The following is a 72089-nucleotide window of genomic DNA, read 5'->3' on the forward strand; positions in this document are numbered from 1 at the left end:
ATAATTTATAATTTTTTCTTTTTGGTTGGGGGCTGTCAAAAAGACAAAAAATATTAAAGATGGGAGAGAGAAGGGGAGACCAATTGTATCTACAAGGTTTAGTTGTGTAATTTGAAACTAAATAATTATGGGCAAAGTACAATAAACCGCCCTTAACTATGTCATTTTTTTAATAAAATCCTCTTGTCTAATTTTTATTAAACAACCCCCTCCAACTATTTGAGGGGAGTAAAAGAGTGGATGTCTGTTTTATTTGAATTCTAATTCATCCGAACTTCAAAAATCATATCTCACAAATTGTATATCCAAAAATTACAAATAATATATGCATGAAAAGCTTATAAAACAAGAATTCCAGAAATATAAGATTTGTGCAACATGTCACCATAATCAGAGAGAAATAAGCAATCTAAGAATCTACTCCAATAATCTTATTTTATTTTTAGAAAATAAAATAATCGAGACATTTGCAAGAAAATTTTCAATAAAAATAAAATACTCGAGATATTTGCAAGAAAATTTTCATAATTATTTATTTACAGATGGAGCATAACATATAAAAAATTTAGCCCCAATGGAGACCAATTATTCATTTTGATTTTTTTTTTTTAAATGGTTACTCTATAAGAAAATGAAAATACCTTGATGCACAATATGATATCCCATGAAATCGGTCTCTGTTGTGGCTAAATTTTTTATATGTTATGCTCCATATGCAAATGAATAATCTAAAAATTTTCTTGCAAATATACCGAGTATTTTATTTTTTAAAAATAAAATAAGAATGTTGGAACAGATTCTTAGATTGCCTATTTCTCTCTGGTTATGATGTCTGGTTGCACAAATGTTATATTTTTGAAATCCTTATTTAATAAGCTTTCTGTGCAAATATTATTGGTAATTTTTGAATGTACGGTTTCAAGATATGAAATTTCGAAGTTTAGCTGAATTAGGATTTAAATAAAATAGCAATAAGGACATTTTAGTCCAAACATCCACTCTTTTACCTCTCAGATAGTTTGAGGGGGTTGTTTGGTAAAAGATTAGATAAAGAGAATTTACTAGAAAAGGCCCATAATTGAAGGGGATTTATTGTTCTTTGCCCAATAATTATTAACATATTAAGTTATGATTAAAAGAATCATTTCATTTTAGATTAGAGTGCAAAAACCTAAAAAAGTGAAGTAAGAATATTGTCTCCCTTTTAATTGAATCGGATTGTGCTTAATTCATATCCGATTTGTTAAGATATTGAATTTGATATTGTTATCGAATTATTAAATTTTTTATTCAATCAATATCCATATAATTGAATCGGATTAATTAGGTTAATAATATGACCTAATGAAAAGTTTATATATAGGAGTAGTATTTTCCATTAAAATCACAAAATCCCTTCTATTTTTAATAGTTAGAAAACCTCTATATAAAAAAATAAAATAAAAAATTATAGATCCAAAAATAGGGTCCTCTCTCCACTTCAAATTTCAATTCTACTGTTTTAGGTCCCACATCCGCAGTGCCAAACGGATCCAACCAAATTGAAGCCATTCAACTCACTTGGATATCAGGAAAAAAAAAAAAAAAAAAAAAACACGAACTTACTTGGATATCCAAACAAACCCTTTAGTTTTTTCCAAAAAAGGTGAGAGACACAGATTGCTCTAACACGTCACGTGAATGTGGTAGCTGTGGAATCTGCTGGTCAGTAGACATCGTTGGACCCAGACACCTTCGTCATGCGCCAATGTGAAAGAAATATAAAATAATAATTTGATGACTTGAATTAAAAATGTCCACCTCAAAAGCATCCCCGTGACCTAGTGGGAAATGCCCACTAAATAAGGAGATCTCCACCCTTTTATATTCTATTTAACCCAACTGCTTTTGCTTTTGCTTTTGTTTTTGTTTTTGTTTTTGTTTTATTTATTTATTTTTATTTTTATTTTGTAGTCCATGTTTCTACCCTACACTTTATTTGTCTTTTTTTTTTTCCTAAATAAAATAATAAAAAAATCCATAAACTCATTAATATCATCTCTTATTTTAAAATATCATAAGTATTATTATTATTATTTTTTTTGATAAGTAAAATATCATAAGTATTATTTATACTATAAATTTTAGCTTTTTTTTTTTTAACCTTATTTATTAATTTATTCTAACAGATAAAATTTAATCCTATCAAAATATATAATTTATTCAAGAGAGAACAATTTTTTTTTTTTTTTTTACTGTCACATCAAATAATTTATTTATAATTTATGATTTTTTCTTTTTGGTTGTGGGGCTGGCAAAAAGACAAGCAAATATTTTAAAGATGGGAGAGAGAAGGAGAGACCAATATCTACAAGGTAGTCTTGCAATTTGAAACTAAATAATTATGGACAAAGTACCATATACTCCTCTTAACCCGAACCATTTTGTCCCAAACCATACTCAACCCGTTAAAAACAGGTTGAATATGGGTTAATAATACCAAATAGTTGGCCCTATACAAATCTTACCCAATTCACTCATTTGCCGTCCTAATAAGAAATGAAAAGAGAGTAAATAAATAGTGGATTCTAGGTAGATTCTTTTCTTAAAAAGAAATATATTTATTATATATATATATATATATATGTACAAATGTCAAAACTTTATTTGACAAATACATTGTAAAAGTAGTTTAACAAGACCTCAATTTGTAAATGGATATTTTGATAATTTTGTATCGTCAATGTTATGATGGTGGAAATCTAACTTGCAACATTTTGATAGTTCAATATGTTATTTTTCAACCCGCAGAGGTATTTCCAAGCATTTGATTGTTCAAGGAGAGTTTTTTTACACTTTTACCCTTTTTAAAAAATGTATGTTGAATATTTCGATTCTTAAGATTTTTAGCATTCACAATAGGACCATATACTCAAATTCTAGTAATGGAAATAGAGATGCAACATTGCAAATATAATTTATATGGCACCAGAAACTTAAAAGAACTCCAAAGACATTATTATTATTGCCAAAGAATGAAATTCAATCTTTTATTTCACATCAACACTAGTCCAGATTAAAGTAATACAATCTCACAGCTTAGATCTGACTTTCTCAATAAGCTCTCTTCTGAGGATTTTCCCTGAAGCTGACTTTGGGACTGTGTTTATGAATGTTACTCTCCGCAATCTTTTAAAAGGGGCAACCTGAATGAAACAAATATACAAGTAAATTTCTTAGCATCTTGGCTTTAACAAAAGCACGAACATGTAACTATTTCCTACTATTGTCTCATAAAAATTGGATAATAATAAAAACGACACATCAATAGCCAAAAATGTTCTCCAATCACAATTCATAATCTACATGACTGTAATCAGAAACTGAAGCCATTTTCCTGTGATAAGAGGCTGATTTAGGAGGCCGATCAGAAAAGAGGACATATAACACCATACCTGCTCTGCAATAAAATTCTGAACATCTTCTTCAGTTAACGAACTGTTGGGAGAACGAACAACATATGCAATTGGAATCTCACCAGCTTCAGCATCAGGAAACCTACAAGGGGGAAGTGATTCATATTTCAGTCAGCTGTTTATCAGATAGAAGCTATATTCAATTTCTTACGAGTTGATTGATTCAAACTACACAAATTTCCATCCCTATTTGACTTACGGGATGACAACAGCGTCTAATATTTCAGGATGAGAAACCAGAAGCCCTTCAAGCTCTGCTGGTGCAACCTGACAAGATACAGAAAATTATAGTAGCGCATGATAGAGCCTAAGAATGAGAAAGTCCAATGCAAGAAAATTCTTGTGAATTTTCAAGAACATCCATGATAAAGGTGATCTATGACCTGCATATTGCAAAGGGGGAGGGGGTAGGAAATCCTTCCAACGCCAAGATTCATGCCAACATAACATAAGGATGGAGTCCAATATGAATATGTATAGATCAGTGGGAAGGCTAAAACTTAGTTACAATATGCAACTCAAATCAACTCAGATCCTTAACGAAAGCTAACAGGGAGAACTAGGATTTGTGGGCTGAAACTTGCAATTTCCTGTTTTTCGAATAGTAAAATCCTTCATTGCATCTTCACCGTGGACAGCCCAGATTTTGGGTGAACCTGAACCATGTAATCTTTGTGTTATTTGTGTGTGGAGTGTTTGTTTTCTATCCTGATTCATGATTTTATCCTTGGTTCGCTGCGTTTGTCGTAACAATACCCATACTAAATGGAAGTAATATTAAGTAATTATAAATTTAGTCAAGAATTGATATATAATCTTTATATATATATATATATTCCTTTAAGTTTTAGTTACTTTATAATATTGCATTATGGGTTTAAATAATAATTAATCTAATTTAAATTCAATTCAAAAACTTTTGTGTAGGATAACCGATTTTAGTACAAAATAAAATTAAATGATTCTATTAAAAAAAATCAATAAAATGTATATTTTTTTTCTATATATCCAAATTTTATTTCTAATTTTGTAGGGCATGAAAGTTTGATTTTATATCTAATTTAGCAAGAATATCTAATTTAGCAAGGATATAAAGGAAAGATTTGGTAATTTAGAATTTAAATGGAAAAAAAAAAACCTCAAAACTAGGATTTATTGGTCCTAAAAGAAAAATGTTAGGACTTATTTGTCTTTCATAAGAAAAGTAGGACTTGGTAGTAATTTTCCCTAAATACAATCGTTGGGCCATTAGCCTAACTAATCTCTCCTCCCTCAAAGGGAAGGGACAGGGGTTCGAGCCCCATAGTGGGTATTTGTGGGTGCATGTGATTTACCTAACCAAAAAAAAAAAAAGGGTGAACTACAAGACTAAGGGTAAGAAGTTAAAATTAACACTCATGTATGCACTCACCAATAAGGATTCATGACTTGATCAATTAGGGTTTCAGAAGAAATACGATATAGAAGAAAAATTAGAAAATTGTGTAAAGGCTTGAATGAGATTATCACTCATTCACAACTCTAGTATTTATAGATAAAAATAGCACATACTCGTATTACAGGAAAGGAAATTAAATCAAATCACAGCATATTCTATAGCATAATGTCATTCCATAAATCGTGCCTATTATATTTGCTAACACTCCTCCTCAAGTTGGTGCATGGATATCTGAAACGCCCAACTTGGCTAACGCATTCTCAAACACAATCTTGTTGACGCCATATGTAAGAATATGTGCAAGCTGCTAAGAGCTTGTGACAAATGGAGTGCAAATCTGACTAACGATGATTTTCTCTCATATGAAGTTCCGATCAACAAATCAATAATGTCTCTACTTATCAAAAAATAATAATAATAATGTCTCCTCAAACCGTAAATAACCAATCATGTCTCCTTAGACCGTAAACAACCAACAATGTCTCCTCAGACCATTTCCCTTCATACACATGTTTAAAACATGTAGATTTAAGAATCAACAGTTTCTCCTCAGACAATTCCCCTTCATATATATGTTTAAACAATGGACCTGAAAGAATCAACAATGTCTCCTCAGACTATAAAAAGAAATAATTATATTTCCTCAGACCATTTCTGAATAGGTGGTGCCAAACTCGCAACGCCCTCATTGAGATCGGATCACCCTACCTACCCGACACCTTCTAGATGGGTGATGTCACCTTAGACCATTCCCGAATGGGTGGTGCCGAACTCGCAATGCCCTCATTGCAGTCGAACCACCCTGGCTCTGATACCAAGTAGAAATAAAAAAAGAAGATAAAGGAGAGAATTGTGTAAAGGCTTGAATGAGATTATTACTCATTCACAGCTCTAGTATTTATATATAAAAAGAGCACATGCTCGTATTACAAGAAAAGAAATTAAATCAAATCTAAATCAAATCACAGCATATTCTATGACATATTATATAGCATAATCAAATCTCTGCTAATACGGTAAGTCATTCCATAAATCGCGGCTATCATATCTACTAACAGATTCTTTGATTTCATGTTCAATTTTGAAAAATCTGATTTGATATGCATTGTGTTTTTGAAAATTTCTTTCAAATCAAAATCCTTTTTGGAGAAGAACATGGAACTTCGTTTCATCAAGGGATCAGTTGAAGTGTACTACGCAAGTGTCGTTTGATTATCATACTACTCAATCGTCGAGGTTTGCAAAAACATAATTCCTTTCTGATTAAATCTCTTAAAACGGTAGAGTTACCAGGTTTCTATATTCTCCCTAAATACTTCTAGTGTCCAAAAAATCCTAGAGCATGCATTATATATATATTCCTTGTTAGAAAATATTTATAGGAGTGATTTAAGCCCTTAAATCACTCCTTGACAGAATGTTAATGTTACTATACTTGGGCAACAAGTTGTTGCCATAATTATAATTATATTTGACTTTCTGTGTAATTCCTTTATTACAAGTCTTCCCCAATTCACTTATAAATAGAGGTAGTTATTGTAAACAAACTCAAGATCTCTCAAGATGGGCAATTTTAGGCAATTTTAATTAGGATTAGGGATTTTGATTAAGGACACACATATCGAGGATATAATTATATATACATATATTATGTCATGAAAAAGACGTTTTTGGATGTCGCGAGCCTGCCAAGATTGGTGTTAAGGGAGATGCGAGAACGTCCACCAAAAAGGGTTTGTTCTTCGGGTGGATGAGCAGAGCACGATCCTTCATGAAACGACACTTCAATCTTGCCTCGTTGGGAGATTTGACAGAGATGTGGGCAGTTTGGAAGGAATTGAGGAGTCGGCTTCAAAGATTTGGAAGATTTCGTGGGGTTACGGTTTCTAATCTACCGGATGGGTTATTGTTTTTTTGATTTCCATCGAAGAAGGAAGCTCAGAGGGTGTTAAGATGGGGGAAAAAATCTTGGGATGATGCATAATTGTTCATTGATCTGTGGTGCCACAGAGTGGGGTGCTTTGGGCCGAGGAAGATGACGAGGCAGAAAAGGATTGTGTTGTTTGGCCTTCCACTCCATCTTTGGTGCTAGAAACTTTTCGAATCTATAAGGGATTTATGTGGAGGTTTTAGGGAGGTCGAGGTCTCTGAGAGAGAGACGGAAAGGATAGTCATCACGGTGGACGATGGCGGGGGTTCATTCCGTAGTTTGTGATCATTGAAGACAGGGCTTGGGCTTTCAAGATCTCAGTGATGGAGGAGATCGCTTGTGGTGGCGAAATCCATGTTATCCCTGAATATAGAGAAGAAAGGATGTATGCTTCGCAGATCCGAGGTTGGTTCAGTCCGTTCGGTGAGTTTGGTTAGATCGGAGAAAGATGGATGGACGCAAGGTTAGGGACGAGGTGTCTCAGATAAGATATTTGAGGTCGGTGTTGATCTGTTTTCAGGCAATCTCGGGTTTGAAAATGAATATGGGGAAGAGCGCTTTGATTCCAGTGGGGGAGGTTCCGGATATTGAGGAGTTAGCTTCTATTCTTGGTTGTGGAGTCGGTTCTTTTCCGATTTCTTACTTGGGTTTGCCTCTGGGGGTTTCTTCGAGGATTGTAGGTGCTTAGTATCCGGTGGTGGAGAGGGTGGAGAGGAGGCTTGCGGGGTAGAAGAAGCAATATTTATCTAAAGGTGGGAGGGTTACCTCGTTGAAAAGCACTTTCGTCCTCGGTTGCTGCTTGTATTGAAAGACTTCAGAGGAACTTCTTATGGGGAGGTTTGGGGGATGAGTTGAAGTATCATCTGGGTCGTTAGGAGCAGGTGTGTAAGCCTATTAAGTTCGGAGGAATTGGGATTAGGAGACTGCTGCTTTTTAACAGGACCCTTTTAGGTAAGTGGTTGTGGAGGTTTACTATTGAGCGGCATAGGTTGTGGAGGAGGGTTAACTTATGTCGCTTTAGGGAGGAGAGGAGGGGGGTGGTGCTATGCTGCAGTGTTTATTCCTGGAGGTGTCGGTGTTTGGAAAGCCATTAGGAAGGGATGGAATGAGTTTTCTAAGCATATCAGATTCAGAGTTCATTATGGTATGGAGATTCGGTTTTAGGAGGATTTATGGTGTGGAGACTGCACGTTAACATGCTCTTTCCCTAGACTGTTTAGGATTACGGCTAATAGGCATGCCTTGGTGGCTGACTGTTATCGCCTTGATAGCGGGAGACTGGTTTGGGACGTGTTTTTTCAGTGATCTTTTCAAGACTGGGAGATGGATGTTGTCTTTAGTTTCTTAGACTTGTTGTATAGCCAGGTGATTGGTGGAGGAGGTAGGGATTCTCTTGTTTGGATTCCTTCTTCTAGGGGAATCTTTAGTGCGAGATCTTATTTCGGATGCCTTTTGGACCTAGCTGGGGTGGTATTCCCTTGGAAGGCAGTGGCGAACTAAGGCGCCATTGAAAGTGGCTTTCTTTGTTTGGACAGTTGTGTGGCGTAAAATATTGACGCTAGATAATCTGAGAAGGAGAAAGCATATCACGGTGAATTAGTGTTGCATGTGTAAGTGCAATGGCGAGTCGGCTGACCATCATCTTTTGCATTGTCCAGTGACGATTGAATGTTGGAATCTTTTGTTAGGCCTATTTGGAGTTTACTGGTCATGCCTAGATCTACGAGAGGTCTGATGGACACCTGGAGAGGGGGTTGGGTGGGAGCACATACTCAAGGATGGTGCCCCTATGTCTTTGGTGGTGTCTGTGGAGGGAGCGAAATAGAAGATCCTTTGAAGGAGAGGAATCTTCAGTCATTGTTCTCAAATCTTCTGTCACTAGCTCTCTATTTTTTTGGAGTTCGGGTAGACTATGTTCATCTACTGAGGAAACTATTAGGTTTTTGGCTTCCTTGGGGCCTTAGGGTACCCAGGTTTTTGTGGTCTTGTAGGAACGTGTTCCCCTTTTGAACGCTTTTAATGAATTGCTTATTTATCAAAAAAACAAAAGAGAGAATGTAATGAAAGAGATATAATCCTTTGGACCAACAGGCCTGTGGCCTAGCAGTACAAGGTTCCTACTTCCCAAAGGGAGGTTAGGGGTTCGAACCTCAGTGGAGGCAGTGTGTGTGAGTCCCAACTAGGAAAAAAATAAATAAATAAATAAATAGATAGATAAATAGATAGATATAGTCCTCTGGGCTCTTTGTGTCGTGGATGTAAGCCCTAATGGCTTATTCGGTGTTCATGTTTTAATTTCTTTCTTCAACTATTTATTTTTCTTTCAATATGGTATCAAAGCAAGTTTACCATACCCTACTCTATACTCTACTCGTCCCAGATCTTCGGATCAACTCTTCTCTCGGATCTTCGGATCAACTCTGTCTCGAATTTTCGGATCAACTTGTCTCGAATCTTTGGATCAACTCGTCTCAGACTCGGATCTCCGGATCAACTCGTCTCAGACTCTTGACATGTTCATATTTAATTTTAAGTTGGACACTCGAGTTAAATCTATATGTACCAACTTAGGGGGGGAATAATTATAGGAGTGATTTAAGCCCTTAAATCACTCCTTGACAGAATGTTAATGTTGCTATAGTTGGGCAACTATTTGTTGCCATAATTATATTCGACTTCTTGTGTAATTCATTTATTGCAACTCTTCCCCAATTCACCTATAAATAGAGGTGGTTATTGTAAACAAACTCGAGAGAATGTAATGAAAGAGAATTAGTCCGCTGAGCTCTTTGTGTTGGCTGAAACACGTTATATTATTCTGTGTTCTTCATGTTTTTTTTTTTTTTAAAAAAAGTAAAATTGTATTAGAAAATGTTCAAAAGGGGAACGCATCCCAAGATTAGTACAATAACCAAGAATGAAGCAAAAAGAAGAAAAAAGGAGTCCTATGGCCCTAAAGACCCCAAAAAATCCATGATCTCCTCAACAGAAGGACAATCTCTCCCCGTACCCCAGCTAAAAAGAGAACAAATGATGGAGTACTTTAACACCCCAATGGGTAACTCCTCCCCATCAAAGGATCTTCTATTACGTTCTTTCCACAAGTACCACCAAATACAAAGAGGAGTCGCCCTCCATAAATCACGAACACGAATCCCCACCCTTTGCTCCTTCCAAATATCCATAATACCCCGTGTGGTCTGAGGCATAACCCACTGGATGCCAAAAAGACCCAACATAAGGCTCCAGTAGTTATGGGCCATTGGGCAGTGCAAGAGAAGGTGATCCACAAACTCCCCATCAGCCATACACAAACAACACCGATTAACAATGATATGTCGTCTCTTCCTTAAATTGTCCAGAGTCAAGATCTTACCCCAAACAACAGTCCAAGCAAAGAAAGCGACCCTAAGAGGAGCCTTCGAATGCCAAACCGTTTTTCACTAGTAAGAGTAAGTCTGAAAGCCGGAAATACAGAAGAAAAAAGACCGGGCCTGAAAAATCCCCTGTGAAGAAGGCGCCCAAGTCAAGAGGTCTGTCCCCGTACCATCCACCTTTTGTCGATACAAAAGATCCAACAAGCAAACGACATCATCCAACTCCCAATCCTAAAAAGCTCGTCGGAACTGAACATCACAAGAAAACCTACCGCTATCAAGGTGAAAACAATCGGCAACCGAAGCATGACAATCCACAATAATCCTATACAATCTTAGAAACCTTTTACGCAATGGACGTTCCTCACACCAAGGATTCTCCTAAAACCGGACATTTCGACCTTCCCAAATTTTGAATCTAATATGCTTAGAAAACTCGTCCCAACCCTTCCCAATGAACTGCCACACGCCCATGTCGATATTAGATCTAACCGGTCTAACAGACCATCCCCCTCTCCTCCCCAAACCGACAAGCAATAATCTTCCTCCATAATCTATGTCTTTCACTTCCAAATCTCTAAAGCCATTTGCCAAGAAGAGCCTGCCAATGTGTTCTTCATGTTTTAATTTCTCTTCAACTATTTATTTTTCTTTCAACATTCCTGAATAGAGCATGCATTATATAGTTTCTCTATAACATAAGCAAAATTTTGTGATCGGATTCTGTCAAGTTTTTGCAACAGTTTTTGTTTGTTTTCACTCATCATTCATACTAGATTGGTAAGTGGGATCAAATTGTTGATCAACTACTGCTGTTGCGCTTATTGAGAGTTCAACAAAGATTTGATTGGACGACTGGAGAGAGAGAGAGATCGAAGTGCTTGGGGAGAAGCCGATTGCATGAGGAATGGATCTATTGACAGAGGGAATTAAGGGCCTGGAGACTCAATTAGAGAGTCTAGATATGGTCTCTAACATAAAGTAATTTGGAATTATAGGGTTAGGGATCTATTAACCTAATTGCAGCTTTTTTCTTAAATAGTGGACTTGATCTGACTTATCTATGTCCCATGGTTTTTCATATTGGGTATTCCACGTAAAAGTCTCTGTGTCCTTTGCGTTTGCGCTTTATATTTTACTGCTTTCTTCTAACATGTTCGATTGATTAGTTACGTAAACATTACATGATAGATCGAGTGATTTCATACTTGTTTCATTACTTCAACTCTTAAATTGTTGGTAATCTGGCGAAAGTATAAAAATATTAGTCAATTAATCTAGATATCAAGACCTATTCATCCCCCTCTAGGTTTAAATTACGGGCCATGCGCTAACTCCACATCAAACGTGCTGAAGGATTTATATATTTAAGTTACACCCTCTATTAGAGTAGATTGTTGTTAACATAGTATCAGAGCTAAAGGTCTCGAGTTCTGTAAAACCCCTATATTTTAAAGGAATTATTTAATTAAATTAAATTGTCTTTAAATGAATTTAATGGATTTATTTATTTTAAATTAATTATTTGTTTACTTGTTTATTTGATTTATTGGTATAATTATGTGCTTGATTGTTGATTGATTTGTTGGTGTGTTGATTTTTATTTGTATGGTATGACTTGATTGTTAATTCTTGTTTGATCATGTGCTACATATATTTAGTTATTTTAATATTAAGTATTTTATTTATTTAATTATTTGTTTAAGTTTAATGGATTGGGCTTGGATTATTTGGATCAAAAGATTTGGGTCTTGGGCCGGAGAAGGAAGCCTTAAAGGATTTGGAATGGTTCAAAGGCCCATAAATTTATGCATGAGTATATATATTAATATATATATATATATATATATTATGCATATTAAATGGATTATATATATATATATATTATGCATATTAAATGGATTATATATATATATATAATTATATAGAGAATTATATATTTATAGTAAGTATATATGTATAGGATTATATGCATATATACAGTAAGTATAGTTAAAAAAGATTTATAAATATATATTACATAATATATATATTTATATTTATATATTTTATGTATATTAATATAGTTGGAGTCCTACATGGAGAAGGATTTGAATTGGCAATTTATACTATTTATTTATTTATTTATATTTATGTGTCTTGTATATTAATATAACTAAAGTCTTATATGGAGGAGGATTTGAATTGGCAATATATATTATTTATTTTTATTGTGTGAGGAATATATATATATATATAATAAATAATTATGTATATAATATAATATAGGTGTATATATATTTTATTTAAGAGTATTATTATTATTTTATTTGGGTAGTAATACTAGGATTAGGATTAGGGTATTAATGTGTATAAATATACACATAAGGTTATATTGTTAAAAGGTTTTTCACGTTAGAAAAAAAAACAGAGAAGTAGATAAAAAGAAGGGAAGGCTGACAACGAGGAGGCCGGATCAGAGAAAGATGACGTCGGATTTGGAAGAGACAACCAAGGTTGAAGCGTCGGCTTCGTTTCGAAACCTTCAGACAAGTTCTTTTCTAACTCTCCTCTTAGAACCCATAAGTTTATCACCTTGGGTATCAAAATTTATAAATTAAATTGGCATGTTAATCACCTAGACATAGGATAAATGCATGTGAAGAAATTGATTAGTAGAAAAGGAAGAATCCTTCTTCAACTAGGAAACTTTCTCCAATTCCCGTTTTAGTATTCTGTTTGTATCTCTTTCCTTGAGTGCCAAAGCGGCTCAAATCCCACGCGATTGAACTGAAATTTGAATATTTACAATTTTGTATTTCACGAAAATTTCGTGCAACGGATGTTTACCTTGTCAAAACTGAGTTGGAAGACAATACGAATTTTGTATATATATATATTTTATCCCATAATTGTTTTAGCCAATTATATCGTATGACGTGTTGGTTAAATATATATCTTATCGCATAATTGTTTTAATTAATTTGGATAATTTGTAATGGTTGGTTGTTAGCCAAATAATTCCGAATATTTATATTTTAACGTGTAACGTGTTATTTGGACATTGCTAAATTGTGTAACCTACGTATTATATACGCCTATGTGTTATATACTGCCACACATAAATAAATAAATATAACCTAATCAATTAATAAGTTGTTCATTGATATTTATCATGTTTATATATGTGGTGGCGGCGTTGATGAAATCATAATAGGTTATTTATTTAAATTAATTTTATACTTATAACTTGCATGGAGTGCCTATGTATAATTTATTTCATAGTTAATTGTAAAGTTTGGTACATGGTTAAATTGAATGCATGGATGAGTTACCAAAGGCATAAATAAATTGGCTTATTAATTGTATGAATAAAATACATACATAGGGAGAATGGATGAATTGTTAATTAATAGTATGGATAAAAACATACTTTTGGAGGCATGGATGAATTGCCAAGACAAAAACAGATTGTCATTTAATAAGCGTAGTTGATTTGTCAAAGTATAAATAAATTACTTGTAGAGGCATGATTGAGTTGCTATAGTATAAATAAACATACCTCTAGAGGCATGGTTGATTTGCCAAATCATAATCAATATTTGTGGAGGCATGGATGAATTGCCAAAGTATAAATAAATTGCTAGATAAGTTAGATGATTAAATATACATCTATGGATATTGTGTTTATAAGTTGGAGGTGATAAATATTCTTATATTATAATAAACTAATGTTTAAAGGATAATATATTATTTTATAGTATCGATAAAATAATATTAGTGAAGGCATGGATGAGTTGCCAAAATATAGATCTTTGTTATGTGATATTTATAAATAAAATCATACATTGGTGGATATTAGGATTTGGATTGAAGGAAAATATTTCTTAGATTATTATTTATTATTTAAATGGTTAAATAACTGTTTTAAATATGGAATTTAGGTTTAAAGGAGTTTTCTCTTAAAAGTGGAATGTACTTGATGGTTAGTTTAAATATGGAGGTAGTCTTATCATTATTTATGATCTTGGATTTTAAGAAATATATTAATGAACATATTCTTTATATATTTATATATATAATATATATGTATCATCTTATATTAAAGGTTAAAACTTTAATTAGAATGATTTTGGTTAGAGATATTTTATTTATTGATTTTCAGAGGCTTGGTAGAGGAAACTTTCTCGTGGGTCTAACCCACGACTTATTTTTCAGGTTATTAGAAGTCCCAGTCTCGAGGTTAAGGATCCGCAGTTGAGAGACTTTCATTCATCTACTCATTTTGTTTACTTTTTAGTATTGTTATTTATTGTTAGATGTCCGGTGAATTAATAGTTTATGGTTTAGGGGTCCTTGACTTATAGGATTCCCAAGTTATATTTTAGGATTTTAAATTCATGTAATTTATTTTTATAAAGGAGGTTCTATTTTATTAATCGAATTTCATTCAGCGATTTATTCATTCTTTTTATTCTTCTTGTATTCTGTGTTCGTTTAAATACTAAATTGTTTTGATATTCTCGTATTTTCGGGTGTGGGTCTGGCCAACCTACACGTGGAAATTCGGGGGTATCACAAGTTCAAACCTTAACATCACCCTAATTAAGAATTGAAAAACACGTGTTGAACCAAAAAAGAAGGCCACACGTGAGGGAGCGTGTTGAAGGATTTATATATTTAAGTTACACCTCTAACAACTTACGCTTTTAGAGTAGATGGTTGTTAACAAAACGTAACTTTATGGTCCTATTCTCAAGTTGGAATTATATGGTCCAGCATATTGGACGTCATATAAATTAAAAATGTAAGTCACAAAATAATTAAATAAATAAAGTTGAGAGTCACTATGTGGAACCCAAGAAACACACTTGATGGTGATAGAAGAGAGAGATTTGATGAAGGGTGTGTACATCTTGAGTAAAGTATGGAGAATCATGCTCCCACTTACACATATCACACAAGTATTAGAACAAGATATCTCTGCATCCCTTTGTTCGAAGATTCTGCCAATGAGCATTCATTTCTTCATTCTTCTTTGGTAGAAGCTACCACGAGCTTTCAATTTCATATCTTTTCATGGGTAGCACCATTATTGAGCTTGATCATATGTATCCTTCACAGTGGTTCTTCAAATCCTAGAGTCGAGCTTTCATTTGAATATCTCTTGATTTAACTCTAGGTATTTGGGTAGAAATTGTACAAATCAGTCTATTGAAAGATACATCTTTGTACGCCAAGGCTCACTCTCAGCCTTTATGTGAGAGGAGTTGAGGCTCACTCTCAGCCTTCATGTGAGAGGAAATAGGCCAACTCTCAGCCATGATTTGAGGAGATGGGCTTATTCTCAGCCTTAATGTGAGAGGAGTTTGGCAAACTCTCAGCCTCTCACACATGATGGGCTTACTCTCAGCCTTAATGTGAGAAGAGTGTGGCTAACTCTCAGCCCTACTTTGAGAGGAAGACGGCTTGCTCTCAGCCTTGATGTGAGATAGGTTCCCACTCATCCTCAAAGTGAAGAGGCTCTACTCTTTGCCTTCAAGAAGGGGCTCCAATAAAGATTGGATTTCAAATCCTCGAGTTAAAGCTTGAGGCGAGGATGTAAGTAGTTTTCCCGAACCTCATAAAATATTGTGTCAGTATCTCTAACCCTTAAACTCCTTTAGATTTAGTGTCCAAGTATGTTTAGTTTGGTTTAGATGCATTTAAATGTGTTTGTGCATGCATAATTAGGTGAGATTAGATGCTTGATATCATAGTCTAATTTCTCTGTTCTAGATGCATGATTAGGATTAGATGTATGTTTTTACCAAGCCTTGATTTTTTGAAAGACTTAATTTGTTTAGTTGATGTGTAGCACTCTTTGTATAATTATAACAATCGGTGATTTGTTCCCCTGTGCTTGCTAGCTTCCATGTATGTATGCATTTCATTTTAACCAACAACCAAACAAGCCACAAATCAAACAAAAAACTCAAGTCACTATTGAAATATTATTATTATTATTATTATTATTATTAGCTGTTTTTAGCCTTTTATTAGGTGTTTTATGTAAGATCCCTGTAATCATGGATCACGTAGATAAGATTGTCGACTTTAAAATATAATCAAATCAAAAGTGATAAAGAAGAAAAAGAGAAGAAAGCGGATGAGAGAAAGAGAGAGAGAGATGGGGAAAGAGAGAAAGAATGAAAGAATCCTTTCATCCTTCCACCACATTCTATTTATGATAACAAGTTTCAGAAATTACACATAAGCCCTAACATTATATAAGTAATAACAAATAAGGCCCTGAAAACACTCCCCCTCAAGCTGGTGCAAAGATATCTATCATGCCCAACTTGACTAACATATTTTGCAAGCAAGTCTAGATCACACCCTTAGTCAAAACATCAACAACCTGATCATGTGTATTAACGTGTGGAGTACAAATCAGCCCAAGACGAAGCTTTTCCTTGATGAAGTGTCGATCGACTTCAATGTGCTCTGTCATGTCATGTTGAATTGGATTGTGAGCAATGCTAATAGCAGCCTTGTTGTCACAATACAACTTCATTGACTCGCGAACAGGATAACCCAACTCACCCAACATCGTACGTAGCCATAACAACTCACAAACTCCATGTGCCATGGATCTGAACTCAGTCTCTGCACTAGATCTACCTACTACACACTGTTTCGTGCTTCGCCATGAAACAAGATTACCTCCAACAAATGTGCAATATCCTGAAGTAGATTGTAGATCATAGATCGTCGATCTGTCACAGACCCTGCCCAATCAGCATCAGTATAGGCTTCAACACGCAAGTGGCCATGACTGCCAAACAATATCCCCTTACCAGGTGAACTCTTAAGGTAGTGAAGAACATGATGAGCTGCCTCAAGGTGAGGCCTACATAGAGCATACATAAACTGACTAATCACACTAACAGTGTAGGCAATATTCGGGCGCATGAGAGATAAGTAAATCAGTCTCCCAACCAATCGCTGAAATCTTTCCACATCATCTAATGGGTCTCCATCTACATCATTAAGCCTATGGTTTTGCTCAGTGGGAATATCAATAGGTCTAGCTCCAAGCCTGCCTATTTCAGCCAACAAATCTAACACGTACTTCCGTTGAGAAATGAACACCCCTATCTTCGATCTGCACACCTCGATCCCAAGAAAGTATCTCAATGATTCGAGATCTTTAAACTTGAACTTTGTCCCCAAGAATGACTTCTTCGACGAATCTCTTTTTGATCATTTCCAGTGATAACAATATCATCAACATATACAATAAGGATAGTGGTGCAGCCCTGGTGCTTCTCGATGAAGAGAGTACGATTTGTCTAACTCTGTTTGTACCCTACATTTTTCACAGCAGTGCTGAACCTCTCAAACCAAGCACGTGGTGACTGCTTTAACCCATACAAGGCTTTATTTAGCTTGCACACTAAATTCTGACCATTGGCAAGCTTAAACCCTGGTGGCATAGTCATATACACCTCTTCCTCTAAGTCACCATGAAGGAAAGCATTCTTTACACCCAGTTGATGTAAGGGCAATTCAAATTAGCTGCCAAAGAAAGAATAACACGTATAGAGTTCATCTTGGCAATTGGAGCAAATGTTTCCAGATAATCAATTCCATAGGTCTGAGTGAAGCCCTTTGCAACTAACCGAGCTTTATATCTCTCAATTGTTCCGTCTGCATGATACTTTATTGTGTAGATCCATTTACAGCCTACTGGTTTCTTATCCCTAGGTAATGGAACAATATCCCAAGTACTATTCTTCTCAAGGGCCATCATTTCTTCAAGCATAGCTTTTTTTTCCATGGAGTTTGACTGAGAGCATCTGAAACACTAAAAGGAACAGATACAAAGGAGATACACGAAGTGAAAGCACGATATGTTGGAGATAAGGCATCATAGGATACAAACTAAGATATGGGATGCTTTGTACAACTATGAACGCCCTTACGATAAGCAATAGGGACATCAAGATCAATAGGAATGCTATTGGGAAAAGAATCAGGAGTATCAATGTCAACTAAGGAATTACCTGGATCAAGGGAGACTTCTTGGTCCTCAGGTGAGTCAATAACTTGTTTTGCCCTCCTAGTGTAGACAATTGGCTGCTTTCCATGCTGCAAATCAATAAAGTTAGGAGGACTAGACATAGGTACCACAGTAAGAACCTCCCTATGAATAGGAACAAGCAAAGGAAAGGGGCATTCCCTCTGAATGGACAATGGATTCTCTACCTGTATAGTAGTCTCCCCCTGTATAGAATCCTGAGCAGGTGAAAAAAAAGGAACAGACTCAAAGAATATAACATCCATGTAGACAAAGCGACGGCGAGTGGTAGGGTTATAACACCGATACCCTTTCTGAGTGGCAGAGTCCAAGAAATGTACCTTGACTAAAAAGATACCTTGATTGAGGTATTTTCATTCAAAGATTTAATCTTTACTCATTAAAACACTCTCCGTGACTCCCAAGGGAACTCGAATAAGTTTAACTCAAAATTCTTATTTTCATTCAAATATTCAATCATTATACATTAAAAAGGTCTATTGCCTTAAATGGTACCTTGATTGAGGTATTTTCATTCAAAGATTCTATCTTTACTCATTAAAACACTCTTTGTGACTTCAAAGGGAACTCGAATAAGTTTGACTCAAAACTCTCATTTTCTTTCAAAGATTCAATCTGTATACATTAAAAAGGTCTAGTGACTTGAAAGGTACCTTGATTGAGGTATTTTCTTCCATTTTGTCCTTGCGATGATAAATGTGAAAATAACAAACACAACCAAACACTTTAGGAGGGACAGTAAACAAGGCAGTGTCATGGTGTAAGACAGAGAAGGGGGATTGATAGCCAAGAACCTTAGAAGGCATGCGATTGATAAGGTATGTAGCTGTTAAGGTTGCATCAGTCCAATAACTTTTAGGCACCCCCATCCCAATTAGAAGAGAACAGTCACCTCCGTAATGTGACGGTGTTTTCTTTCAGCTACACCATTCTGTTGTGGTGTATCAACACAAGAGGTTTGATGGACAATCCCGTTATCAGCAATAAAAAAAGGTAAGACCACCATACATAAACTCTCCTCCATTATTAGATCGAAGAATTTTGAGGGGACAACCAAACTGAGTACATATCATCCTATGAAAGGTTTTAAAAATGGAATGAACTTCATCTTTGGTTTTCATAAGATAAAGCCAAGTATATCGACTAAAGTCATCAACAAATACAAGAAAGTAACGAAAACCAAGTAAAGAAGTAGTAGATTTAGGGCCCCACACATCAGAATGAACAAGCTGCAAAGGAGCTGTATTTATTAATACTAGTAGGATAAGAAACACGACATTGTTTATCGAGAATGCATGTTTCACAATTTAACTCAAAAGATTCAACAGAAGCAAACTGGGGAAACACATGCTTCAAAACTGGAAGAAGTAAATGACCTAGTCTATTATGCCATCGCATTAACAGATCTTTATTGACATTACTATTCCTAACACTAGATTGATTTGCAACATAATAAGAAGTTGGCCTCACGTTCAGCAAATACAAGTAGTTGTCCTCACCTCCACTTCCAATTGTCTTCCCCGTGTCCAAGTCCTAAAACACACAGTGAAATGGAAAAAATATTACACTACAATTCAAGCCTTTTGTAACGTGACTGACAGAAAGGAGGTTATTGGTAAACCTTGGGACATGAAGAACAAATGATAAGGTAAGATTAGGAGAGGCAGAAACAGTTCCCTTCCCCGCAATGGAGGTGAAGGTGCCATCAGCCACTCTAACCTTCTCCTTACCAGAACATAAACTGTACGAATAAAAATCAGATGCCATGTCAATCATGTTATCAGTGGCTCTTGAATCAATAATCCAGGGTGGCCCACCAATAATGTGGAAACCTGGTGTGCCGAATGAGAGTTACCTGTCTGGGCGAAGTTAAAGGTGGAAACAGAGGAATGTTGTACTAGTAGATGTCAGAGAGCATCAAGTTCAGCCTCGGACAAAGAACTCGGTGTCCCTGAGGAGGTATGACTAGTAGAAGCAGTCTCACGCTCGCAGTATGTTTGGCCTAGCATTCGCATTAGCAGGAGCTGAAGTAGGGCAACCGTGTAGATTCCAGCATGTTTCCCTAGTGTGGCGCGTAAGCCCACAGTGATCACACCTCAACTTGCTTTTGTCATCCTGTTTCCCTCCTTTTAGAGGGTTGGGCTTGTTCCATTGTTGTGTGGCAGGAGCAGACCTCCCAGACAATGGTACTTTTGGCTCAAGCTTAGTGTATACTGGTGCAGACATATCCTTCATTATGCTCTCCTCAGTCTGGATATACGAAAACACATCTCTAACAGAAGTAAGGGCTGGATACCTGCCTAACACTTGTAGACTGGCATGCTCGTATCTCGAATGCAGACCACCCAAGAACTCATAGATTCGATTCCTTTCTACCATAGAATGAAATGCTTTAACATTCGTTGCACACACAGGTATATAGTCTTGGTAGTGATCTAACTCTTCCCATTTACCACGTAAAGTGTGGTAATATGTAGCAAGAGTTTAGTCTTCCTACTAGAATTTGGAAATCTATTGTTGGAGTTCATACAGTTTTACAAAATTACCAGTCGAGGAACATGTCTCTTCCACAGCCGTCCATAGCTCTTTAGCTATTTTCACAAACAGAAACCCTTTACTGATCTGTGGCTGCATTAACTGCAACAACCACGTCATAACTAGTGCATCATTTGCACTCCACTCTTTGAATTCAGGATCGCTCTTGGAGGGATACATGATGGTCCCTTCGATATAGTCAACCATCCTATGACCAATGATATGCATACGAGCAGATTGAGCCCACTCCATATAGTTCGTCTCATCCAACCTAACAGTCGTAATACAAAGGCTTGGGTGGTGATCACTACTACCTCCCAATACTGGAGTCAAACTAGGACAAGACCCAGCTTCTTTTGAAGTCACCTCTGAACCAGACATTTTATCAAACAGCTTCTAGGTATACAATCCTCATAAACAAAAATAGCAACAAAATACGTAAAGAACCACCTCTCTAACACACAAACTTCAACTAGAAAGATTACCGTCTTCTAAGATGTATAAAAAGCGACCATACAATCACCACACAAACCCTAAAAAGCAACAAAGTAGACCATACCAGAATCGCGAACGACGAAGAAAAAGCCATTGTTGCAAAAACCCACAAACACAAGAAAAACACCAATCAAGATTGCAATAGATAAAAAAACAGGTCCGAAAAAATTTTTTACGCACTACCCCCTACGACCCCCAACCAACTCACTGCGGAGTTGGATTTGTAATACCTGTGGATGTGATTAACACTACTTCCTTGCAAACAAATCCCATCTTGGAATCTCTTCAAAACCGTTGACACCAACTAGGGTTTACACAAACTTGCCCTAGAGTTTCAACTACACACCTAGAGCTTTACAAACCATGCTTTGATACCATGTTGACTTTAAGATATAATCATATCAAGAGTAAGTGATAAAGAAGAAAAAGAAAAAAAGAAGAAAGCGGATGAAAGAAAGAGAGAGAGAGAGATGGGGAAAGAGAGAGAATGAAAGAATCATTTCATCCTTCCACCACATTCTATTTATAATAACAAGTTTCAGAAATTACACATAAGCCCCAACATTAAATAAGTAATAACAAATAAGCCCTTGACAACAAAGATCCTCATAATCATAGGATCACGTAGATTTTGGCATATTTCCCAGTTTTCTTTGATTTGATTTCCTTTCTTTGTACCCTATTCTTCTATATAAATATAGCTCTAGGCTCTCGATTTGAGTAGGCCAAAACCCAAAAACGCTTTTTTTTTTTTTTTGTATCAGAACAAAACAAAAAACATTCGCCCCCTCATCTTCCTTCCCCAACGTTCGCCCCCTCATCTTCCTTCCCCAACGCCGCCACCTTCTCTCTCCTTTTTCCCTCACCTCCGACGCACCTCCATCTCCTCCCAGCCCTTGACTTCTTTTCTAGGAGAATTCCCTTAGGTTTTTTATGACCTAAGGGTCCTCTTCTTTCCCCCCCCCCCCCCCCCCCCTGTGGGCTGCCGGTGTTTGTTCAACAGCATATTTGCAGGAAAGCGCCGACTTTTCCACCCTTGTTTTTCTCTTTCCTCCCTCTTTGACTTGTGGACTGCCTTATTTTGCTACTATGAGTGATTCTAGTAGCCAAAAGGACACTTTATCTTCAGCACAGCATACTCCGGCATAGCGGGTTACTAATGTGCTCTTAAATGGGTGCAACTTCGTATCTTGGTCCCGTTCTCTTCAACTCTATATTGGAGGGAAAGGGAAAATTGGTTGGCTTTTGGGTCTCGTCAAGGAACCGGAAAAGATGAATACTAAATATATTGCATGGGACATGGACAGATGCACCATTCTGGGTTGGATCTTCAACTCAATGGAGGTTTGTATATATAATGTGTTCATGTTTCACACTTCCGTTTTTCGTTTGTGGCAAGCCCTTAACAAGATGTATGCTCATTCCCGCAATGACGCTCGTATCTTTGAACTTTATCAGGAGATTGCTCATGCATCTCAAGAGACACTCAAGTTGTCAGTATCAGAGTATTTTGGGTACCTCCAGTCTAGGTGGGAAGAATTAGCACAGTATGAACCACTCTCTGATTTCTCTAAAGCTACTGCAACTCTTTTGGTCAAGAGACTGGATCACCAGCATACCTACCAGTTTTGTATGCGTTTACGATCTGAGTATGATGCTCTTAAAACTCAAATCATAAACACGTCTCCTATACCCGATTTATATGATGCTTTCGCTATTGTTAACCATGAGGAGCATAGACGTCAGATCTCTCATCCAGTAGCTTTACCAGAGACTCCAATTGATCAGATGGCTCTTGTTGCTAATTCTAGACTTTCAGAGGGAAAGGTTATTTCTCGTAATCGTCCTGCTGGACGTGGCTGCACTACCGCAGTAGCTGATACAATGGGTGGGTATACTACTCCACAGATTGTTATCCCTCTTACTTCCACTCCTCCCAGACCATCTTTTAAGATTTCAATCAGTTACAGTCCCTAATTGGTCAGCGTCAAGAGCAATTCGGAGCTTTATCTACTAGGGCTAGCTCTTCTACTCCCACGGCTACTATAGCTACAGGTATTGCTTTTCATGTTAAAGCGGGAAAACCTACTTAGATTTTGATTCCGAAGCCAATGATCACATGACTAGTAAGTTGTCATTATTTTCTACTCCCGTTACTCCTGTTAATCAGGATGTTAGTCTAGCTGATGGGTCAACCACCATTATTCGAAGTATATGAGATGTTCATCTATCCCCTAATATTATTTTGCCATTTGCTCTTCATGTTCCTAACTTTGCATTTAATCTTCTATCTGTTAGCAAACTTGCCAAATCACTAAACTGTGCAATGATTTTCTTTCCTCATTAATGTGTTTTACAGGACTTGTGTTCGAAGAGGATTTTTGGCAGGGGACATAAGCACAATGGCCTCTACTACTTTAGGGATCCTCCACCGACACCTCCTCCACTTGCTTCAAGCCTTCAAGCCTCTATTCTTCCAATTTCTAGAGCTTAAACCGAGCTTGAACAAGAATATGAGATTAAACTTGGCTCGTTTTATTAAACGAGCTGAGCCGAGCCCAAACTCAACTTTTTTGAGCTTGTCAAGATCCCGAGTTGAGCCCACAAATGAACGAACCAAGCACTAACAGTCTAAAGCTCGGGTAGGTTCATTTGCAACCCTACACACAGATGAAAGTCTCTTGCATATAAGATGATCAATTTTCACTTATGAATGAAATTCAAATACACAAACATGAGCATGTGGACATGTTACTATGTAAGTGGTGCTACAATTCTATAATCCATTAAACCAAAGTCATTGTAGCACAACATTTAAGTGCTAGCATGAGCATCAAAAGAGAAATTTGAGGCTATAGTTCAACACTAACAGTCAATTCCAAAATAATAAAAACAATAATATAATAAAATAAATAATATTTTGCAGGCATTAGTTAACAAATTATTGCCAAACAATAAGTTACCTGAAAACCTTTGTACTTGATGAGCTCTTTAATTCGGTCTACAACAAAGAGTTGTCCTTCCCCATCAAAATATCCAAGATCTCCTGTATGCACCCAGCCCTGTTTATCTATAGTTAGCTTGGTGGCCTGGGGATTGTTGAAATAACCTGAAAATGTGTTGTTGAATTGTATTAGTACAAATCATCAAACTTAAAATAAAATAACACTTGCATACAATTTAAAGAAATCCTTAGGGTTTGTTAATAAAATAACACTCGCATGAAATTTGAAGAAATGAGAGGGCCCTGTTTGGTTTAACAAAACCAAAGAATGAGATGCCTACATTTATTACCAACTTTTATCAAACTGAGAATATCATCCATTGGATGTTTATACAGGAATAATTTAACCATATAAAAGTACCATATCCTGAAACAAGTTGTTAGATTTCTGCAAAACACTCCCCCCACCACAACAAAAAAATAAAAATAAAAATAAATAAATAAATCAACAAAAACAAAGAATGAGATGCCAAGTTGCCAACATTTATTTCAAGCTTTTATCAAACTAAGAATATCATCCATTGAATGTTTATACAGGAATGCTTTAACCATATAAAAGTACCATATCCTGAAACAATCATTAGATATTTTCTACACGCTCTCCGCACCACAAACAAATAATAATAATAAATAAGTAAATAAAAATAACACACCCACACAAATACACCACTTTTTCCAGAAGACCATAATCACCATATCTTGAAACAATTCATCAAATATCTGCTACACGTTACCCCAAACCCCACCTTCAATTATCACACACACCTCCACCTCTTTTACACCCAATAAGATGATAGGTAACCCTGCTAAAAGATTTTCCATGCGTCAATAAGTCAAACTAAATGAAATCAATAAAAAAATGTACACATCACTTGAAATTTTGAAAATAAAAATCTTCAATAGTTGCATGAAATTTTATTGGCACGTGACTTGGGTCCATTATGCTTTTTCATATCATTCGAAATAATGATGTATGATTACAAGTACCATAATTCTTAAGAGATTAAATAATGGTATCATTTGCACCTACATAGTCATACTCGTAAGGCCATAAATAATGTTCGTGTGCACATGGCTTGTGGCCCCTCCCCCACCCAATGGTGCTGTTGCTTACTGTTGAGAGAGAGAGAGAGAGAGAATATATGAAAACTTAAATGTTATATACAATGGTGTTTATATAAGAGAAGCTACGGGAACAGGTGAGTGGAGAACAAGAAAACCCTATACATGGTAATTCTATATATGGTAATGAGGGGTAGGTGACAACTTATACAATACTAACTGTACATGCGTGACAACTTATACAATACTGTACAACACTCCCCCTCAAGCTAGAAAGTAAATGTCAATAACTCCCAACTTGCTACATATGGAATCAATAGAGTTCTTAGGAAGCGTCTTAGTGAAGATGTCTGCCAGCTGTCTACCAGAAGGAACAAAAGGTGTAACAATCTCATTCGAGTCAACTTTAGATTGAATGAAATGGCAATCTACTTCAATGTGTTTAGTCCTCTCATGGTAGACTGGATTGCTAGCAATATGAATAGCTGTCTGATTGTCATAATGGAGAGGAATTGGGTACTGGACTGAAATCCCAATGTAAAAAAAATTTCAACCAAGTAAGTTCACAGGCAGTGTGTGCCATGGCACGATACTCTGCTTCAACACTGGAACGAGCCACAACTAACTGTTTCTTACTCCTCCAAGTTACTAGATTTCCTCCTATGAAGGTGCAGTAACCCGTGGTGAACAGTCAATCAGAAGGAGAACTGGCCCAATCTGCATCTGTATATCCCTCAATCCGAAGATGTCTAGAATATCGATAAAGCAGACCACGTCCCGGAGCACCCTTGAGATACTTCAAGATGCGTACAACTGTTGTTCTTAACTGATTATAGGCTATTACTATTTATAGGCTATTACCATTATTGTTCTTAACTGATTACATTGGGCCAATATTCAAAAGTTTTCCTCCTTCTGGGCTTGATCTTCCAATGGGCTTGATCTTCCTCGGTGGATCCCCCAGGTTCGGCCCATTCCGGGGCGCTTTGGCATGAATCCTACTTCAATCGTTCGACCCGATCCCGATCCAGCGAACTACATCCGGCCCATGCCATTTGCTGCATCCTCAACTGCCCCCATAATTACCCCTTATTAATTAGGGGGTAATTATTAGAGGCTACTAATGATAACCTGGCGGCTCGAGAAGATCGTGTGGGAGAATGGACGGTTAGATTTAGGGGTCGGCGTTTCGAGATTCAAAAAACTCATCGCTTTCCTGACTCCTCGGACCTTGGGCTCACCTTGTCTTTATAAGTTTCATAGATGTTCCATCGATCCTCTTTACCGTCTCCATCTCACTTTCTATTGCTCGAATACTGTCCGGCGATCTCTTGCAAAAGATCCTCCTTCCAGTGGCCTTGCAGTACTTTCTGCCGTTTTCACTCTCTAAGGTTAGTTTCATTTGCATTTTTCTCCTGGAAGACTCCTTTCTCTTCCTCGGAATCTTCATTCATTCTCACCATGACAGTAGATCTAGACGTTCTTCGCATGAAACTTCACCTCCCTGACGATGTAGAAATTAGAAACTGCCCCCGAGAGGTGAATATTAGAACCGGTGCTAGCCTTCTTCCCGGCGAGGTCCTGTTTTCACTCCTCCATCTTAATCTCCTTAGGTTTCCTTTGCATCCTTTCTTTTGCTATGTTTTCAACAAGCTAAATCTTTCCCCTTTGCAAGTAAACCCCAATTTCCTTAGGATTTTGTCTGTTATGCTACTCCTGATTCGTGACAGAGGTCTGGATTTGGACCTCGTAGATCTTCTCCTCTGTTACAAGGTCAGCAAGATCAGAACTGATGAACCGTTTTACCACTTTTTCCCCATTGAGAAGAGGTCCATCTGCACGGATAAAATCAAATCCGAGAAAGGCTGGAGGAAAAATATAATTGGGGTTAGGGGAGCCTGGTTCTCTCCAGCTGCGGAGGAATTCCCTATCCCGAGCACTTTTGGAGAGTGCTCTGTCTCTTTTTACAAGAAATATAAAAACCATAAGAGTGACTGTCCTTACGAGATTTGCATTCCTCGTTTTTGTACTTTCTTGTGCCATTCCTTAGGCATTCCTTGTGATGATTTGAGCTACGGTGTGTGCAGGGATAGAGATAACTACCTGAAGCGGTACGTTCTGACCAACGTTCCCTCCTGCTCGGACCTCCTCACCTCAGACAATCTCCTCGATATCTCAATCCTCGGCAAGACAATGAGCCAACTCCAGATCCCTTCCTTCTGCAGGAAGAAAACCGCCCCCAGGCCTGCTATCACCCCTGCATCAAATTCCTCACCAGCTTCAGCATCTTCTTCTACTACCCTTTCTGATACCGCTCCTTCCACCAATCCATCCGTGACGGCTGCTGACCCGGTTGCTAACACAGCGACTGCCAGTCCGAACGTTACCCCTTCTGTCAACAATCCTCCTGGTTCCACCACTGCTTCCGCACGGGAAAAGGCCAGAGGAAAGAGGCACCAACCTGATAGTGCCCTCAGCATCGATGACGTTCCTTTGTCTCAGAGGGTTAGGCCCTCTGGGCCGAATGTGGTACCCCTAGCGAGACCTCCTCAGACTAGGCCCCCTACCCCTTCTGGGCATGCCTCCGCTTCAGGAACGGCACCATGGAGCCCTCGCTTCATTCGAACAGACGGATCGTCTGTAAAACCGACCGAGACCATGTTCAAAGATGGTCAGACCGCAATGGCCTACTACAGAAGTATGTGGACTCCCAAGGACATCGAGGTAGCCAAAGGTCTGTCTCAGAAGGAAGTGTTCAGCCGATTTCCCTTATCCGCCATGGAGGTAACTTCTGCCCCTTAGTCAATAAATCTTTACACACTCTTTACACTTATTTTCTTCTAACCATCTGCTCGGCTTAACTAGTTGTCCTGTATATCTCTACAGACCCTGTACGGGATGATGGCTATGCAGAAACAAGTTGAGCATGTGAATGCCAAGGTCCGCGCGCTTTCTGACAGCCTTAATGCAGCGAACAAAGAGAACGATGATTTGGCTGCTTAGAAGACCGGGTTGATGGTTCAACTTGGTAAGATTGAAAATGAGAGGGATTCGTTGAGGAAGGAGACTGACTCTCTTCAGGATGAGAGGAATGCATTACAGCTTGAAAAGAGTGTCTGGCATACCGAGCGGGAACCCCTTAAGGCTGAAAAGGAAGAACTGCTACGCCTTCTGAGTGATGAGCAATCCGCTCGGATGGCCTTTGAGAAAAGGGCCTTGGACGAGCGCAACGCTTTACTCGATACCATCAGTAGGGTAAACGGTGGTATGCTAGCTCTGCATGCTCGGTTTTCTAGAGTTGGAGCTCTCAGATATGCTCAGGGGTTCCGAGAGGGTTACGCCAATCGTGTTCCGGATGAGGGTCAGACCGGTTCTACCCCTGATAATGTTGATAAAGAACTGGATATTGACCCTCCTGGTGTTTATACCGATCCAGACTCCACCGCTGCCGAGGGCATATTTGATGAATGTCAGGAGATTGCCTCTTCTCGGATCACTCCTACTCCTTCTGCTACTCTGACTTTGGACATTATTCCTCTGTCCACCTTGACTCCATCTGTTGTTACTGTTGAAGATAACCCTCAGCAGAATGATTCTTCCAACGCTATTGAGGGTAGGACTCAACAGAACGATTCTGTCATTCACCTCGACTCTCCACCTCGTGAGGATGGTGATACCACCAATAATGAGGAGACAGCCCAGCATCATCAAGAGGCTGACGAGGCAAACGCCTCTTAGTTAGAACTCTTTTTTCTCTTTTTTTTTTAAATGTACTGACTTCGGTATATTCGCCATCTTTACACCTCATTTTTTTTTTGTAACTCTTTGAACTTTATTAATGAGATGGCCGACTTTTGATCAAGCTTTTTATGTAAACTCTTTTTCTTTTTCTTTTTTATATAGCAAGTGTTTAGCGTTCGGCTCATAGTGCCAGCTACCACTTACTTTGCTCAGGCGCCTGGTGCTCGGCTAAAATGCTACTTGCCACTTGGCCCTCTGTTTTTCTTAGCAAGTGTTTGGCGTTCGGCTCATAGTGCCAGCTGCCACTTACTTTGCTCAGCCTTTTAAAGAGGAGTGCAATCTTTATAAATCTCATAAACTTGTACATTCGACTGTATTCAATTGAAAATGAACAAAATTCAGTATTAAATCTCAACTTTTTATTGATAATACCTCTTCAGAGAAGTAGCATTCCAAGGCTTGTTAACCAGCCTTCCGGCCATGGTTTCTAAGGTATATGCCCCTTTTCCTATGGCCTCTGCAATTCTGTATGGGCCTTCCCATGGCGGCATCATCTTTTTGACTATCCCCACCTTCTTTTTCAGAACCAGATCACCTGGTCTAAAGTCTCTGTGCTTTACTTTCTTGTTATGGCTGTTCGCAAGCGTCTGCTAGTAGGATGCGAGCCTTACCGCTGCTGCGTCTCTTTTTTCTTCTAGCAAATCGAGGTTAAACCTTAACATACTGTCATTATGCTCACGGTTCCACGCCAAGCTTCGAACAGTCGGAACTAAGTGCTCGACTGGTATAACTGCTTCGGTTCCATACGCCATAGTGAATGGGCTTTCTCCGGTCGGTCGTCTAGGGGTCGTTCTGTAGGCCCATAGGACGTTCGGCAGTTCATCTAACCACCTTCCTTTCTTTTCCTCTAGCTTCTTCTTGATACAAGTAAAGATTGTTCTATTTGTAATTTCCGCCTGTCCATTGGCCTGTGGGTGACTTACTGCCGCTAGCTTTTGATTAATTCCATATTCCTCCAATAGCTCTCTTACTTGCTTACTGTCAAGGTTGGTACCATTATCCATGACGATTGACCTCGGAATACCAAACCGGCAAATAATATTACTCCAAATGAATCGTCTCACATGAGTTTAAGTAACGCTCGGATATGGCTCTGCTTCCACCCACTTAGTAAAGTAGTCTGTAGCCAGCAGCACATACTTGTTCTGAGCTCTGGCAGTTGGTAGAGGACCAACTACATCCATCCCCCACTGTGCGAAAGGCCATGGTGTGGCCATTACGTGCAAGTCTTCAGGTGGTTGGTGAATCAGTGGTCCGAACCTTTGGCACTTATCGCACCTTCTGGACAATTCTTCCGAATCTCGCGACATGTTCGGCCAGAAGTACCCTTGAGTCATTGCTTTGTGTGCTAAAGATCTCCCCCCCGAGTGGTTTCCACATACACCTTCATGTATAGCTCGTAGTATTTGCCGAGCCTCTGTGGGGGTAACACACTTTAAGTACGGTCCGGAAAAAGATCTTCTGTATAACTGGTTATGCACTACGGCGTACTTCGCAGCATTCGCTTTGATTTTCCTAGCCTCATCTCTTTGTTCAGGGAGAGTACCATCTCGGATGTAAGTTATGATCGGATCAATCCAACTTGGCTCATATGGAATAACATTCACTTGCCAAGGATCCGAGCCTGAAGGTTCTTTGAAAATGGATGGCTGGTTTAATATTCCCACTGGAATCACCCTTGCCAATGTTTCTCCAGAACCCGAGGCACTACATGCTAGCCGGTCGGCATCTTCGTTATACTCCCTCGGAATTTGAATGAATTCAATTTTTTCAAAGTTGTTCGCCTCCCGCATAACAGCAGAATGATATGCTTCCATCGTTTCATCTTTGGTTCCATACTCACCCCTCACCTACCAAACAATTAACTGTGAGTCACTAAAAACATTCAAATTCCTGACCTTAAGTTCCTCGGCAAGCTTTATTCCTGCCAGCAACGCTTCATACTCTGCCTCATTGTTCGTGGCTGCGAATTCAAGCCGAAGCGCTTGGCTTAAGGCTGTACCTTCTGGCGTCTGCAGTTTGATCCCAATGCCTGCACCCATCTGATTTGAGGATCCATCAACGAAGAGTTTCCATAAGCAACTACGAAGATCCTCCTCCACGTCCTCTGAATCACATTCAAGTAAAAAATCTGCCACCGCTTGCCCTTTGATTGCTGTTCTAGGTTCGTATGTGATATCAAATGAGCTTAACTCCATGGCCCACTTCGTCATTCTTCCTGAGAGATCTGGTTTGTGCAGGATTATTCTGATAGGGAAAGTGGTTAGAACGATGATAGGATGGGATTCAAAATAATGCCTGAGCTTTCTTTTCGCGTACACTAGCGAGAGTATCACCCGCTCTGCCTTTGAATAACGTCTTTCGGCCTCAGTCATTGTCTTGCTAACATAGAACACTGGATATTGCCTCCCTTCTGCGTAGCAGATCAGAACGCCACTTGTCGCGATGCTGGATACTCCAAGATATAAAAACAGCTTTTCGCCCGATTCTGGAGCTGACATTACCGGAAGGTTTTGCATATATTTTTTCAGAGCAGTTAACGCTAAGCGCTGTTCATTTCCCCAAACCTGCCTGTCGTGGCTTCGTATTGTGTCAAAAAATGGTTTGCATCGATCTGACAATTTGGAAATAAAACGGCTCAGTGCAGCAATCCGTCCCGTAAGTGTTTGCACTTCTTTGATTGTCGTCGGCTCGACATTCTTAGTCAGAGCATCTGCTTGGGCAGGGCTTGCCTCGATGCCTCTGAGATTAACCACGTGCCCTAGGAATTGGCCTGAACTTACACCGAACGAGCACTTGTTCGAATTGAGCTTCATTCCATATCGCCTCAACACATCAAACACGTCTCGAAGATGCTGCACATGATCAGCTTTCCTCTTACTTTTGACCACCATATCATCAATGTAAGCTTCCACTGTCTTTCCCTATTTGTTCCTTAAAAATCTTGCTAATAAGTCTTTGGTAAGTTGCTCCGGCGTTCTTCAGTCCGAATGACATAACTTTGTAGCAATACGTCCTGCGTTCGGTAACGAGAGAAGTTTTTTCTTCATCAGCGGGGTCCATGGGGATCTGATTATAACCTGAATAAGCATCTAAAAAGGTCAAGCGTTCATATCCAGTAGTTGCATCCACCATCTGATCAATCTTTGGCAGTAGGAAGCTATCCTTCGGACAGGCTTTGTTTAAATTGGTAAAATCAATGCATACGCGCCATTTCCCATTTTTCTTCTGCACAACAACTACATTCGATAGCCAATCAGGTTAGTACATTTCTCTTACAAACCCCGCATCAAGCAGCTTGTCAACCTCCTCGGCAATAATTTGGTTGCGCTCGGGGGCAAACCACCGCTACTTCTGCTTTACAGGTTTTGCATTGGGGTTAACGTTCAAGGAGTGACAAGATACAGAAGGATCGATCCCTGGCATGTCTAGGTGACTCCATGCAAACACATCTGCGTTTTGAGACAAAAAATCAACTAATTCCTGCTTTTCCTCCTCAACGAGTCGTTCCCCCACTCTGGTTGTCCGTTCCGGTCGGAACTGATCGATCTGCACATCAAACAGGGGTTCTTCAGTCAAGCCTACTAGTTCCTCCTCCCCACTCTGCTTGGAGGGAGGCTCCTGTAATTGCTATCTCGGACTTGCTGAACGAATGGGAGTTTTCCCCTTTCCAGCATGTTTCAGCGTTACAGAGTAACATTCTTTAGCTGCAACCTGGTCTCCATGAATGTCAATCACTTTGGTTCCGTCTGGCCCCAGGCATCTCATTACCTGATGCAGAGTGGAAGGAACACCTTGAACTCTGTGGATCCACCCTCTGCCCATCAGAAGATTGTAAGAGGGATGAATTTCAACAACCACAAAAGTTTCCATCAAAACCCTCTCGGCAGCATGTACCGCTACCTCCACCGTGCCGACGGGCTCCACTCGTTTTCCATCAAACCCTAATAGTGGATTCCCGGTGGATTTCAGCCGATCCTGTTTGATCTCGAGCCGATCAAATGTATCTCTTGGCATGATGTTCGCACTACTTCCAGGGTCAATTAGAACTCTGCGCACCAAGCATTTGGCCACTGTCAAACTTACGACCAGCGGGTCCTCATGAGGGATCTGAATACGCAACAAGTCTGTTACGTCAAACTTTATCTGCGTTGATGCGCTCTATTGGTGCAGAGTGTTTACACTGCCTATCCTTCTCTTCATCCATGCCTGGCGAAGGCGTGTTCGAAGCAGTTCATCTGATTCCTCGGCAGGTTCTGGCCGACCGTGAATTGCATTAATTACACGAACTGGTTGCGTGTTGTGAGAATTCGACTTCTGATTCTTCTTCACGTGCTCCATTGGTCGGTTCTGCTCCACCGCTGGTCCTTGAATATAACTTGCGAACTCCCTCTGGCTATCAGCATCTCTACCTGTCTCCTTAGGTTCCTGCATTCGTTAGTCTGGTGGCCAAAATCAGAATGAAATGCACAATGCTTAGACTGATCCCTCTGTTCGAGAGGTTGTCTGATTGGTAAAGGAGGTCGGAACTTATCTTTATTTTCTTGGTACAGTCTCGCTAGGGTAACTTTCAATGGAGTAACCAACTCTTCCTCTCTGGGCCTCTTCTCTGATTTCCACGAGGAGCGTTGCGGCTGAACCTGTTTTTGCCTGATTTTTGCTTTGGTCTTTTCTTCCGTGGATATGACGGATGTCTTCCGAGCGTTTGCCGCCTCTTCTTCTTCTAAGCGCACAAATCCATCGGCTCTTTCGTTAAGTTCATCCATAGTCTTCGACGTGTTCACCACCAAGCTTGTGTGGAATGGAGTGCCACGATTCATGGCCAGTATAAATGCTTGAACTGCCGTTGAAGGGTGACATTCAACAACCATGCTCTTGGTAAGGTTAAACCTGGTTAGGAAAGCCTGGAGACGTTCATTAGCATGTTGCTTCATTGTGAATAGGCTCGAAATATCTTTCGCTGGACGCTTGTTTCCATAGTATTGGCTTATGAACCGATCACACAAGCTTCGGAAACTATCCACCGAACCCCTCGGCAGGTTCTTGAACCAATTCAGAGCTGGTCCGGCCAGACTCGTAGGAAAGCACTTGCACATCAAAGAGTCATTCTCAGTGTTTAGAGCCATTTTCAACTGGATGTGATACACGTGATCGGTCGGATCAGTCGTTCCGTCGAACAGAATGAAAACGGGCATAGAAAATTTCCTCGGACTCGAAGCATTCAGAATCTCATCGGTGAACGGTGAATCAACCGTTCGAGCTGCTGAACGGAGTGCTTCATTTTCCCTCTGGAACCCCGCAGCTGCTCTCTGGTCAACTGATCTCCTCTCTGAGCTGTAATAGTCAAACGTCGTCATGGAAGTCCGATAGGTCGGATCGAATGACCTGTCCTCAACAAAGTCTTTGCGCCATGGAGGCATAGTTTTGTGACGATTCAACTCTGTTGCTTCACCTCGGCTGAGCGTTTCTTGATGTGGATCAAGAGTCATTGCTTCGTTTTGCCTGTTCTGCTCACGCCGTGGATCTATGTGAGTTGATCCTTCTCGATCATCAATACGACGAAGATTTGGCGGCAAACCGTCTCGCCGGATTTCCTCGCGATGAGGATCTACTAGATTGTTTCCAACCTCCTCACCGTGATGTGCTGCATCGGTACGTGCACCTTCTTCTCCTACCGGGAGTGGTCGTAGGAGCTTCTTGACGCTGCATTTCAGTCCTTAGATCCGCATTTTCTCTCCAGAGAGCTTCGATCATGTTCATCAACTCATCAAGTTTCACTTGCTGGACGTTCTCAACCGTATTGGAGTTGTCACCCCCTATCATGATTCCGGATCGAAGCAAAGGCATGAATTACGAACTCCGAAACAGATCTAAGCGTCACCGATGCAAACTCCGTTAGATCTGGGCTTATCTTCACCGAATCGTGATCACTGTTTGCTAGATCTGAACTTTTCTAGCTTTGAACTCACCGGATCTGACTGCAATTGAGCAAATCACAATTGCGTCGTTCCGAAGCAAATGCCTCAAAATCCACAATAAGCAAGAATTCTCTCTGAACAGACTACAATCTCACTGATCTGGATTCAACTTCTAGAAATCACACTGTGTACTCACAAACTCAACTGAACTAATATGGTACTGATCGGGCTCGAATTGATCTTCGTCCTCGATTCCCACAGACGGCACCAATTGAAGATGCAAGAATTCATTTCTTCTTTCTCTCTTTAGAATTCTTATCCTTCAATAGAATCCAGAAAAATTTCCTTTCTTTTCCATCTGTAATGGTCTATTTATAGGCCATTACCATTATTGTTCTTAACTGATTACATTGGGCCTATATTCAAAAGTTTTCCTCCTTCTAGGCTTGATCTTCCAATGGGCTTGATCTTCCTCGGTGGATCCCCCAGGTTCGGCCCATTCCGGGGCGCTTTGGCATGGATCCTACTTCAATCGTTCGACCCGATCCCGATCCAGCAAACTATATCCGGCCCATGCCATTTGCTGCATCCTCAATAGCGCATCCTCAGAAGATTTCAATACACTACATGGAGTGCCGGTTGTAAAACTTTCTTTGCTAATGGATGTAGTATTTGTAATGCATCACAAAATAGTAAACGCAGAAAGATCTTAAGAAAATGTTAGTTAATCTTGATCGTTCACGTAGAGCAACCTCAGGGCATAGATCCAGCCCAAAAGCAAAAAAGGAAAACTGTGCTATTCTCAGTATCCTTATCTTTGTCGTTATGTCCTTTAAAAACACATCTACATTGTGGATTGAAACCCAATAAGTGAAATCATCTATGAGCATAGAGAGAAGAATAGTAACTTTGATTTTCACATTATCTTCTTTTTTTCCTAAATGGTGGAAAATTTATTGATACAAAAAAAAAATAAAAAATTAAAAAAGGGTAGATGATACTTAAATGAGAGGATCTATTCACCACTGCTATCTGTAGCAGACATCACCTGAAATACTTCCCTTGGTAGTTCTTCACCACAAAATGAGCAAATAGATCCATGAGCACTTGACTTTCCAAAAACTTATAGTGCAAGACATGTAATTCTAAATTCCACTACAAGAAGTAACCACCGAGCTATTCATTCTGAAAGAGCCAGTCTTGACAGATAATTTAATGGATCATACATGACTAAGAAATGAACAGTACACACAAGGTCATAGTGTCTAGAACTTTTGCGTGGCAAAGGCCAAAGCAAGCCAATGTTTATTTGTGTGAGTTTCACATCTCGCACAACCATCTTATGGAATAGATATGCTCTTCCTATTCAACCTCGTAGAGCCAACAAGGCTCAAATGAGCAAAGGCACATTAGGTTGAGGTGCCATTATGGTCGAGGGAGAGTGATGGAGATTCTCATGAGCCGTGTGGTCTACGCAAATACTATAGGCATAGACGTAGAGGAGAATTTAGGATTTATTTTATTTTAAAATTTTACCCTCCTTATTTATTTAGGGTTTGATTTTTGGTATTAGAAATTTATTAGGATTCTATTGTTGTTCTTATATATAAGTGATTTTCTTTTTTTCCTAATTGATACTCACACACACGTCTCTTCTGAGACTTGAACCCCTGACCTCCCTTTGGGAAGTTAGAGGCCGATACCGTTAGGCCACTGGCCCGTTGGTTGATTATAGTGATTTTCTCCCTCCTCTTTCTCCTACCTCTTCTCTCTTCTCTTCTCTCTCATTCTCTCTCTCCAACATCAATTTTGGAATCGAAGCACTCCCCACTCGTCCTGCATCGGTTTTGGTATCAGAGCAAATCCAAGTTAAACCCATACGTATTGTTCTTCAACAATCCACCCACAACCTTCATTTTTCATCCACAAGACCCTAAATCCTAGTTGTTCCCACGAAGCCTAAACCCTAGTAGTCCCCAAACAAACACTTAACCCCTTGTAGCAAAACCCAAGCCAACCAAAACCCTAGCCACACAGCCCGAACCCCAAGCCACAGGCCTCATCACCAAGCCTTTAGGACCTTGAGGTAACTTCAACTCAAAGAAAATTGAGTGCTAAACATGCAAAATGGGTCGCTTTTATGCAAGAGTATACTTTTGTGCTCAATCACCGCAATGGGTCAAAAAAAATAAGCCAGTCAACGCTCTAAGGTGAGTAGTAGTTTTTCTTCAAGCTATGAGTGTTAGTGTTGTAGGCTTTTAAAGAATGAAGGATGAGTGTTCCACTTGTACTGATTTTGGTGAGATACTTTAAGAGGTTCAAAATGGTAAACATAGTGATTATGTCGACTTTATGATTAGAGAAGGTTACTTTTTCTAAGGCTCTAAGCTGTGCATTCCTTGCACATTAATTATAGAATTCTTAGTTTGAGAAGTACATTCTAGAGCAATTGTTGGTCATTTTGGAATAGATAAGATAGTTTCTCTAGTAGAGGACAAATTTTATTGGGTATCTTTAAAAGATGATGTTGCTAGAGTTCTTTGTGTTAGTTATAAAAATCTAGGAAGAGGAACATGGGATTCTACACCCCTTTGCCAGTCCCGCACACACCGTGGAAAGTTCTTAGCATGGACTTTGTCCTAGGGTTGCCCAAGATTACCAGATGACATGATTCTATTCTAGTTGTTTTAGATAGGGTTTCTAAGATGGCCCATTTTATTCCTTGTAGCAAGACAACGGATGCCTCGCATGTGGCTAATTTTTTCTTTAGGGAAATTATTAGGCTGCATGGATTACCAACTTCCATTGTGACTGATAGGGACATCGAGTTTGTGAGTTCCTTTTAGAAGAGAGAATATTTATATTCAGGAATTAGACCTTGATATGTGATTTAGGTATTCTAGATAACAGACCTATAAGACTAGTTGTGATAACAAAGCTGCCATTAGCATTGCGCATAATCCAGTCTAACATGATAGAACAAAGCTTACTGAGATTAACAGACACTTTATCAAGAAGTTAAATATTGAGCATGCCCTTAGCGAAGTCAAAGGAACAACTAGCCGATATGTTCACTAAGGGTTTGAATAGTAATTTCTTCCATTCTATTGTAGGCAAGTTAGGTATGAGAGATATCTATACACCAACTTGAGAGAGAGTGACGCATTGTGCGGGAATATTCTTGTAACGCGTGGTATTATTGTAATTCTTGCTTATCATTAATATAAATATTTAAGTGAAGAGATGTCAAAAACATTCTACAACTCTTCATACATTCTTTGTCATTCATTCGTTCTCTTCTTCAAACCCTAATCGTCGAAAACCTAAATCAAAATCAATATTGTATGTAAACTACAACATCTATCAAAACACTTCCCTAAGGTTGGCAATATGAGTATTTCCTTCACAAGATTTTACCACGAGGTCAACCACATAGTCGCTGAGGTATTGATGGAATGCTCCATGGTAAATCACATCATGGTGTGTTGGTATGTTGCTCCTGTGTTCATGAGACCAAAATGCATTACAATATAATAGAAATTTTTCAAGTGACATTTATAATGTTTTCTTCTCTACATCTTTTCTTTTCTTTTTTTGATAATTAAGACAATTCATAAAAATAAAAAATAAAAAATAAGATGTAGAGAAGAAAACATTATAAATATCACTACATCTTATGCTGCCTTTTTTATTTGATTATAGCAGTTGCAATCGTCCATAAATCATAACATTTGATGTCATGACGTTGCATCTACCAGTGCATCAATGATGGGTAACTGCATTTCGAGCAAGCCTTGTTCAGATTTTTGAAGGCTGCACAGCTTGGATTTGTGCATTCTTCTTTAAAGGTCTATATTCACTAGTCCAACTGGGTAATAAAATGGCTTGATCGTCAAGGTGTATTGATGCCTATAATATCTAAGAGTTCGTCAAAAGAATCAAAGAAATTTACTTATGTGGGTTTCATGTTGAGCGCAATGTTTCTCAAAGCAAAGTATTGGCAGGTTCAAGTCTGTACCTTCTACCATTAACTATTAGGGAGGGTATTTACAGTCAAGGAAAAACAAGACAGTGCTCATGTCGGCACAGTGGTCTACTCTAATAAGCCCAGGAGATGCCTCCATGTGCACAAGCATCAAGCAATTTACGCCCCCTTGAGTTTTGCTCCTAACTCAAGTTACATATGATGTCTTATCATAATGCCTTCTATGGTCTTCAAAGTTTTAGGAGACATCCATTAAGGACGAGGCTTGTTTGTAGGGAAGAATGCCTTGCAATATATATATATATATATAAGTCAACTCCATGGCTTATCTGTGGGGAAAAAGTTCTCATAATATATATAATTAGGGGGCCTGTTGGTGATCATGTGCAAAAGGATAACCATGCACAGACCTCAAAGAAAAGATAGAATGCTTTCTCAAGAAGGTGACTCCAATAAGAGTTTCATCAAGAAAGCAACTTCAATAATGGCTATTTCAAGAAGGTGATTTCGATGATCATGACTTCAAAATCAGCAACGCATCTGATCAGCATAACTAAGCCGAAATCCTATAACCCAACTATTAATTATTTCAAGAAAGACTAAATAACAAGTGCGGATATGTCAATTAAAGTCTAAAAAGTCTTAGGGTAGTATTACTATCCTTATCTTGACCACCAAGTTCGTAATGTCTAAATTTGAGCATGTGAAAAGATCACTGACACAGACTATCCATTAACTACTTTATTGTTATCAAATGCCAAGTGTAGTATAAGGTCATATCAGTCATTAATGTGCTACCTGAAATTCACTTAGTATGAAAGTGAAAGGTCATAGAAATTCACTTTAAAGTGCATCAAAATTCACATTTAAAGTGTATAAAGGTTCACACTCTTAGGACCCATATAAGATTATCAACAGTAAAACAATTAACCAAAAACCAACCTTGCATCATGTTGGGCCCGCGAACCCATATTTCCCCCAACTGATTTGGTGGAAGAGGCTTCAGTGTATCTACACTAACTATTTGGGACTCCACTCCTGGAACAATTGTTCCTGTTGAACCAGAATGTCTAGGACCAATATTCATATTTTCCACTGACACAATTCCACAAGTCTCCGTCATACCAAAGCCCTGAAATCACAAAAGTGCTTTGTAAATGTGAAGACAATTTCCCACTTTTCATGAATTGCGCCCAAGGCTTGTGAATGGTCTATTGCCTATTTGAAGGCTTACAAAATCTACTATTCACATCACTGCAACATAACATGCCATTGATGATTGACTATGACTCACCAAAATTGAAACTTATATGCAGTCAATTTCATTATACCATGATGTCAAACGCCATTGACACCAGGAGTTCCATGCATGTATGCAATAATTCAACTGTTCCTGAAAAAAGTAAATACCGCACTCACCCAAATTTGGAAGTAATGCACTTTTCTTTTCATGGGAAAAAATAAACCAATCTTCATGAGGACTTTGATTCCCAAGCAGGTTAGGATATAGTAATTACAAGCGACGTTTTCAAATGGCCGTGTTGTGGTGCTTGTGAATGCAAGAGGTCAGATCAAAGTATATTCCACACCTACATAAGCATTTTTTGGAGTTGTATAAGTCATTCCCAAAGGAGGCAAGATACATTATACTTCTCCTCAAATTTTTATTCTTTCAGTAATGCAAACTAAAGGGTAGAGGGTTCTCTAAGTTCAAATAAGTTGACTACTTTGTTATGGGTATCGTGTATACTTATTTCACATACAAGGAACACATCTAAAACAAAAGGCAAGCCTCAGAGGCCCAAGGTTTTTGCCTCATAAATACCTGACATGATAAGGATTTTGCCTCTATGCCGCATTATATACATTATAATTAGCATTTCACATTTTCATGCTTGAATTGGACCACATATAGTGTTTTGAGTTTCCATAGAAGTACCTGACAGACCACAGCCTGAGGGAAATTCTTTGCGCAGTCCTCCATCAAATCTTTACGCAAAGGTGCTGCACCTGAGCCAATTTGCCTCAACGACGACAAATCGTACTTCTTTACTACACTCGTCTGCTTAGCCAAAGCAAGTATGATTGGGGGCACAACCCAGAAATGAGTCACCCTGTACTTCTCAATAGATCTCAAAATCATCTCAAGATCGAACTTTGCCATTGACACAACTGCATTGCCCCTTTGCAGCTGCGATTACAATATAACCGAAAGTCCAAACACGTGAAACATGGGAATAACACACAGGAACACATTATGCATCTCGCCCGCCAGCTCTTGATCAGCAGTCACCAATAGAGCTGCTGCAATAAAATTACGATGGCTCAATACCACACCCTTACTAGTACCAGTGGTGCCTGATGAGTACAACAGAGCAGCTGTGTCAGATTGTTTGATGGAAGCTTCAGGAAAATTGGACACCGACCCAACATTCCTAATTAACCCGGTAAAAGATATAAGTCTTGAATTTGTTGAGTACTTGAGCTTTGGAGATGGTTCAGAATCTAAGATCACAGCTGGTATACCAAACCCTTTAAGCTTTTCCCATAAGTCAGCAACAGTTATAACCAGCTTTGGATTGCAATCTTTGATTTGTTTGGAAAGCTCTGAAACTGTATATATTGGGTTCACGGTCGTTGCAATGGCACCGATAGCGATAATTCCCAAGAAACAGATGGGGAATCGGATTGAATTGGGGGCGAAAATGAGTACAACGTCGTTTTTCTTGATACCCAGTTGGAGTAATCCGTGAGAGACCTTAGAAACCGTGGATTTGAACTGGGTAAAGGTTAAGGTTTCACCGGTGTCAGCGTCGATGAGGGCGGGTTTTTCCGGGAAAGAAGAGGAGTTTCGGAAGAGGAATGAGACCATAGAGAGACTGGGGTCTCTGGGGAGGACAAGAGGAGGCCTCAGAGATCTGAATATGCCGTCCCGGCCATACCCTGATTTTTCCATGGCGTTTGTTTTGATTTCAATTCCCAAGAGGAAGATGATGAAGAACCTTGGAAACCGAGATAGATATTTGTGAGGTCCACAGAGAATCTACCAACTGTATGAATATGTATATATAGTTATATACTCCGTATATAATTATATATAGTTAATTTAATAATAGGGAAATTACACTCTTGTGTTTATTACTTTAATCTCAACTTTGGTGCATATGCTCAACGAATGAGTTACACCTCTGGGATATGTTCTAACTTTAAGGAGATCCTTCCACGTTTGCAAAAATTTAGTCAGACCCTCTATTTTTTCTTATACACATTCGTCACCCCCTTCAGTCAACAGTCAAAGCTGGTCAGACTTACTATTTGTCGACATTAGCCAAAAAGGAGCTTTTAATGCCCAGATTGCCCCTAAACGGTTCTATTTGGCTACAAACATTAACGATTATATTTGGTTTCAAGTTATAAAGTAACTTAAATGTCCAAATTGCCTATGAAGTCCATGTTAATGTCCAAATTGCCCCTCAACTCTCCAACGGTCATGTTTGGCTTTTATAAATAGGAGATAACTAGGCACAATGTTTGGCACTTCATCTCTTCCTTTCTTATATTCTCCTATTTATAGTGATGTCTCAATCAAGCGTAAATAGTCGTGAAGGTAGAGGCAGAGGCTATATACAGTATATGAACAAGATTTGTCACTATGGGGATTTTGCTATAGTGAAGGTTACAGTGAATGACAAAAATCACAACAAAGGAAGGTTATATTATACTTGTGAAAATCAAACATGTAGTTTTTGGGAATAGTGTAACCTTATAGATGGTTCTATTGTTGTTGTTGTTACTAATGTTGGTGCTGCTGAGGAGTATTCACCTGCAAATCAACTTCTGCTTGAGGTTGTTGCTGAATTGAGGTTGCAGAGACAAGTTATGAATTCAAGGTTACAAGTTGTTGAAACAGCTATTTTGTATTTGTTTGCTTCTGCTTATCTGATTTTGCTATTTATTTCAAATAAAATGATACAATAAATATTGACCTATATTGAATACATTTATCATAGAAAGTATCATTAATTTATTACCACTGCACATGCATTACAACCACAAAGCAAACATCACTATTACTGAGATCCTAAAACCATTAAAACATTCTGAATTGGTTAATATTTAACCAATGTCACCCACAACTTACAAGTTTCAAGTTTCAAACAAAGCAGGTCAATATTTAATACAAAAATCCTAAAACCATTAGAGCATTGGAATCAAAAACATCAAAAACCAGCTCACTGTTGCATGGTGAATAAAACCCAAAGGAGTCCCCAACTGCTAGCAGTCTGTGATTCTTTCCTTGGTACTTCTTTTGCTACCCTCTTTGTAATTGAATGTCAGGATTAGAATAGTAATACAACAATAAATTAATATGTATAAGGATAAATATTAGGTAATTTATTGCTTACCCATGGTGGAGGATTAACCCCAATACTATTCTGACTTGGCTGTCTTCCACCTCTGCTGCCACTCTGGTTTGGCTGTCTTCTAACTTTGCTTCCACTCTGAATTGGTTGTGAACAACTTCTCATATTCATATTTGGCTGAGAAGCAATACCCATGCCAATCACAGTTGGTTAACAAGCACCACCCTTGCCAATCACAGTTGGTTGAGAAGCACAACCCATGCTTATCACAGTTGGTTGAGAAGCACCACCCATACCACTCACATTTTGTTGAGAACCACCACCAATGCCACTCACATTTGGTTGAAAAGCTCCTCTTGCACGTACATTTCTTCCACCTCTTGCACTTCCGTTTCTTCCACCTCTCCTAGCAGTTTGGGACTAGAAAAAATTTAAACAAAAAAAATTAGTTAAGTACAGTATTGAGTAATCATAGAATTGAAAATTTGTTATAGTGAACATAAATAAGGACTTATACTTGTTGTGTAACACCAGAAGTTCCTGCTCCTTCTGAATTGAGAACTTATGTTTCCCTAAATTAACAATTAGAAGGTATATAAATCAGTAATAAAAGAAAATTTTGAAAACATAGCAAGTTTAAAATTGATTGAAACACTCACTGTTGCTATTTGAGCTCTTCCTCTTGCACTTGCAGCCCTCCCTCTTGCTGCTATAGCTCTTTTTCTTGCTGTTTGAGCTCTCGGGCAAGTCCTCCTATTATGACCAGTTTGTAGGCAATACTTGCATGTTACAACTGATGATCTTTTAAGTATTGCACTTGCAGGGGCAGGTTCACCTTGTTCCCTTCTTCTATTTTTTCTTGGTCTACCAGGTAATCTTCTTGGTTTAGGAGGGTACAAGTTAATTGATAGAGTTTTTGGCCACAACTTCTCATCCATCAAAGGATGAATCATCTCACTGTGGGCAAGTAGGTATGTGTCCTTGGTGTAACAAGGATCACAAAAATGCTCAGGATCTCACCTATTCCATGAAATAGCACCAGCTGCATGCCTACAAGGTATCCCTGATATCTGTCATGCTCTACATGAGCAAGTCCTCAAGTTTAAATTAACCACACTTACTCCCACTACTTCATGAACTTCAAACTCCTCCCTCCCAGTAGGACAAACTCTACACCCTCTTAATTTTTGAATGAATTTGTTTAATTTTTTCAAGGCATTTGGTGTCAAATTTCCCTTCCAAGCTAAAGCTTTTTGATACCTTTTCTGGATTCTCACCATTAATTTTATCCTAATCCACTCAAGCATATTCAAGGTTGACTTACACCTATAATGACCAACTTAATTGTTGAAGGATTCAGTCAAATTGTTTGTGATATGGTCACTCTTTGATGTCTCACTATACCTCACCCTAGACCATATTTCCAAAAGCCTGTCCATTAGCCAATCATGAGCTTCTGTAGAAATCTCATTCATATGATTCATTGCATCATTAAATTCAAATTCATTGCATAATCTAGCAGCCTTCTAATAAAAAAAATTCAACAACAAGCCAGGATTGTCCTTCCTAAAACTGTTAAATAAGTGCCTACAACATATCCTATGGCTTGCCTCAGGAAACAAATTAGAAATTGCAACCTCAAAACCCTGAAATGCAAAATAAAATAAATTACAAGTAATAATGAACAATTTAATAATGAACTATATAATAATAAACAAGTTAAAGAAAAAAATTATACCTTTTGCATATCAGACATAATTGTCCAATGTCTGGCTTGTGCATCTGCACCAAGAATATCCTTCAAATTATCTAAGAAAAAAGTCAAGGTCTCATTTCCTTCACTTTCTACCACAGCATAGGTAATGGGGAATAAACCATTATTGCCATCCAAGGCCACATCTGACAAAAGCACTCCACCGTGTGGGCCCTTTAAAAAATAGCCATCTAACCCAATGAATGGCCTGCAGCCTTTTATAAACCCAGACCTCAAAGCATCAAAAGCAACGAAAATCTTTCTGAATCTATTAACTCCATTAAATTCAGCATCATAATAATCAAGTGTGACCAAACTGCCAGGGTTTGTCCTCCTAATTTCATTCCTATAGGAGGGGAGCAAACTGTATGGCTTCCTATGGTTACCCTCAATCACATCCAATGCCTTTCTTTTTGCCCTATAGTATTGTTGTTTCTTTGCCCTAATGCCATATTTTTCATGTAGTGAAGTTCTCAGACTTTCAACTGTCATTTGTGGGTTTTGTTTGAGTTTCTTAAAAAACTTCTTTGCAATTCATGTAGAATTGGCTAATGGATTTTTATCACCCCTTACACAATAATGATTGTCATTGTATGTTTTTATCATGTAAGTCTTATAAGGCAGTGGGGAGGCATGGATCCTCCATGGACAACCTTTGTTTTTGCAAACATAAGTTACCCTTGAACTCTCATTTTTGGTCTTTCTAATTTGAAACCCTTCTTGGATTGTATAATCTGTCAACACCTCTTCCTCATTATTTTCATCCCCCACTTCCTCATCATATTCTTCACTCAGTCCCTTACTATTTTCAGCATCCATTCCATAATCCATATCCTCATAAGGGTCATCCATATCAGTTGATATATTTAAGGGTTCGACTTCTTCTATCTCAACATACATATTAATGTTAATTCTTTCACTATTTAAGTATAACATGTCTAACAAATCAGCTTCATTCTCAACCAACATCTTAGAATAAGAACCAGGAACATCATAGTATATAGCATAGGTAAGCCCCAAACCCCCAGGATAATCCTCAAAAACAGCTCTACTTATGTCATCAAGGAAATCATATAAACCATACTTATCAGGGTCTACATGATTAACAGTTCTACATTTTGACTTGTAGTGCACGTGAAAATTATGATAAATATCTCCCTTCACTGTCAATAATTCAAATAACAAGAAATATAAACAAAAATGGCATAAATAAGGCACTTGCCAATTGAAACAAAGAAATTACAGACAAATTGAACAAATTCATGCATTTTCAAATAAAACCCCCAAATTGAACAATTTATAGATAAATTGCAAAAAAATCAAGATCCTAAATTTACAGACAATCGAACAATTCAACAAATCCAACAAAGAAACTCAAAAACTAACCCTAAACCCCCAAATCAAGATCCTAAATTACAGATATAAATTTAACAAACCCTAAAGCCCAAACCAAAACAACCGAACAAGGAAACACTAAAAAGGAGACCCATTTTTCCAAACCTGAAACCCCCTATCAACTAAAACCAAAATCAATTTTTAGAAAGACAAAGTTCATACCTCCAAATCGCAATTTTTTCTCAACAGCTTCAAATCAAACAAATGTTTCCCCTTCGAACCTTCAACTATCTGCAGATATGTTATTTGATCAAGCGTATTCGGTGTACGTATCAACCAAAATCGATGTCTTCACATACGAACTATACCTCTCTATTATCTCTTCTCTCTACCTCTTTATCTAGGGTTAGTCGACAAAATGAAATTGCAAAACCTAAGTTTGGGTTAACGAAGTAAAATGGATTCAAGTGTTTGGCCAATGTGATTATAAAGTGTTTGGTTCACAAGCTAAAGCAAAATTGAGTTAAAGTTATACAAACTTTGGTTTGGTTAGGTGTATAGAGGAAAACGACATAAGGGCAATTTAGTCATTTCATTCACTTATTATTTTTTGTCAGCCGACGATGTCTGACAGGGGGTCTGATTGAATTTTTGCAAACGTGGGGGGGTCTCCTTGAAGTTAGGACATAACTTAGGGGGTGTAAGTGAAGTTAACCCAATAACCAAATTGTCCTACCACCTTCTGCGTAGGATACTCTGAATCATAGACCTATAACAAAATATACGATCAACCAACATTTATCAAATTTGAAAAAGAGTCACTTTCAAAAAAAATAAATTACACTGACACTCCCTAAAATTTTGATCAACGTCACTCAACGTGTAGTCAATGACTTCTTTTACATTGACACCCCCTAAAGTTAAAAAACTTGTCAATAACCCGATTTGAATTATGAAATTACATATTTAACCTCCTAACTAATTATAATAGACCAAACTAACTTCTTCATCTCTTTTATAATATATATATATATATATATATATATATATATATATATATATAATGTATATACAACAATACTTATAACATCACTAAAAGACTAATGCCTTTGATATCATCAATAGACTAACCTGTGGCTTCTTTATTTGCTTTAAGAACTTCAAGTAACTGGGTCTCTTGGTGGCCGGTGAGGTCAAAGCTATCACTAAAAGAAAAGTATCAGATTCACCTAAGTAAGAGTATTTTAAAGTCATAGGTAGAGGCTTTAATTCGATCTTAGGGGGCTCTTTCACTTTTTCAGATTTAGGGTTATTTGGTGAAGACATTGATTCAAAGTTGAGTCAGTACTTGGGTGTGTCAAAGATTGGAACGGAATCTAACAAGGCATTGACCTCGCTAATATAATTATCCTCATCAAAATCAACACTAAAATGTGCTAGACACTGTTAGAGTAAATCCTCAGGGTAGGATTGCTCAAAGGTTTTAGCAGTCAATGACTCAACAAGACAAACTTTTTTAATAGAATCTGAGTTAGGGGGTTGTTTCATCAAATTAAACACATTAACTTCCACTTTCAAATTTCCAAAGGTTAAGATCATGTTACAATTTCTAAAATTGATCAATGCATTGGCGGTAGCTAAGAATGGTTTACCTAAAATGATGGGAATCTGTTTACCTTGAGTAGGTTGGGTGTCTAGAACAATGAAGTCGACTGGATAATAAAAATCGGCCACTTTAACAATCACATCCTCAATGATAGCCCTTGAAATCTTAACTGATCGATTAGCTAATTAGATTCTAACATTTGTTTTCCTCAAATTGTTCATTCCTAACTCTTGGTACACAGAATAAGGAAACAAGTTCCCACTAGCACCTAAATCCAATAGGACCTGGTCAGCAAAATTTTTGCCAATCCTACAAGTGATAGTCGGACTACCATGGTCTTTATGTTTGACCATAGCTTGGTTTTGTAGGAATGAGGAACAATGTTGAGCTATGAAGGCTGATGTGTGTTTTTATTTATCAATAATAAAATACCAATCGCAATAGAACGAATCCTTGTAGGATAGGGTTATTTTGAGGGTGTCGAACCTCAAGGACTGTGGTGGTTTATCAAGTATTTTAATTTAGAAAGAGGATTTGATTTTGTGTGTTGTGTTGTAATTCAATAACATAAAAGAAAATAAATGTAACAAAATGACTAAGATCAAGAGAAGAAATACTTAGGGATTGACTTGACCACGAACCTCATACTATGGTTAACTGTTCAACCTTTGGATTTCAACAATTATGTATAATATGGAATTAAACTCAATAACATTCATTTAATTCAGATTTAAAGAAAGATGTTTCATGAATTTCAATTAATAATAACCTATCTTCGATTGGCACGAATCATCTACCGACCTACTTCTAACTAATTTTGCAGTGTAACTCGTCTTCCCTAGGTATAGACTATGAAAACATTCATTCATGAAAACCGTTTGAACACTATTGCATGATCTCCATTCTTATGTCCGACAGGGCTCCGCCAGATATCGTCCATAAGAATGAGTTGAAAATAACTTATGAGCAGTTACATCTAAGACAAGGTAATAACTAGTTAAAAACTATTAATTCATTAACACCAATTGAGTTGGCTCAATTGCCCAAAATCATGCAATCAAAATATATAATATATTAAATTCCCAAAGTACAGAACAATCAAACCATAGTATTCGAATTCGGGTTACATCAATGCCCTAAGATAAGAATTAGCTACTCATGACGACGGAAGATATCATCTGTGTTGTTGTGGTCTTCATCGCCTTGGAGCACTGAAACTCCTTTTGGATCTTCTTCTTTAAAACCCTAAAAGCCGCCGTGAGAGAGAGATATTAGAGAGAACGGATGATTTTCTGTGACCTTCTCCTCTTTTTTTATATTGGAGAACAAGTCCGAATCCCCTTTGGATTAGTTTTACGGCTTTTGGTAACAATTGGGCCCATAAGGAAATAAAGAAATATGATTTTTGGTAATGTTCGCATGTATTTACAACTTCCAGGATGTCCAGGCTCGAGCCTTAGAGTCCCAGGCTCGAGCTTTGAGGTTCCGGCTCGAGCAGCACCTGCTAGCAACTTGTTCTGACTTTGCAATGCGATTTTGACCCATTTTGAGTGTGAATATTGAGATGGCTATTAGAGATAAAAACATTAGACTTCCAGTATTTTTTCCAAAGCCACTAAGTTTGCTCAATTTAGAGTTCCGAGTCAAAAGTTATAGCCAAAATACTGAAGCAGGTTCAGAGTTTTCAGCCATGCTCGAGCCCGAAGTGTTGGTGCTCTATCCCAAAGTGTTGGGCTCGAGCTTTGGGGCTATGGGCTCGAGCTCTAGGTGTTAATGCTCGATCCTAGAGGTTTGGCAGGAGGTCTGGGAGCTTGAAAATCAACTCTTCAAATTTCGACGCCTTGTGCTTGAGCTTGAGGGTCAAGGCTCGAGCACCCTATGGTGTGGCTAGAGCACCCTTTATTCAGGCTCGAGCCTGAAGGTGCAAGGCTCGAGCTTCATAACTTAAACTCTTCCATAATTCACCATTTTGACTCTCGGCTTGCTCTGAATGACTGGCAACAACACGGTAAACTTCATTATCATTCTTTTCATCATAAAAGCCCGTTTTTAACTGCTTTTTTGGGAAAATACCTAAAAACATGAAATAAACATAAATCAGTATAAAACATGATATATATATCACTTTAGGTTTAACATGTAACGACCCACTCCAACACATGGTATGATATTGTCCGCTTTGGGACTGAGCCCGTACGGTTTTGCTTTTGGGCTTCACCCCAAAAGGCCTCATACCAATTGGAGGTGACACACTTATATATAAGCACTTTACCTTTCCTTTACCCAGGCGATGTGGGACTGTGCACCCATAGCTCGCCAGTGTGGTAGCCTGACAGTGTCTCACGCACCCGCCCACCGCACACTCGCCCACAAGGTCATCACAATCCACCCCCTTGGAGGCCCGACGTCTCCGTCGGCACACTTCCTGCTGGGTCAGGTCTTGATACCATTTGTAACGACCCACTCCACCACATGGTATGATATTGTCCGCTTTGGGCCTGCGCCTGTACGATTTTGCTCTTGGGCTTCATTCCAAAAGGCCTCATACCAATTGGAGGTGACACACTTACATACGGGTATGCCATGGGTGGGTGCTAGAGACACTGTCAGGCTACCACACTGGCGAGCTATGGGTGCATAGTCCCATATCGCCTGGGTAGAGGAAATATGAAGTGCTTATATGTAAGTGTGTCACCTCCAATTGGTATGAGGCCTTTTGGGGTGAATCCCCAGAGCAAAACCGTGCGGGCTCAGGCTCAAAGCGGACAATATCATACCATGTGGTGGAGTGGATCATTACAAATGGTATCAGAGCCTGACCCAGCCGGAAGTGTGCCGACGAGGACGTCGGGCTTCCAAGGGGGGTGGATTGTGATGACCTTGTGGGCAGGTGTGCCGTGGGCGGGTGCGATAGACACTGTCAGGCTACTACACTGGCGAGCTATAGGTGCACAGTCCCACATCGCCTGGGTAGAGGAAAGGTGAAGTGTTTATATATAAGTGTGTCACCTCCAATTGGTATGAGGCCTTTTGGGGTGAAGCCCAAGAGCAAAACTGTGCGGGCTCAGGCCTAAAGCGGACAATATCATACCATGTGGTGGAGTGGGTCATTACATAACATATGCGTATTTAGGGGCTCGAATATGCAATATTCAGTACTCATCACACCCCCAAACTTACATATTGCTAGTCCCTTAGCAATACAGAATTAAAAAGCCGCCTTCGTGGGAATCATGGTTGCATTTAGCTTATACAAAAAGCCTTTAAACCCCTAGTGGATGAGTTGTAGTCTAGTGAAGGTTTCCAGTGAAGATACCCACAAACTTCTCAAATCAGTGCCTTAATTGTACGGTAAGCTCATTCACACCTGTTTTCATATCATAATATCCCAGCAATGCATCAATCAGTTAACTACAACAAGTATAAGAAACTATATTAAACAGGAAAAATCTCTAACTCTCAATATCATATCAGCAGCCATGGTACCCATATGTCAGTTTAATCACATGTTTAACAATCTCGATCCCCAAAATCCTTTTTAATAGTAAAGTTACAATTTTAAACATTTGGCTTAGTATCAATACTTATATCTAACTCATGTTATCCCTCAATTCACAAGGAAACCTTTCAAATTCTAATTCCCAAGGTAATTTTCCTAATTTTCTACAGGTATGCATTTATTTCATTCATCACTCAATTTTTTTTCAACTTTTTTTTTTTCAAAAGGGTAATGTGTAATGCTCAGGTCTGTTATGCTTTCTAAATCACTCTTGTAATGAGTTTTCAGCCAATGACTCCCAAACCAGATGACTTTAGGGCATTAGGTGTTAAAATACCCTTACGAACCTAATTGCTCAAGTAATCTAGGCAACCTAAACTTTTTATTTCACGAACTTTCAGTCAATGGCTCCCAAACCAGATGGTTTTAGTGCATTAGGTATTGAAACACCCCTAAGGACTTAATTGTTTCTTTCACATTGTTGAAGAACTTTTTTTTTTTTTTTTCATTGCATACATACCATTTTATTTTTTCTTCATTTTCTTTTATACCTTGGTTCTCAAAATCATCAAATTCACATGCTCATCTCAGTTTAACACAAATTAGAATAAGATTTCAAGTTTATATCCCACAGAATGCATGTATGTGTGAATATGTGCAAAGTGAAGTATTTTAGGAATCAAAATCATCAAATTGTAACTATACTGACAAAGTGGACCACAGGCCACCAACTGATATAATTTTTTTAAAAAATCCCTATTTAGCATGAATTCGGCATATAAGTCATCTTTAACCAATATCAAACTATATATGGACATCACAATAATTAATAGACTCAAAATCATGCTTAAAAACTTAAATTGCATCTCTTGTGCACAATATATCAACAACAAAATTTTAAAAGGCACTACCTTACCCACAAACTTAAGATGCACATTGTCCTCAATGTGTGAAAACAGATGTAGAATTAGAAAGCTATTACCAAATATGCAGAACCAGCAAGGATTAAGAATTGATAGCTCAGAGGAATGAAATCGTCACCTCACCCCCAAACTTAGTCATTTGTCCCTCTCAAAATAATCACACTCTACAACACACATCAGAGTATCAAGTATATGGAGTAAATATATATCATTATGCACAAGTGTTTTTTTATTTTTATTTTTTTATTTATTTTTAATCAAAACAAAACAAAACAAAACTAACCTAATATAAAAATAAAAGAAAAATACACAAATAAACTAAAAACCTAGAAAAACTAAAAAGTATAAAAATAAACTATGGTACAAACATACAAATACTAAGTTTAACGTCGATAGCTCGACAGCATGCTAAGTTTAACGTTGATAGCTCGACTGTACACCACTCCTTAGCCTGTATCCAACAATTCAACTACCTCCCTCATCCCAAAATCAGTCCTATGGGTGATTATGAAATTCAAAATAGACCCATAAAAGAATACTCAAGCTTATCCAGTGGTGGCTTAGGCTCAAGTTTGTGAGAGGACTCACAAGAAGGACAAGAAAGATTCGAAATCAAAGGAGGAGGATCTTTTGTTGGAAAGATGGTGACTGAATCCTCATCAATGACATCAAGAAAGAAACACTCATCTTTCTCTGAGAAATATGGAATGGCATTGAAGATGTTTAATTTGAGTTTCATGTTCCCAAAAGAAATATCCATAGCCCCAGTCCTACAGTTAATGTTGGCATTCACTGTAGCTAAGAATGGATGACCAAGGATCACAAGAGTACAACGATTGGGATCATGGACAAGTTCTGTATCTAGGATAAGAAAGTCAACCGGAAAATAGAACTTATCCACTTTAATGAGAACATCTTCAATGATCCCACGTGATTGCTTCATAAATCGATCAGCAAGTTACAACACCATTGATTTGGGTTTAAGCTCTCCCAACCCTAATTGCTCATACACCGAGTAAGGAAGAAGATTAACACTTGCTCTAAGATCAAGAAGGGCTCGATCTATCACATTGTTTCCAATGATGCAAGATATGGTAGGAGCACCAGGATCTTTGAATTTAGGAGGAGTGCTATGCTGAATGATTGCACTGACTTGCTCAGTGAGATAGATTTTCTTAGAGACTTAGCTTTTTGATTTTCTCTTTTGGGTGCACAAGTCTTTCAGAAATTTAGCATAGGCAGGGATTTGATTGATAGCATCTAGGAGAGGAATATTGACTTTTACCTATTTGAAGATATCAATCATATCTTGGATATTCTCTTCTTGCTTACCAAAGTAAGAGGGTCTCTTGAGACGTTCAGGAAAAGTTGTTCTTGGCTCATAAGCTGTCTCAAGGTTAGGAGTAGATGAAGAAGTGACTTCACTTTCAATTCCTTTGGAGCTTGATGGAATAGGATGTGAGGGAACATCTGTGGGATATGGATTTGGAAGAATGAGACTGATAGGAATTCTATGCTTCTCTTTTTCTTCCTCTTTTTCCTCAACTTTTTTATCAATGATCTTTCCACTCCTCAAAGTAGTGATGGCATTAACTTGCTCATGATGAGAACTTGAAGGATTAGTCTCATCAATCATGTAAGTTTGCCTTTTTGGATTTGCAATTGGCTGACTAGGCAGTTTTTCTTCCTCTCTTTGAGTTAACACTGTAACTAATTGCCCAACTTGAATCTTTATATTTTATATTGGCTATAGATTAGGAATGGTAATGTACCAATTAAGTGGTGGACTTAAAATCATTAATTGCAGCCAAAACCTTCTCTTCAAATTCAGATGAGTACCTAGGAGGAGGAGGATTAAGATTAGCTTGGTTCCTAAATTGAGGAGGACAGTAGATGGAAGATTGATTGAAAGAATTATTTTGTAGAGGATTGGATGAATTATGGTACTGTCCTTGAGATTGGGGAACAGTATTGCCTTGGTTTTGATTCTGCCATGATATATTGGAATGATCTCTCCAGCCAGGGTTATAAATATTAGAATTTGGATTATAACCCGAACTGGGGAATGCAACATTGGTTTGTGTTTATGGATTTTCAAAAGAGTGACCCAAGAGAGGACCATTGTTAGCATAATAAGATGGACTACCGCAGATAGAACACACCTCTTTTGGTAAAGAGGAATGCTGAGAAGAACTAATAATACTGACAGCTGACAAAACTTGGTCAAACTTTCGATTCAACACTTCCATTTAAGTGGCAAGCTCTCTAGATTTTTCTGCTTCATATAAACTTTCAACTTGATGGATACCAGGAGTGGACCTAAACCTAGAGGAAGAAGCATGTTGAACATAATTTTCACTTAGGGCCTCAAACAGTTCCCAAGCGTCATCTGGGCTCTTATGCAGAAAACCACCATTACTAGAAGCATCTACCATATTTCTATGTGGATCATGCAATCCATCATAGAAGATTTACACCAAATGCCATTTAGGAATATCATGGTGTGGACACTTTCTCAAAAGATCATTGTATCTCTCCCAAGTATCATGAAGTTGTTCACCCGTGATTTGGGAGAACGCCATGATCTCTCTTCTCATTTGTGTGGTGTCACCCATAGTGTAGTATTTTTTTAAGAACTCTTGTTGCAACTTATCCCATATGCTTATGGAATTATGAGGTAGGGAGTGCAACCAAGTTCTAGCTTTGTCCTTGAGAGAAAATTGGAAGAGTCTTATCCTAAAAGCATCATCAGAGAGAATGGACGACTTGGAAGTTGAACACAATTCTAGAAATTCATCTATGTGCTTATAGGGATCTTCAGTAGCAAACCCATGGAAAATTAGAAGCATTTGCATCATAGCTGGCTTAATCTTAAAGTGGGTTGCATCAAATTATGGAAATTAAAAGCAATAAGGGGATGTATATGAGGTGGGAATGAAGTGATCCCTCAATTGTGCCTTATTTGGATTATCACCATTATTAGCCATGTTTGATTTAAAGAATTCTCCTAACAATTTAAGCTAATTTCAATGGTAACAGTTAGTAACAAAAAGAAAAATTTCAAGTGAGAAAAAACAACAAAAACTCACAAAAGGTCCGGAAAACGAAGCTTCTATTCCTTAGGCATCTTCGTCCTCACTACTAGATTCCTGCACTTGAAAAGAAAAAGAAATAAGGTGAGATATCAGAAAGTCCTAAAACTATAAATTAAACTAGAATTAATCTCGAACTCAACAAATCCGTAACACAGTCCCCGGCAATGGCGCCAAAAATTGATGTGTGTTTTTATTTATCAATAATAAAATACCACTCGCAATAGAACGAATCCTTGTTGGATAGGGCTATATTGAGGGTGTCGAACCTCAATGACTGTGGTGGTTTATCAAGTCTTTAATTAATACTATCTTAATTTAGAAAGAGGATTTGATTTTGTGTGTTGTGTTGCAATTCAATAACATAAAAGAAAATAAATGTAATAAAAGGACTACAATCAAGAGAAGAAATACTTAGGAATTGACTTCACCACGAACCTCATACTATAGTCAACTGTTTAACCTTGGGATTTCAACAATTATGTATAATATGGAATTAAACTCAGTAACATTCATTTAATTCAGATTTAAAGAAAGATGTCAATTAATAATAACCTAACTTCGGTTGGCACGAATTATCTACCTACCTACTTCTAACTAATTTTGCAGTATAACTCGTATTCCCTAGGCATAGACTATGAAAACATTCATTCATGAAAAACGTTTGAACACCATTGCATGATCTCTATTCTTATGTCTGACAGGGCTCCGCCAGATTTCGTCCATAAGAATGGGTTGAAAATAACTTCTGAGCAGTTACATCTAAGACAAGGTAATAACTAGTTAAAAATTATTAATTTATTAAACACCAATTGAGTTGGCTTAATTGCCCAAAATCATGCAATCAAAATACATAATATATTAAATTCCCAAAGTACAGAACAATCAAACCATAGTATTCAGATTCGGGTTACATCAATGCCCAAAGATAGGAATTAGCTACTTATGACGACGGAAGATATCATCTGTGTTGTTGTGGTCTTCATTGCCATGGACCACCAAAACTCCTTTTGGATCTTCTTCTTCAAAATCCTAAAAGCCACCGTTAGAGAGAGATATCAAAGAGAACGAATGATTTTCTGTGGCCTTCTCCCAATCCCCTTTGGATTGGTTTTACGGCTTTTGGTAACATTTGAGCCCATAAAGAAATATGATTTTTGGTAATTTACACATGTATTTACAACTTCCAGGACATCCAGGCTCAAACCTTAGAGTCCCAGGCTCGAGCTTTGAGGTTCAGGCTCGAGCTTTTGGGTTCAGGCTCGAGCTTCACCTGGAACAACTTGTTCTAACTTTGTAACGCGATTTTGACCCATTTAGATTGCGAATCTCGAGATGGCTATTACAGGTAAAAATGTTGGGCTTTGAGTCTTTTTTCTATAGTCGCTAAGTTTACTTAATTTGGAGTTCCGAGTCAAAAGTTATGGCCAAAATACTGAAGCTGGTTCAAAGTTTTCAGCCATACTTGAGCCCGAAGTGTTGGTGCTCGATCCTCTCTTCATGGTGCTTGATCCCAAGGTGTTGGGCTGGAGCTTTAGGGCTGTGGGCTTGAGCTTTAGGTGTTAATGCTCGATCCCTAAGGTCTGGCACGAGGTCTGGGAGCTTGAAAATCAACTCTTCAAATTCTGACGCCTTGTGCTTAAGCATGAGAGTCAAGGCTCGGGTACCCTATGGTCTGGCTCGAGCACCCTTTATTCAGGCTCAAGCCTGAAGGTGCAAGGCTTGAGCTTCGAAACTTAAAATTTTTCAAAATTCACCATTTTGACTCTCAGCTTGCTCTGAATGACCGACAACGATGCGGTAAACTTCATTATCATTCTTTTCATCATAAAAGCTCGGTTTTAACTACTTCTTTGGGAAAAGACCTAAAAATATGAAATAAACATAAATCAGTATAAAACAGGATAGATATATCACTTTAGGTCTTAACATATGTGTATTTAAGGGCTCGAATATGCAATATTCAGCGCTCATCAAAGGTTTCCTTAGGATGTTGGTTTTTCTCTTGACTAAGTCTTTGATGAACTTTGCATAAGAAGGAATTTGCTTAATGGCTGTGAGAAATAGAATATTAATTTGAAGATTTTGAAAAATTTATGATATGTCATTGTATTGTGAATCATTTTTATTATTGTCTAGTCGGGAAGGGAAAGGTGCAGGAGGAACATAGGGCGGAAGAGTAGGATTATCAATTTGAGAATTTGGTCCTTTTTGGCTTTTAGAGGGTTTGATGGACGAGACTCTGATGATTTAGGCTCATGTTAGGTGGGTAGCTCATCCTTATTATTAATTTATTTCCCTGACCTAAGCGTGATGATGGAATTCACATAGCCATTTGCTTGGTCAGTGGAAGAGGAAGTTTTAATGTGATGAACCTCTTTAGCTTTAGGGTTAATTTTAGGTTGGCTAGGCAAGGTACTTCTTTATTTTTTAGACAAAACATAAATGAGTTGATTCAACTAATTTTTGCATTGGTTGTTGGAATTGCAATTGGTTTTGAGTCAAAAGTTCAAAGTGACTTTATAGCTTTTGAATTCTCTGATTGGATTACTTATTTAATTGGTCGAGATTAAGGGCAATCATTTTTAGGGTGTCCTTATAGTTGTAAACATGTTGGTTCAATGGGACATGAGGAACATAATTGCTCGTAAGATCAAGTGCTAGATCACGATTGTTACTCAACTAGTTGTTCGGTGGGAACTGACCTTGAAGAACAAGCAAACCTTAAGATTGAGGTTGCCTACTGACATTACCTTGAAAACCGGATTGACCACCTAAGTTTCGGGAGGCAAATTTTATTGGCATGAAAAGTTAGGATGGTTTCGAGTATCAGGATGGTAAGTTTGGCTAAAGGTATTAATGTCTCCTATAAGTATTAAAGGCGCACATTTGAGCATTTGAAGGTTCAGAGGTACAATAGATAGGACATGCTTTAGTAGGATAAGATGAACTAGAACACACATTCCATTATGCATTTGTGGACATGAGTGTAAAAGTATCGAATTTTTTGGTCAAGTCTTTGACTCCTTTAGCTAGACTGTGCATCACATATTTTAATTCATTTTTAGATTTGATCTCATACCAAGAAGATGTTTTATTGGTTTGGTCATTCCTAGAAAATTCATCAGTGTTCCAATTCCAATTTTGGGCATTCTCAGCTAGTTCCTCTAAGAATGTGTAGGCTTGATCAAGGGTTTGGGCCTTGAATTTTCCTTGGTGCATAGGCTCTATTATGTTTTGGTTCATAAGTGAAAGCCCCTTATAAAAGAATTGGACTAGCTGGGCTTTATCAAAGCTATGATGTGGGCATTTAAAGAGCAAATCATGAAAACGATCCCAAGCTTAGTGAAATTGTTCCTCATTTTTCCCTCTAAAATTGCTCATAGAATCTCTCATTGACTTAGTCTTTTGCATGGGGTAAAATTTGTTCATGAATTTCTTTGCAAGTTCATCCCACGATCGAATAGAATTTGGAGTAATGGAGTTTAACCATGAGGTAGCCTTATCTTCTAGGGATAGAGGAAAGAGACGCAATTTGACACCCTCTTTATTCAAATTCTGATTTTTTAAAGTGTTGCAAATAGTTAAGAACTTTCCTAAATGGATACAAGGTTGCTCACTTTCAAATCAATGAAATTTGGGTAAAAGATTGATCGTAGCAGGCCTAATCTCAATCTGGGTTGCATAAGTTACAGGGAGAACTATGTAATTGGGTGGGTTGGCTGTGATGAGTGCAAAGTAATCATTCAAAGTCTTAGATTCAGCCATTGGATATTGATGGGTGGTTGAATAGAGTATGAGGGTTTTTTCTAACTCAAAGAGTGAAGGATCATTAGAACAACGGATTAAACATTTGTTAACCCCCAACCACTTGGGTATAAACATGCGGACAATTCAATTTTTTTTTTTTTAAGAGAATGATTCAAGCAAGTTAAATCCTAAAAAAAGGCTACACACGGGACAGAACACACAAACAACACAAAATTTTTTGGCTTTTTTTATCTTGAGCTTAAATTCGAGGGTGATGAATTTTAAAATCTAATCTTAAAAAGAATTAATAGGATAGTCTCCAAATTAATTCTCCCTAATCAGACCTACTCCTTTCTAGATTTAGGTTGAGAGATTACCAGTTAAGGACTATCAAACTAACAACGAAGTAGTTCCCAAGAAAAAGTGGAGAGGCTCTTGGCTTGCTTAATGACGGTTCGTCCACACTCCTAGTCAGAACTAGCCTACCATTTATCAATTTGATAATTGCTCACTGGAGTTACTAACAACTGCATCCTTCTCAAAGGGCCTATGAGCTCAAAACCCCAAATATGGCCGATGTCTAAATGAAATTTAATTAAATTCAGCTCAGGGTTTGACAAATGCTCGGATTTTGTGATTTGTAGGCCACAGAAATGGGTAATGAAATCTCGACCGTATCTTGTTGGGGTTCTGCCCTTAAGTATCTTATGCAAATGCTAATTAAAAAATGCACAATCAAAACAAGCAAGAAAAAGAAAAAGGGAGTTGAATGGGTGAATTTTCTTCCTTTTTTTTTTAAAAAAATAATAAATAAATAAAAGGAAAGGAAAAAAATTAAAAATAAAATGGAAGAAAGTGTGAACCTAGGGTTATTTCTAAGTTATTCTATCCTAGAGTTCGCATGCAAAAGTTATTCACCTAAAAAAAAAACTTTGTTTTCCAAATCTAAAAAGAAAAAGAAAAGAAACCGTTTACAAGTGATTCATGGTGTAAATGAGGTACTTACTTGGAAGATAAAACAATGGTTTGTCGTATTTCCACTCGCTCCAATAAAAATATCCAAGTGTTGAATGCTCCCAAATAGGTACCCAATCTAAATCAGTAATTATATATTTATTATTATTTTTTTAAAAAACTGGTTTACAAAAGATTGTTAAATTATTCAGTTTGGGACTTATTCCAGAATTAGAATAGGGCTATGTCCATAACCAAACAAGCCAATATATATATATATATATATATATATATATATATATATATATATATATATATCCCCAATTAAAGTAACACAAATAGCTGACTCCCAGCGATGACCAGAGAAACGCCGCACGATTGAAGACAGTCCGACGATGCGTAACAATAGGAAAGAGTTTGGTGGCGACCTGTGATACCACTCGGATCCGAGACACGGGTTGATCAGGCCCAGGCCCAAACCCGAGGGAATATCAAAACAATTAAAGTATTTTAAAGCGAACACAGATGACAAAATGAAATAATAAAGATGGAATAAAACTGAAAGAAACCTTAATTATAAAACCCTCCATGCATAACTGAAATAATAAAACTCCAATCCTCCCAAAACTTCAAGGTTACAACTTGGGAATCCACTGGTGGACCCCTAACCAAAAGTTCAACTGAAACTAAAAATTTAAAATAGAAAATGCTAGAAACATCGAGAAAATCCTACGTAATCAGATGAATGTGAAACTGTCCTTGACCAGCATGATCAAGCTCTAAGGCTGGAACCATCCTGTACCTGAAAAGAATAATAAAGGAGTGGGTCAGACCCACGAGCAAGTTCTAATCTAACTGCAATCCATGCAATGACCCGATATGCAGATACACTGTAGACTCCTCACAATATCTATCTAGTCCATAAGTATAAATATATCCACACTAAGGGACATTAACTAGTCTATAATAGGGGTCTCAACCTGAATAGAAGGTAACATGCGAATACGCACCCAAAGGTGGGCATGAGTACCTAGACCTAACAGGGTACACCTCAACTTATTATAACCAGCTACGCATCCACCGCATATACGCACCCTAACCAACGAGTCTGAGACTCAAGCTCAGCTCGTGGTACCATAAACATATATATAACATCCATCCAAATCCAGGGTATGTAGTTCAAATATTTAATAAACTGACATACAACAAACCAACTGGTTAGTCACCCAACTTATTCAGTTGATGTGACTTAACCTCCGTCCATTAATCCAAGAAGCCACTCAACTTAGTTGCAGTTGACATGTCTTAACCAAAATTAGGATTCAACATTTATAAATCCATTCCTTAAATCCGTTAGGTTAGGTTTAGGTGTTTGGAGCTAAACCGTCACCAGTATGTCACCGTCCCATACTGGTGCATACTATCCTCCATATCTAGGTAAATTACAATGTATACATAATGAACAAGTAATTTACAGTCCAAAACCACCATCCAAATAATTGCAGAAAAGTATTTAAGATTTCAGCAATTTAAATCCCAGAATTAAACCATATAGTTGTAGGAAACAGTTTAATAGTTTACACAACTAGCATCCAAGCATGCATAGACCCAACCCAATATATCAATGACTCTATCATGCATTTAGAACAAATTCTATAATCCCATTATAGTCCAACAAATTGCTAAATCAACCTAAACAATTTATTTCGTCCCACCCGGTAACAGTGTACTAAGTCATACGCTTTTATACTGTTTTATCCTTTCTCTTAGAGACTTAAACCATGCATCAACTAGTTTAATCACACTTAGAATCAAGTAATTAAATCCTCTGAAAAGTCCCCACAATCCATTAGAAGCATCCCAAGGCTCAAACAGTGTCCAGAATACCAAACAGTGCCTTAAAAACTAAAAAAAATAAAAATTAATCGTATATTGCAAAAGGGAGCCTGCTCCAAATTTTGGGAGCAGGCACTTTCAGCCTAGAGCCGGCTCTAGGAGTCCTTAGAGCTGGCTCTACTTGTTGTGGGAGCCGGCTCCCACATCCATGGAGCCGGCTCTTACCTTCTTTGAGAGCCTCTGTCCCCATTGCTTTGTTTCAGTCCATCTGCTCCTTCTCTGATCAATTCCTACCACTCTGTTGGTTTCTAAAATAGATTTTAAGCATCTTATTAACACCCATGAGCATCCCAAAGGTTTGATAACAACCATTAGAATCAATTACAGAGGTTAAATTGGCTACCGAACTAACACGCGTTAGGAACAAATCTGCAACTATTTTGCATTAACAGTTCTAGTCCAACCCCTCTGTTCCTCTTCACTACTGATCTTAGAGTCCTATAACACCCCATAATCATCCCCATGATTTATTTACAGAGGTTAAAAACAATTACAGAAACTAAAATTGCTAACAGCAAAACATGCTTAAACAGAGAACTAAAACAAGACTTGCAAACATTCAACAGAATTTATTTTGACACGCAGAGATCATCAATATTTTATATGGTAAGCATTTAAGTTCTGGTTTTAATAATTAATTAAACCCTAGAGATTATCTAGGTGCACAGAACACAAGCCAGATGGAAGGAGGAAGAGAAGAAATTGCCTGTAGTTTTAGACTTAAAACTTGTCACCGTCGTCCTAACTTCCGGCAACCACTGCAACACTGTCTAGCCTCCTATTACTTCTGTTCTTCCCTTTTCCTAAGCCAAATCTTGAAGCCTCGGTTGGAAACCTCACAAACTTGCTCTGCTCTCTCAAAGCCTGACTCTGTAACTTTCTGTCTCTATGTTACGTGAGTAGGGGTTTTCCAACCCTTAATACAGATACAACTATGTATAAATAGGCGTAAAAATCCTAAACCCTAAGCTTTGTTTAATTAAAGCCAGAGCCCTAATGTAAAACTCTAGTCAGTCGGCCCATATAGCAATCTAGGTTATAAGATACTCGGCTAAATACGCGTAACCTCTTAGGGAACCCTACTGTTTAAAATTAGACCAGTTAGTAATTTATTTTAATACAGTAACTGATACTAATTTAAACTATAATTTAATCTAATTAAAATATTTAAATAAACCAATTTACACATTAGAATGACCAACTAATCCAATTACAGAAAATACACATATAACTAAATACACAACCCAATTAAAGAAAATAAGAAACAATTAACGAAAATAAAATTCATAATTAAACAATGAAAACACTTAAACAATAAATGCCAACTAAATACATGTCACATAAAATTAATAAATAAAAATAATTAAACCAAATAATCATGCAAAAATACAATAAAAATAATAAATAAATACCGAGACTATCTTTTTAAAATTAGGGGTATTACACAACCCAACAACTCCAGCGAACAAAGCACTGAATGGTGGTGAGGCGGTGGTGGTGCACTGCAGCGGTGATGGTGTGCCGATTCTAACGAGCATTGAGGATTGAATGGCAACGTTGCACCAGTGAGATGGGTGTCATAGTTCTGGCAACAAAAACTAGCAATTCTACTGTCGACAATGATGGAAACTGCAATTAAGGACTAGCAACTCTGACGACTGAGGTGGACTATAGTTTGATTGGGTATTGGTTTAGCTAATTTTTTTTTTTAAACGGCATGGCAATTAAGTTGTTATGGGTGTTAGTAATGGTGGTTTTGGGTGGTAGTGGGCGGTGGTGATAAAGGAGTTTTGGGCGGGGTTGTTTTGCAGATTTAGGGTGGTGTTAATGGAGGTATTTTGGAAATTGGTTATGGCAGTGAGTGGCAATAAATGATGGCGGGGTTTTGAGACTGCTTGGTAGCGGCAGAGGGTTTTGCAACAAAATGTGTTTTTATTTAATTTTATTTTATTTTGTGGGCTTGACCCACTATTATTTTTTAGGTGTTCATAAAGTGTAAAGATTGTTCATGCTGAGCAGAGACAAGTCTACTTCACTTTTCCGATTCTATGTAAGATTCTTCTTTATGTTTCAGTCTTTGGATTTGATTTTATTTCAGTTATTATTTCAGTTGGGATTTTATTAGTGGTCCACATTATGGATTCCCGAGTTGTAATCTAGATGGTTACTGGTAACAGAGGATTTGGAATATTTAATGGAGGATTTATTTATTTTTTTTTTTATTATTTTTTTGTCAGCTTTATTATTTATTCTTATTATCTTTTGTATTATGTATTCATTTATTACCTAATTGTTTTGATATTCCCTCGGTGTCGTGCACGGACTTGATCGACCCGTCTTCCGGAATTGAGGGGTATCACAATCCTCTTCTAGAGGGCTTTAACTTGATTAACATGAAGGGAATCAGCAGAAAACTTCTTCAGGAGAGAAAACATCATAAAGGAACTCCACAGAAGACAAACACAAAGTATCAGAAGCAAATAGGGAAACAAAGGTACACTTGGACATACAAATAATTGCCAAAATTCATTGCCTCTATAATAGATTAGGGGCAAGAGAAAGGAGATCTTCAACACTCATCTGCTACTGGATGATCTCATCCCTGGGTGGCCACATCCCTCTGGCCAAACCCCTTATAGTTTCTGGGTCCTCAGCCCTGGAATCGCCAATGACAATCGCAGAATCATCAGTCTTTAGCATCTCGGGAAACCATTTCTCTTTGGATCCCGCGAAGTTATCGTCAGTAGAGCTAGTGGAAGCAACGATGCTAGAGAGGGCACCTTGCTCTATGAAAACCCCAGCCATAAGCTTGAGGCGCTTGGGATTAAGGGCATCCCTTGACAGTTGGCACTTTAACACCAATGAAGATGAAATCCCTTTCAGCTTTTGAGAAGAGGGGGTGTTTTTAGTCTCAAGGAGCATGTTTTTTTTTGCTCCTGAGCCAGTTTCATTACTGTCTCTCTTTTCTTGGAGAAACAAGCCTTTAGAAGAGGAAGGTCCATTGTAGATGTGGAAAGAGGAAGATGAACGAAAGAAGCGGGCTCAACTTCAGAATTAAAGTCCTTAAGGTTGATAGGCTCCTCGGGATTTTGTGGACCGAATGGGGGATCTCTAAAGATGATGTCAAGCAGAGAAGAGGACAGACGAATTATTACAGAAGGAACATTGTCCTAAATGTTTGCTTAGAGATATTTGAGCCTCAAATCTGCAAATTTAGAAGGAAACAAATCAATCTTATGACCCAGAAAATCATTAAAAAAAAAAAATATTGACTACACAAATAAAGCAAGAAGACTCGCCATCATCATTAAACAAGGGGACAGAAGGGGTATAAAAGCTTGACTGAATGGGAAACTCCTGAAGAGACGAATGGCGCCAGGCACCCCCAACCTTAAGGATTTTCTCTTTCCATTCATTATCAAAAGAATTAACGTTAGAGAATAAAGCACGGTTCGTGCGGGTATGAAAGTGATATCTACCTTCTTCATCCCTAATCCTATTGAGTGAATAACAGAAGAGGAGATCGGTGAAATTTGGGGACAGCCCTCTGACCCGATTCAAAGCCAGAAGACATGAAGTGATATGAAAGAAATTATGGTTTACTTGAAGAGGGGCCAAATTTAAAATCGAGAGAACTCAAAACTAGAAAGGATTCAACAGAAACCTGAAGGCAGACAAGTGATAAGCCAAGAAAAACATCTCACCCTCTCACCCTCACCGGTACTGAAATTCAAGTGGTGAGGGTACTCGTTAAGGGAAACGTCTTCAGGAATTTTATTTTTCCTTCTTAGTTGAAGAATGAAAATGGATTTCCTCTCCACTACATTTACAGAAAGAACAATTGAACCCTCAACAGAACATTGACCACTCATGCCGATTTCAGGCACTCCCGATTCAGATTCAGAAACCCTAGCACTCAAGGTGCGACTACTGCTCCTTTGACTCATAACTTTGAAATCAAACGGGAAAGAAAAATGAAATAGAGAGTGAAGAAGACTTACCTTCGTAAAATGGATGATATCGCTGTAAGGAAAAGACTTCACAGATGCCAAATATCTCTCTCAATGGACATTCAGATGAAGACATAAAGAAGGTGAACATGTAAAGAGGAAAATGGTTGCATGAAACTCTAAAGATGTAATCTCCTAAAAAAGGCAATAATGAACATTAACATTCAGAAACCGCTCAACTTCTAAAGATAGTTACAATTCCTTACATAAATCAAATTCATAAAAGGAATTAGGGGCAAAGTGTGGAGAGAAATTTTCCCACCACTTATAAAATGCCATATATTGGTAGAGTAAAACAAAGAGGCCCAACTATATACACGGCCCAGAGGAAGAAGCCCATTGCACGAAGGTCTAGCAGGAAAAAGCAGCCCAACACCTGAAGCGGCCTAAGGATTAAGACCCACTCCAACAAGCCTAGTTTTTGGTTACAGCCACATGCAGTTGGCAATAATGCCCAAAAGTAAATGATGTACAATTATGAAAATTTAAGGCCATATGTGTAATGATCCGTAACGGCCCCAAAGAATCCTGACCATAGTAAGTATAAATACAAAGGGCAAGACCCAAAGAAGATCATTTGGTTCCTGCTGCTATTAGCCCTTATTCTTCATTAATCTCATTTTCAGTCTCTTATTTTCCTGTTTACATATATTCTTGATTGAGTGTTTAACCCTTCGGGTCGAATCAACATATTTGGGTCAAAATTTTATGCACCTATAGAATCCTTGCATCTATTAAAAACATAAACATTAATACTTAAGTCAACACATCATGTATTAGAAAGAATTTCAATAAGTAATTCGAAATATACAAAAGCCAAAATCTTACCCTTCTTTTCAAATCATTCTTTATATTTCATGTGATCTTTCTAAAAGTGTTTAATACATTAATGACACTTTTGCTTTGTTACATTCCTTTCTTTTAATAGATTGACTAAAGTCTTTAATTTTTGGGTGTTCCTCACTTAATCCCCTTTTAGACTTCTTCCCAAATTTATTTCTAACTTCTTAAGTCATGAGATGAACATAATAATGACCTTATTGCTTAAGCCCCATTTCCTAAATTAATATAATGGATAATTGATTCACTTTCCATTTGTCTTAATAGTGTTACTTCAAAATGACCCATAGTGAGTAGATAAGAAATTGAGAATAAATTAAACGAGAAAATTTCATCCACAATCATCCTAAGGTTCTCAATTTTGCAGTAACATTAGTCATCTAAAAAACATGCTCATGCATGGTATGAGTACCAACAAAAATGCATAGTAGTGATATCAATAAATAAGTTTCCTATTAGATATTTATCTACATTACAGAAACATTCTTTTATTCAAATATTCCTTAGCATTATCACTTTGGGGAACAATTATTCGCATAACCATAATATTTAATCTGTTCGATTTTTCCTAAGCTTTATGGAGAATCTTTTCTTCCTTAATGTCTTTATTAGTAATAACAATAGGTTTCTCAATTTGAAATGCTAAATCAAGATCTAGCATACTGATGCTCCCTCAATGTGGTGCCACAAAAGGGGTGTGATTCAAAACCTTTGAGAATGGTGTGCAATGAAAATGTGTCAAGTGTGCATCAAGGATTAAATATTTATAAACCACTTAACATGTATACAATGAAGTACAGCGAGAAAGGATCATCCCAAGAGATCAAAAGGTACTTGGAATTAAACTTGGAGTAATAAGTCAAGAGATAGAAAGATGTTTTGGTTTGGTTTGATTAAACTAATGTTGAATTAAAAACATGCAATGCAGAATAATTTAGAGCTAAGAGAATAGAGTTTAGAAAATAGGAGAGGAGTCTTAGGGCATAGAAATCACCGCTAAGCTCGTCTACTAATCCACAAGTCTTTATCTAATTGGGGAAAAACAATGTTGTAACCCAAATGTATGCTACCAATTGCAACAATGAGCATGGATATCAAATACAAGCATGAATTGTCTACTTAACAACAAGTAAACTAGGATGTAGCATAACTCATCAAGTCTAAGCATAAACTATCCAATTAATCCAGAATTGTAGCACATATTAATCTAGAGAATCATACAACTTGTAACAATAAGCATGGATTATCATATTCAAGCATGGATTGTTTACCTATCTAGGAATTGAAATGCCATGGATCTATCACATTTCTTTGTGATCGTTTGAACTTCACTGCCTTGCAAATGCATGTCCCTATACCTTCTCTCGTGTTCTATGCTATCATATTCATACACAATGCTTGTGTTTTCCACATTAATTGCACATTATACTTATCATTTCTAGCATGTTTCACGTTGATTGATGTTACTAAAGTATCCTCTTTGCTCGTTTATTGTCTAAGTATGGCTTGCATCTTCATTTACATAGATGGATTCATGTATCTCCTACTGTGATATTTGCATTGTGTAGAGTGGTGTTATCTATCTTTATTTGACAAACGTGTTTCTATTCCATTATGCTTTTATTTTTTCATTTTATATGCCTTTTCCTGTTATTGACTTCTATTGTAAGTGTTATATCTTTTTGTAAGCCATGACTAGGTTCAAAACCACAGTTAACCGTACCTATGGTTGATGAGTTAGACCCAAGACAGAGGAGCCAGCTCAGGCCTAGCCCGAGCCTTCTGATTCTTCATGCTCGGAGAGTGCTCCTTCTGAGCCACCTCCAGCACCAGCTCCTGCACCACTACTACCAGAACAGCCAGCTAGGTCCATTGTCGTCACCAACAAGTTTGCGTGCCTTGCTGTAGCGCATGAGTCCAGAGTAGACGAAGACGCCTTTGCACATGCGCCCATGACCAAGTGGTCATTCGATGAGATCTACCGTTAGCGCCTCTCACCCATTTTTGCTCTAGTAGCCGACCCTTTCTATCTGAGACTAGTTAGGCTTTTCTATTAGAAACTGAGGCTGAGTCCGAGTAACTTGGTTGAGCTGTGTGATAAGCGCTAAAAAGTGCGCATTTAAACCACTTAATCTTGAATGTTCTAGGACCTTATTCTATCTTATTTTCCCGTTTTATTCTAATTTCATGTTATTATCCTTTTTAGGCACTTATCCCCAAATAAATTAATTCAGCTGAATTAGAGCATTAAAAGAACTAATCTGAAGTCTAGTGGAAGAAAGGAGCAAAGTGGAAGCAAAGTGGTGAAAAATTCCTCTTCGATCGATCGGACCAAGCTATGATCGATCACATTGTGATCATTCCAACCCTACTATGATGGATCAAACTCGTTGTCCTTATCCTCGGAAAAATTTCCTATTCGATCGATCCAACCTTTCATTCGATCGATCGAACCTTTTGATATTATCCTTACCAACCATTTTTATCCTTTTTCCAAAAACATCTTAGCCTTTGTCCTTATCCAAAATGTGTGCTGCCATACTTTGATTGATCAGAGCAACCATGTGATCGATCGAACTGCCTCAAATTACGTGCAAAATAGATTTTAAGTCGAATTGAAGGTGTGCTTGTGGTGCAATCATTTGGAGGTCCTAGTGCATGAGGGCTGACCATTGGGTGTGACATTTGAGCTACCTATATAAGGAATTTGGTCATTTTTAGTAAAAGGTGCGTTAGTTAGAGAGATGATGGACTAGAGATTATAGAGAAAAACATACATTTTGGGAAAGTTTTTCCACTCATTTAGGGTTTCTACCAAGAACACCAAGGGAGGAGGATGAATTTAACCATGAAGATAGCCCTTGAGGGTTAGATGACAACATTAATGAGTGGCTAAACGATTCTCTTGGGGCTAGAAATAGACCTAAGCATGCCTCTTAGACTTTGATGTTTTTTACTTAATGGGGATTTGTGTTGTAATTCTTGCTTTGACCTCATATTTATATAAATCTTGTTTCTACATGATTTGTATAGTTTAATACTTCCAATTGATCTTTTAATTCTATTTATATGTCTATGTATGCTAGAATGAATGTTCATGTGTTTTTCTCTAGATTTTGTGACATTGATGCATGTCTATGTGTGTTGATATTATGAATCTAGTGATGGTCAAAGCATGATGCTTAAATTGATTACTCTTGTGGTTTATTTGATGGTTTATACTTATTTCTTGATGGATTGTGCCACCTCCTTAGTTTAATTAGTTTAATTTTCATATCATTAGCATAGTTGTAGTGTAATTGCTTTACTTTTCTAGATAGGTGGACAATCCATTCTTGTTGTTTGATGTTCCATACTTATGAATACAAGTAGTATATTTCAATAATTTCTTGAGTATGCATTAATTGTGGGCTTATGGAAGGATTAATAGTTTAATTTGATATGTTGTGCTATTCACTAGATTGATTAGACAATGTATGCTTACTTGGCCATCCATATTTAATATTTCAATTAATGGCACACACATTTTTTTACAACACATAATCCCCCTAATCTATCAAATATTGAATGTATAGGAAGGCAATGCTTAGTGGTGAACTCTATGTCCTAAGAATCCTCTCTCATTCTCTACACCTCATTTGTTTAGTTGTTTTACATTGCATTATTTTAGCTTAAATTGTAATATAATTCAACCAACAAACCCCTCTTTTGATTATTCGATCTACTAGTCCTGAGACGACTTTGGTTTTTAGGCCAACGTGTCCTGTGATGAACCGTAAGGATGATCCAATAACGGATCCAAATGCGGAAGTGAAAACAGAAAACAATACTCTAAGAAGTCAAAGTGACCTTCCATGAGGTCGTGGAACTCAACAAGAACTGATGCGGAAGCAAAAGATAAAAAATATGACAAATAAGCCCCCAGGGGCAAAATAGTCATTTCTAAAAATTATAGATTCGGGTGCCACCGAGCATACCGCTGGAAGGATAAAAAAAACTAATCAAGATGGACTCAAGAATCGCATGATTCGGAGTCCGGATGAAGGAGAAACGGCATGACGAAGAAAAACGAGCACTTAAGGCAAAAAGGGTAAATTGGTAATTATCCAGGAATAACCGGGTGCAACCGAGCACACCGTTGGAAAGACAGCGAAAAATTAGTCAAGTTAAAAAAAAAATTCACTTGAATCGGAGTCCGGACGAAGGAGAAAAGTCCAAAAAAAGAGTTGACGTCGCGGCGGCCCGACGAGGGGCCATGACAGACCCATACGCACGCCCATGCGCGCGCTGAGTGCACCATGGCTGGCAGCAGCAACTCATAAAGCTGCTGTGGGGTTATTTTTCAGAAAAATCCAGAACAGAGGCTGAATTTGGAGGCCTAGATGAATTTTTTTTCAAAAACACAGAGAAGAAACCCCTCTCAAAATTGAGTTTTCTACGTCACTTGAAGGAGAATTAAAAAAAAACACAATGTAGAATACCCGAAATGCCCCTCCATGAAATTTGGTCATAGAGGTCCAAAAAGCTGCTAAATTGAAAAACTGAGAGCTAAACTTCGTAAGCGATTTCCGATATCAAGACGACATTTTCTGGAAAAACACAGAAAAGAAACCCCCTCTAAAATCATGTTTTCTATTCAACCATACTGAAAGAAGAAAATAAAACCACCGTGAAAAGTCTACAATGCCCCTAGATCAGAATATGCAAAAAAAGTGCGAAATGAATTCACAAGAGGCTCAAAACACAAACGATAAGGTTTTGCCCGGAAACGACCATGCACGCAAACGTAACTTACCTATTTGGACGTGCTACAATGGTCCACGACTTAAAAATACCACCGATACAAAATTCGACCCCCCAACGGTCTAAAAGGCAAAAATAGAACTTGGAATGAAAACTCGAAATCCAAAAATACAAAACGGGATCAAATGACCGTTTGACCCTTGGCCACACTTCAAACATGATTTATAAGACCCTATGAAAGAATGAAAACGGAATTCCCACA

General features: G+C 38.0%; 1 pseudogene; it reads right to left on the reverse strand.

Annotated features, from left to right (window-relative positions):
• Positions 1 to 2975: 2975 nt before the first annotated feature.
• On the reverse strand, positions 2976 to 42101 carry LOC132303384 (probable CoA ligase CCL7; annotated as a pseudogene).
• Between the last annotated feature and the right edge of the window lie 29988 nt (positions 42102 to 72089).

The sequence above is a fragment of the Cornus florida genome, unplaced genomic scaffold, assembly GCF_030987335.1.
Source record: "Cornus florida cultivar Cherokee Brave unplaced genomic scaffold, ASM3098733v1 CherokeeBrave_3.0.0_Hap2_Chr04, whole genome shotgun sequence".
NCBI lineage: Eukaryota > Viridiplantae > Streptophyta > Magnoliopsida > Cornales > Cornaceae > Cornus > Cornus florida.